Here is a 64,002-nt window from a genome sequence, read left to right as displayed (position 1 = left end):
GTTCCTCATATATGTTATTGTTTGTTTTATAGGCCAATCTAATCTTTGGCTAAAAGGTGAACTTCGGGAGTAGCTTCAGTTTTGAGTTAGGGCGTCTGGGGACCCTAGTCTCGGGGGTTCCACCATCCTCTGTCAGACCAGTAAGTCTGGTCTTTTTTTGTGAATTTGAATTTTGTTCTATATTTTTCCTTTCTGTCTGAGACCCTCTATTGTGATCTCTGTCAGAGCGGTTGGTGGTGGCAGCGAGGTACCACCTAGTTCTTTTGGGCTCAGGCTGGTGAAGGCTGTGGTACTTGTGATCCAATAGTCCTTTGGACTAATATTTTCCCTGTGTCTTTGGTTTTCTTCATTCTCCTTTGCTCTGAACAGGATGGGACCAATAGATGTATCTTAGATGGCCGCTTGCAAACTTTAAAGACCCCAGACGCTACTCACCAAAGTTGGATGTAGAACATTTTATTTATGAACTGTTATGTCAGTTGACCTAGGTGTCCCCCAAGATCATGGTCCTCAGCCTTCAGCCCCAGTAACTTGGTCCCTTAAGGTGTTTGGATGTGTCTAGGAAGCTTCTATGACTATGCCCCTTTTGTGCTCTATTATATATATGAATATACATGCTATACATACAAATATCTATGTAAAAATATCCACGGCCTGACCTATATGTGGGTGTACTCCTATATGCCCTCCTTCCCCTATTCAGCATATATCTTCCCAAGTGCAAATGAGCACATCTAAGCCACAGACGAATTAGCACATAGAGATAGGTGGGTGTGGCTCTGGTTAAAACTGGACAGAGGTAGAAGGAGGGAAACTTTCAGTCACTTTGCAGAGATGGTACATGCCATGAAGTATTGTGGACTGTCCCGAGCAGCGAACAGCATCTACCATAATTCTAACTGTCAAAGTGACACCCATTCCCCTCTAATATGTGTGTGTACACACCAACCCCTTAGAGGTTATGTGGTGGTCATTTAGCTCAGCTGTCTTTGCAAGTAGTGAGGGCCAGGCCCAATCTTTGCCCTCAAGGACGTTGTGCCAGCAATCAGCTACTGGCTTCCTTATTCATTCAACAAATACGCTGGTCTGGGAATAAAGTGGTGAAGGCCATGTGGCCCCTGATGCCTTCCTCACAGCCTGCTGAGGCACATGAATGAGTGAACAGGTGCAGTGGTCATGAAAGGCACAGTGTGTCCACCACCCCAAGGAGGGGGCCCTTAATCCTATTCTTAGCAGCCAGGGAATGTTTCCTGGAGGAAGTGACCTTTTTAAAGTTGGAACCTGGAGGATGAAGCATTAGTTAGTAATGCTTTCAGCTGCAAGGAATAACTGGCATAAACAAGTGGAATATTTTGTTCACATGACAAGAAGTCTAGAGGCAGGTAGCTTTATATATTGTCCATGGGCTCAGCAATACCACCAAGGAACCAGCCTTCCTATGCTTCTCATCCCTCTCAGGATGGCTTATCACCTCATAGTTGCAAGAGAGTTGTGGCAGTACCATACCTCATACCAACGCCCAAGCAGGAAAAAGTCATCTAGGAAACAGACTCTTTCCCAGAAGATACCATTGGCTAGAAAAATGGGTCCCATAGTCACCTCTAACTGTAAGGGGTACTGGAAAAGTAGCAAAGGAGAATGGGCAGGCCACAGACCAAACATTATTCATCCCTTGGGGATGAGCACCTGCTGTTTCCAACAAAATAAGGTTTTCTTGGCAAGGAAGAAAGGGAGAATGACTGCTGGTACAACTAACAGTGTCTGGCACAGATGAGTGGGTGGCTCTTGAGGGGAAGATGTTTCATTCAGAGGGAACAGCATGTGCAAAGGCCCAGAGGCGAGAGCATGGCCCATTCATGGAATTGAAAGGTGTTAAGGCTACAGCATAGAAGTGGAGTGAGGTGAGACCAGGGAGATCATAAAGTCACATAAAGGATGAATTTCAGCTGTCCCATTTTCCCAGCGAGGCCAAAGTATCCTCATTTCCCTTCTGCCACATTTTAGCCACAGACCCACCTAGAAGATCAGGAGCAATCTTTGCAGTAATGACCTGGCTAGGGAGGGGTGTGGTTTGGGTATTATGTTGAGGCAGCGTTAGTCAAGATTGGCCTCTAGGTGGGGCAGAGGCTGTGGCAGCTTCTGCAGCCCCTTCTGTCCATAAGTGAGTTATGAGGCGCTTTCCGGGGCAGGAAGGGCAGAGGGCCTGGAGAGGATCAAAGGCTGGGTGAGCCACTTCACTCCTCTTCCGTGGTTTGTTGAAAATAATGGAGCAGATATTGACCACTCCTACACCTCAGCTGCTGCCAGTGGGACTACTATGGGCAGAGTCCTGGCGTTTGGACAAGAGCCTTCAGCTCTGAGCCTTGGCTTCCTCACATGTAAAGTAAAAATTGTAACCAGAAGCGCCAGCCCTTACCTTCGGTATTACGGTCATGCTGGGTACCACCTCCCCCATGGCCTCTCAGTGCCTTCTTGGGCAGCCACAGCCAGGCCAGACCTTCTGGCTTCTCTTGTTTTCCAGGGGCCCTAGTTGAGGCAGGAGGAGGAAGTGTGTGGGAGGCTGCAGATCGGTCTGGGCCTGTGCTGAGGGCGGAACTTCGGAGCAGCAGGATTAGCGGCCACTCCACTTCCTTTCCCCTCCCCAAAACAGCTCTCCAGCCACCAACCTCACCCTAGCTCATCTGCCCCCTTGCTGGAGGTTGTCAGTGCTTCTGACAATTGGCACAGTGCCAGGGTAGAAGGGGCAGAGCTTTGCAAGGGTGTTGTATGTTTGTCTAACCCTGGGGATTGTAGAATGAGCACTGACTGGGCATGGAGTCACCTTTCTGAGTATGTGTTCTGCCACTCACTAGCTTTGTAAGCTGTTACGTCATTTCTCCTCTCTGGACCTTAGTTCCTCCTCTTTGGTAAAATGGAGTGAAAACCTGGTTTCGCTGTTGCATGAATTCTAGTGAGAGTCTCCTTATTGAGAAAAGAACAAACCTTGCAAATGGAGGCAACGAGACTGTGTTTGGCATTAGACAGACTAGAATTTGGATCCTGGCTGCACAGCGAATTGAGAGACCATGTGCAAGTCTTGAAAATTCTGAGCCTCAGCTTCCTTATTTCTTAAATGTGTTACCTTGAGGGCTAAGGAAATACGGGAAGCCAGGCACCCCCACACAGCTGAGTGGGTGCTCCCCCATCTCCTAGTGGGGCGTTTCCTGCTCTGGGTTGTTTTTTCTTGATGAAAGAGGAGAGGATTGAGGACACCTAGGAAATGTGTTAAAAAGTCATTCTGTGGTCACCCTGAAGATTCTGATCCAGGATTCAAGGTGGAGAGAGAGAGAGAGAGAGAGAGAGAGTGTGTGTGTGTGGGTGCGCGCACGCGCAGGGACAGCCAGTCCTCCAATGCGGGGGTGGGCAAGAACTTGGGGTTCCTGTCAGAGGTAACAATATCCTCATCCCATATCTGGGTCAGTGGGGCTGCCATTCAAAAAAACAGGGCCAATCATTCCTAGGTCAGGGCCCATCTTCCTCTCAGAGGGCTCAGTTCCTCCTTCCTCTGGTGGTGTTGGCTGAGCTGATGTGGAGACACCCCAGGCTGGATGTGGGTATTCCGATGACCTCAGAATGGGGGAGCCTGGGCTGGGGCCCCATCTAAGGAGCTGGCTTCCTGGACTCAGGTGCCCTGCCCACCCAGCAGAACCAGCAGGCAGACTTCCCCTAATGTTTCATCCTTTCTCTGCTGTGTAGAGCCTAGAGCCTAGAGTGAGTCACACACCTAGGTCTGGGCCTGCTTTCTGCCTCCTCCCCATTCCCTGCCCTGCTTCCTGAGTTCCCAAGGAGCCATCCAGGAAACATGGTCTCAGCGGATCCAGGAAACATGCTCTCAGTGGCCGCTGCCTCCCCCTCACCACCTCTGTCACCTCCTAGACCACTGTCCCACCGTTTCTCAGGTAAGAGGTTGGTGGCCTGGGTGAGAGGGTCAGATTTGGCTGCTTTGTCTAGCTGTCCTGCAGAATCCTTTAAGTTGGTCAGACTCTGGAGGGGTCTACAGAATGTCAGGCTGAGCTGGTTACATCTTGGTTCCCTCTCTTCGGCACCCACAACTGTGTATGGACACACAACCCACCTTAATCACCCATAGACAGCACACCTCTGTTCGTTCCTGATATTTAACACACACACCAACAGACACAGCATTCCCTCAAACACATCACACAAACACACCCACATCACCCACAAACACAGTTCACAGCCCCTCACATGCACAGAGCACACAACAGATATGACCCAGGGCCCCTCACTGCACGCAATGCACAAACTATCACCAACTGACCCAGTGTCCCTTCACGTGATGCCTGTCGTTACTCAAAGCATGAAACACATCCTTACAGACACAGCACATGAACCCTTGCAGGACACAAGGAACCCAGACATGGAACACCCCTCACTCCTGTAAACATGCTTACTCCACATAGACACACACCCACCCCCCCCACACACACAATCATATTCACACACACGTTCACAGATCAATGCAACCATGTACATGTGTCACAGAAGGCCCCTTCACTGCCAGACAGGTCCCCAAGATCCTCAGGTGCTACTGCTCAGCCAGGGCCAGGGATTGGGATCCAGCCTGTGACACCTCACTGTGACATCTTCACTTCTCACCTCCCCTCTCAGGAAGTGCTAGTGCATTGAGGGAGCAGCCAAGGTAGCAGAGTTGAGCAAGAGAGGCAGGAGAAGAGCCAGGGGTCCCAGATGCATTATGGAGCACCCCAGGAGAGGCTGGCTCCCTTAGCTGTCTGAGGGCTGCTTTCCATGGACCTGGGATTCAGCACAAGTTAAAAATAAAAGGCTAGCAAGCATTTAGTGAATGCTTGCTGTGAGCCAGTTGTCATTAGCTGCTATTGTTTTGGCCCCTGACTCATGGAGACCCCAAGCACTATAAAATGCTGCCCAGTTCTGCGCCATCCCCAAGATTGGTTATTGATTGGACTATTGTGGTCCACAGGGATTTCTTTCTTTTTTTATTTTAGTTTTACTGTTGTTGAGAATATACACAGCAGAGCATAGATTGATTCAACAATTTCTATATGTATAATTCAGTGATGTTGCTTACATTTTTCAAGTTGTGTTAACTATTTTCACCCTCCCTTTCTGAATTTTTCTTGCCTCATTGACATAAACTTTCTGCTTCCTAAGTTTCCTATCTAATCTTTTAAGTTGCTGTTGTCAATTTGATTCCATATAGATAATTCTTAAAAGAGCACAACGTTTAAGGCAGACATTCTTTACTAGGTGTCATGGATTAAATTGTGTCCCCCCAAAATATGTGTATCAATTTGGCTGGGCCATGATTCCCAGTATTGTGTGATTGTCCACCATTTTGTCATCTGATGTGATTTTCCTATGTGTTGTAAATCCTATCTCTATGATGTTAATGAGATAGGATTAGTGGCAGTTTGTGTTAATGAGGCAGTACTCAATCTACAAGATTAGATTGTGTTTTAAGTCAATCTCTTTTGAGATATAAAAAAAGCAAGTAGAGAGACAGGGGAACTCATACCACCAAGAAAGCAGTGCTGGGAGCAGAGCATGTCCTTTGACCCAGGGTTCCTGTGTGGAGAAGCTCCTAGACCAAGAGATGATTGATAACGAGGACCATCCTCCAGAGCCAACAGAGAGAGAAGGCCTTCCCCTGGAGCTGATGCCCTGAATTTGGACTTCTGGCCTACTAGACTGTGAGAGAATAAATTTTGTTTGTTGAAGCCATATACTTGTGGTATTTCTGTTATAGCCGCACTAGATAACTAAGACACTAAAAAAAAAAAAAAAAAAAATTAAGCTAAACTATTGTTTTGTTTTAAGACTTCAGGGGATATTTTTGGTTTAAGATTTAAAGATGACCTCAGGGCAGTAGTTTTGGGGGTTCATCCAGAACTTGGCTCCAGGAAGTCTGGATTCCATGAGAATTTGAAATCCTGTTTTACATTTTCCTCCTTTTGATCAGAATTCTTCTGTAAAATCTTTGCTCAAAATGAATAGGGTTCAGGATCTAGGTTCACATGGAGCTTAATTTCAAAAGTGGAAATGTGTGTCACAGTAGAACTGTGCGGCATAAGGTTCCTGATGGCTGATCTTACAGATGTAGATCACCAGGTTTTCCTTCCAGTGTGCCTCTGGGTGGACTCGAACCCCCAAACTTTCAGCTAGCAGCTGAGTACGGAGAGTGACTTGGAAAGTAGAGATGGGCGACTTTAGACAGGATAGTCAGGAGGGCCTTTCTGAGAAGATTGGCCTTTGCTCTGAAACTTGAATGGCCAGAGGTATCCAGAGCTGTAAGGATAGGAGAAAGAATGTTCCAGACAGAGGGAATGCAAGGGCAAAGGCTCAGAAGTAGGAAGGAACTCAGTGAGTGTGAAGATGAAGGGTAGGAGGAGTGGTATCAGCTGTATTGGTGCCCAGCACCTTCCCAAAGCTCGCAGTTGCTCTAGATCGGTGCTCCTCAATCCACACTGTAGGTACTCTTGGTAGATGAAATTAGGTATGAATGAAGGTAATCAAGAATTCAGCCGTCCTTAAGACCGTAGTCTTATGGGACAATTTGGTCAGTTGGCATAACATAGGTCATAAAGATAATTTTCTACCTCCTAGTTTGGTTAGTAGTGTCAGGGATCTTTTTAAGCTTGCAAGTGACCATATAAGATACAACTATTGGTCTGTAGTCTTATAAAGCAAAAGAAAAAAAAGGAAACCCAAGACTCAAAGAAGAAACTATTCTATAGGACTAATAGCCTACGTGAACCACGGCCTCATTTATCATGAGACTAGAAGAACTACATGGTGCCTGGCTTCTACTACCAACCGTTCTGACCAGGGACCCAACAGATGGTTCCGGATAGAATGGGAGAAAAATACAGAACAAAGCTCAAATTCCTACAAAAGGCCAAACTTACTGGACTGGTAGAGACTAGAAGAATGCCCAAGACAATTGCCCTGAGATACCCTTTAAACTTGGAACTGAAGCCACTCGCTGGGTTGCCTTTCAGCCACATAACAGATTGGCTCATAAAATAAACTATTACCCATGAATACTGTGCTCCTTTAAATAATCATCTGTATGAGACCAAAGAAGACCGTGGTGGCGGCGTGGTTAAGTGCTACAGCTGCTAACCAAAAGGATAGTAGTTCAAATCCACCAGACACTCCTTGGAAACTCTGTGTGTTAGTCTACTCTGTCATACAGGGTTGGTATGAGTTGGAATTGACTTGACGGCAATGGGTATGGGTATGAGACTAAATGGTCAATATTTACCCTAAAGCAAAGATGAGTAGTGTCTTAGTCATCTAGTGCTGCTATAGGAGAAATACCACAAGTGATGGCTTTAACAAAGAGAGATTTATTTTCTCATGGTCCAGTAGGCTCAAAGTCCAAATTCAGGGTGCTGGCTACAGAAGAAAGCTTTCTCTCTCTGTCGGCTTTGGAGGAAAGCCCTTGACATCAATCTTCCCCTGGACTAGGAGCTTCTCTGCACAGGAGCCCTGGGTCCAAAGGACATGCTCTGCTCCTGGCACAGCTTTCTTGGTGGTATGAGGTCCCCAACTCTCTGCTTGCTTCCCTTTCCTTTTATTTCTTGTAAGATAAAAGGTGGTGCAGGCCACACCCCAGAGAAACTCCCTTTACATTGGATTGGGGATGTGACCTGAGCAAGGGTGTTACATCCCACCCTAATCCTCTTTAACCACAAGCAGAGATTATGATTTATAACACATAGGAAATCACAAAATAGAGGACAACCACATGCTGGAAATCATAGCCTAACCAAGTTGACACATATTTTAGGGGAACACAGCTCAATCCATAATAAGAAGGTAAGGGGGCACAGGGAAGCTAGATTAGTTGAAATTGAACAACCGGAATGGTAATAATGAGAATGCTGACACATTGTGAAAAATGTAACCAATGTCACTGAACAATATGTATAAAAACTGTTAAATAGGAACCTAATTTGCTGTATAAACTTTCACCAAAAACACAACAAAATATTAAAAAACAAACAAAAAACTCAGGGTTTTCCCTGGCAGATTTTTAGAAGTAGATTGCCAGGCCTTTCTTTGTAGTCCATCTCAGTCTGAAATTTCTGCTGAAACCTGTTCAGCATCATAGCAATACACAGGCCTTCACCGAGACTGATGGTGGCTGGCCTCCTGCTTGGAAGATAAGAATCCTACCATTGAGCCACCACTGCCCTCACTGTGAGCCAGGCACCATGCTAAATGCTTTTATAAGAATTATTTATTTATGTAATGCCCTTATGAGGTAGGGGTATATGATCCACATTTTACAGCCTGGAAATAGGATCAGAGAGGTTAAGTAACTTGCTCAATGGGCCACAGCTAAGAGGAAGCGATGGGATTTAAACTTAGATGATTCTGCTATCAAACATAACTAACAATGCACAAACAGCAGAAGATAAATTAGACAACTGGGACCTCCTAAAAATTAAATATTCATGTGCATCAAAAGACTTCTTTAAAAGAGTAAAAAGAGAACCTTAGACTGGGAAAAATTTTTTGTCAACGACATATCTGAAAAGGGACTAATCTCTAAAATTTATAGAAAACTTCAACACCTCAACAACAAAAAAACAAACAATCCAAGTGAAAAGTGGACAAAGGACATGAACAGATACTTCACCAAAGAAGACATTCAAGCAGCCAACAAATACATGCAGAGATGCTCATGATCATTAGCCTAGAGAGATGCAAATCAAAACAGCAATGAGATATCTCACCCTGGCAATAACGGCAATGATCAAAAAAACAGAAAAGAACAAATGCTGGCAAGAGTGTGGGGAGATTGGAACCCTCATACACTGCCGGTGCGATTGTAAAATGGTACAACCACTGTGGAAAATTGTATGACACTTTGTTAAAAAGTTAGAAATACAGCTACTGTATGTTTCAGCCTTCCCAGTACTAGGTATATATCCTAGAGAAATAAGGGCCTTGACATAAATAGATACATGCACACCCACGTTCATCACAGCATTATTCACAATAGTAAAAAAATGGAAACAACCTAAATGCCCATCTGCAGATGAATGGATAAACAAACTATGGTACATGCACAGAGTGGAATACTATGCAATGTTAAAGAAAAACAGTGAATCCATGAAACATCTCACAACATGGACGAAACTGGAGAACATTATGCTGAGTGAAATAAGCCAATCACAATAGGACAAATATTGTATAAGACCACTCATAAAGTCAACAAAAGGTTTGCACACAAAAAGAAACGTTCTTTGACAGTTAACCAGGGATGAGAGAGGGAGGAAGGGAAAATCACCAACTAGGCAGTAGACATATGTTAACTTGGGTGAAGGGAAGGGCAATACACAATAAGGGGGCTGTCAGTACAACATGACTAAGGCAAAGGAAGACACTAGGAGGTATGCAAGAGTAGAAGGCAACAACGATAAATACTATTTCATATACAATCCTGCAATAACACTAATAACAATGACTTATGAATGGATACATAGGTAGATATGTAAACTGAAGAGGTGTGGGATGACGTATGGGAGTACACCCACGAACGTACATAGGTTTGGCAGAGGATATTTCTACATATGCATTTGTATGTTCTGCAAATATATCCATGTATATCATAGAGCACACAGGGGTCAAAGTTACGCAAACTTCTTAGTCATAACCAAACACCCTGGGGGACTAAGTCACTGGGCTTGAGGATTTAGGACTATAGTTTCAGGGGACATCTGGGTCAATTAGCATAACGTAGTCCATAAAGACCATGTTCTACGTCCTACTTTGGTGAGAAGCAACTGGAGGTCTTAAAAGCTTTCGAGTGACCATCTAAGATACAACTATTGGTCTCTTCCTATCCAGAGCAAAGAAAAATGAAGAAAATCAAAGACTCAAGGAAACAATTCGTCCAAAGGACTAATGGACCACACAAGCCAAAGCCTCCACTAGCCTGAGACCAGAAGAAACTAGATGGTGCCCAGCTACCAATACTGATTATATTATTGGTATCACACTACTGTTTGGGATCACAGTAGAAGCTCCTGGACAAAGTGGGAGAAAAATGTAGAACAAAATTCAAAGTCATAAAAAAGGCTAGACTTGTCTGATAGAGACTGGTGGAACACCTGAGACTATGGCCCTTAGACACCCTTCACACCTGGAACTGAACCCACTCCCAGGGATCACCTTTCACCCAAAGAATAGACAGGCCTATAAAATGAACAATAACACCCTTGAGGGACATGCTTCTCGGAACAATCAACCATACAAGACCAAAAGGGCAGCATTTGCTCAAAAATGGAGTTCAGAAGGCAAGAAGGGGCAGGAAAGAAGGGCAAACGGAAATAGGGAACCCAGGGAGGAAGTGGGTAGAGTGCTGTCACATTGAAGGAATTGCAAGTAATGTCGCAGAACAAAATGTGTATAAATTGTTGAATGGGAAACTAATTTTCTCTGTACACTTTCACCCAAACCACAAAAAACATTTCAAAACAAAGAAAACTTAGATGAGGCTGGCAGAGTTTACCTTTTATTTATTTATTTTTTAAATAGGTAACAATACAGTTCAAAATTCAGTAGATATAAAAGAGTACACAGTGGAAAGACTCCCTCCTATTTTTGTTTTCCTGCCACCCACCTCTCCTCTCTGGAGGAAATCCGAGTTATCTCTTAGAGACCTCTCTTTTAACTACTGAGTTAGACTCATGCCCTGTGAGTTCCTTGTTTACAGGGAATTCTAGTCCTAAGGGTTCCAAGAGCAGTGCCAGACTCTGGGGGCCTTACCATGCCCTCCCCCTGCTCTCGTCCTGCCCAAGCACAAAGCCATGAAGCTCTAGGGCTCCTAATTTAAATCCACTCTGGCCCTAATCCTTGGGGAGCCCCCTGAACCCAGGTCTCTTGGGTCTGAGTCTTCTGTATTTTTGCTCTTCCCTGGAAGCCTTGGTCACACCCCCGAGGCTTCCTTTTGGGATCCTGCGCATGGTGTATGAATCCTCTTACAAGTCAGGAGAGGGGAGCAATTTTCACTTTGCTGTTACACCATGTGCCCAGGCTGGAGAGGGAGAGCAGGTGGGATACAGCCCTGACCAGAGGACGGAAAGGATGAGGGGTAGAAAGGGGGAGAGGAGAGAGGAATGTGGACTAGCTGCCATATGTCATTCCGTGGGGAGGCTGGTGGTGGTATCGCCACTGTACAGATGAAGAATCTGAGGCCGGGAGAGGCTGAGTGGCTTGTCTAAAGTGACACTGCTGTTAAATGGCAGAGTTAGGAATAAAATCCAGGTCTGAACACACAATACAGGGGAGGTCAGCACAACTGGACTAAACCAAAAGCAAAGAAGTTTCCTGAATAAACTGAATGCTTCAAAGGCCAATGTAGCAGGGACAGGGGTTTGGGGACCATGGTTTCAGGGGACATCTAAGTCAATGGGCATAATAAGATCTATTAAGAAAACATTCTGCATCCCACTTTGAAGAGTGATATCTGGGGTCTTAAACACTAGCAAGTGGCCATCTAAGATGCACCAATGAGTCTCAACCCACCTGGATCAAAGGAGAATGAAGAACACCAAGGACACAAGGTAATTATGACCCCAAGAGACAGAAAGGGCCACATGAACCAGAGACTACATCATCCTGAGATCAGAAGAACTAGATAGTGCCCAGTTACAACCGATGACTGCCCTGACAGGGAACACAAAAGAGAACCCCTGGGGAAGCAGGAGAGCAGTGGGATGCAGGCCCCAAATTCTTATAAAAAGACCAGACTTAATGGTCTGACTGAGACTAGAAGGACCCCGGTGGTCACGGCCCCCAGAGCTTCTGTTGGCCCAGGACAGGAACCATTCCCAAAGCCAACTCTTCAGACATGGATTGGACTGGACGATGGGTTGGAGAGGGATGTTGGTGAGGAGTGAACTTCTTGGATCAGGTGGACGCTTGAGACTATGTTGGTATCTCCTGCCTGGAGGGGAGATGAGAGGGTGGAGGGGGTTAGAAGCTGGCGAAATGGATACAAAAAGAGAGAGTGGAGCGAGGGAGCAGGCTGTCTCATTAGGGGGAGAGTAATTGGGAGTACGTAGCAAGTTGTATATAAATTTTTGTGTGAGAGACTGACTTGATTTGTAAACTTTCACTTAAAGCGCAATACAAATTGTTTAAAAAAAACCCAGGTCTGTCTGATTCCAAAGTCTGAGCTCTTCCCACCAGGGTTTGTTGCCTTTTGTTCTATTCAAAGAGTGAGAAAGAGGGATGAGAGAGAGGGAGAATGAGGAGAATGAGAGAGAGAGCCTGCACTGCTCAGGAGAGAGAAGTTAGTTGTAGTGAGGAGGAAGAGAAGATTCAGGACTGCCAAGCATCTGGGCTGGCCACCCCAGAAGAAGGGTTTCAGAGGGGCCCAGGTTAATTTTGGGCTCTCAGGGGTCTGTAACTTTATAAGAGTTCCCCTCTTTCAGTGATCTATTTTTATGCCTATACAATTAACTAACACTGAGTGGAACTGTTCCCATAGGGTTTTCTAGGCGAGGTTTTTGTCTTTTTTAATCTTTACAGGAGCAGATTGCCAAGTCTATTCTCCTGTGGAGCTGCTGGTGGGTTTGAACCTCTGATCTTTCAGTTATCGACCAAGCACTTAACCATTGTGCCCTTTATAATATTGCGCCCGTATGTGAGAGGAGAAGTCCCCTCACTTTTCAGTCTCCAAATTATCTTGGCTAATCTCAGGCTTGTGTATCTCTCTCTTATAAAAACATATGTAGAATAACATAAATACCTATGTACCTACTGCCAAGGTTATGTTGCAGGTATAATAGAAGCTGCCCGGATACCCTCACTAATGTGCTATCTTCTTTCTCCCCAGAGGTAATCATACCCTGAAATTGTCTATATTTTGATGCATATATATTATCTGTCAACAATATTATCTTAGAGCTTTCCATAAGTATTTTTTCCTTCTGTAACTTGCCTTTTTAGTTTAGCATTATACTTCTTATCCGTGTCATTTATTTTAACAGCCTGTACAGGATTACATTGTAGAAACATACCACACTTGTGTGTTTCCTTGTATACATGTTTGAGATTTTGGGTGAATGCCTAGGAAGGATGTGCACACTTTCAACTTTGTTATGAAATTCATGTCCAAAATGATGGTGCAAATTTATACTGTCATTAGTGGTCTAATGGGAGTTTCCCTTGTTCCACATCCTCCGTAATACTTGGAATTGTCAGACTTTAATTTTTTTTTTTTTTTTCCTGATCTGGTGGGTGCTGGTGTTTTACTTTGAACTGCTGAGTTCTGGAAAAGTCAACCATAATTTATGTTCCTTGGCCATTCAGGCTTTTTCTTCTGAGAATTGCCTATTCTCAGCCTTGGGCCTTTTTTCTATCAGGTTTGTCTTTAAGTTATTGAATTGTAGAAGTTTGAACTGTATTATGCCTGAAAATTCTTTGTTTTCATAAGCCCTCCAGCTCTTATGAATACTTACTGAAAGGGCAGGGGCAGGAACTGAGAAGCTTCTAGGAAAAGAACTCAAATAGATCAGGCTAGAAAATATCTTGCAGATATCTTCTTCTGGTCTGTGGCTTATCTCTTCACTATTTTTATAGTATCTTCTGATGCACACAGTTTTTTTTTTTTAATAATTTTTATTGAGCTTTAAGTGAACATTTACAAATCAAGTCAGTCTGTCACATATAAGCTTACATACACCTTACTCCATACTCCCACTTACTCTCCCCCTAATGAGTCAGCACTTCCAGTCTCTCCTTTCGTGAAAATTTTGCCAGTTTCTAACCCTCTCTACCCTCCCATCTCCCCTCCAGACAGGAGACGCCAACACAGTCTCATGTGTCCACCTGATACAAGTAGCTCACTCTTCATCAGCATCTCTCTCCTACCCATTGTCCAGTCCCTTCCATGTCTGATGAGTTGTCTTCGGGAATGGTTCCTGTCCTGGGACAACAGAAGGTTTGGGGACCATGACTGCCGGGATTCCTCTAGTCTCAGACCATTAAGTCTGGTCTTTTTATGAGAATTTGGGGTCTGCATCCCACTGATCTCCTGCTCCCTCAGGGGTTCTCTGTTGTGTTCCCTGTCAGGGCAGTCATCGGTTGTGGCCAGGCACCATCTAGTTCTTCTGGTCTCAGGATGATGTAAGTCTCTGGTTCATGTGGCCCTTTCTGTCTCTTGGGCTCATAGTTATCGTGTGACCTTGGTGTTCTTCATTCTCCTTTGATCCAGGTGGGTTGAGACCAATCGATGCATCTTAGATGGCCGCTTGTTGGCATTTAAGACCCCAGATGCCACATTTCAAAGTGGGATGCAGAATGCTTTCGTAATAGTATTATTTTGCCAATTGACTTAGAAGTCCCCTTAAGCCATAGTCCCCAGACCCCCGCCCTTGCTCCGCTGACCTTTGAAGCATTCAGTTTATCCCGGAAACTTCTTTCCTTTTGGTCCAGTCCAGTTGAGCTGAGCTTCCGTGTATTGAGTATTGTCCTTCCCTTCACCTAAAGTAATTCTTATCTACTAACTAATCAGTAAATAACCCTCTCCCACCCTCCCTCCCTCCCCCCCTCGTAACCACAAAAGAATGTGTTCTTCTCAGTTTACACTATTTCTTAAGATCTTATAATAGTGGTCTTATACAATATTTGTCCTTTTGCCTCTGACTAATTTCACTCAGCATAATGCCTTCCAGGTTCCTCCATGTTATGAAATGTTTCACAGATTCATCACTGTTCTTTATTGATGTGTAATATTCCATTGTGTGAATATACCACAATTTATTTAACCATTTATCCGTTGATGGACACCTGGTTGCTTCCAGCTTTTTGCTATTGTAAACAGAGCTGCAATAAACATGGGTGTGCATATATCTGTTTGTGTGAAGGCTCTTATTTCTTTAGGGTATATTCCGAGGAGTGGGATTTCTGGGTTGTGTGGTAGTTCTATTTCTAACTGTTTAAGATAACGCCAGATAGATTTCCAAAGTGGTTGTACCATTTTACATTCCCACCAGCAGTGTATGAGAGTTCCAATCTCTCCGCAGCCTCTCCAACATTTATTATTTTGTGTTTTTTGGATTAATGCCAGCCTTGTTGGAGTGAGATGGAATTTCATCGTAGTTTTAATTTGCATTTCTCTAATGGCTAATGATTGAGAGCATTTTCTCATGTATCTGTTAGCTGCCTGAATATCTTCTTTAGTGAAGTGCGTGTTCATATCTTTTGCCCACTTCTTGATTGGGTTATTTGTCTTTTTGTGGTTAAGTTTTAACAGAATCATATAGATTTTAGAGAGCAGGTGCTGGTTGGAGATGTCATAGCTGAAAATTCTTTCCCAGTCTGTAGGTGGTCTTTTTACTCTTTTGGTGAAGTCTTTAGATGAGCATAGGTGTTTGATTTTTAGGAGCTCCCAGTTACCTGGTTTCTCTTCGTCATTTTTTGTAACGTTTTGTATTCTGTTTAAGCCGTGTATTAGGGCTCCTAACGTTGTCCCTATTTTTTCTTCCATGATCTTTATCGTTTTAGTCTTTATGTTTAGGTCTTTGATCCACTTGGAGTTAGTTTTTGTGCATGGCGTGAGGTACGGGTCCTGTTTCATTTTTTTGCAAATGGATATCCAGTTATGCCAGCACCATTTGTTAAAAAGACTATCTTTTCCCCAATTAATTGACACTGGGCCTTTGTCAAATATCGGCTGCTCATATGTGGATGGATTTATGTCTGGGTTCTCAATTCTGTTCCACTAGTCTATGTGCCTGTTGTTGTACCAGTACCAGGCTGTTTTAACTACTGTGGCTGTATAATATGTTCTAAAATCAGGTAGAGTGAGGCCTCCCACTTTCTTCTTCTTTTTCAGTAATGCTTTACTTATCTGAGGCTTCTTTCCCTTCCATATGAAGTTGGTGACTTGTTTCTCCATCACATTAAAAAATGTCATTGGAATTTGGATCAGAAGTGCATTGTATGTATAGATGGCTTTTGGTAGAATAGACATTTTTACTACTTTAAGTCTTCCTATCCATGAGCAAGGTATGTTTTTCCACTTAAGTAGGTCCTTTTTAGTTTCTTGCAGTAGTACTTTGTAGTTTTCTTTATATAGGTCTTTTACATCTTTGGTAAGATTTATTCCTAAGTATTTTATCTTCTTGGGGGCTACTGTGAATGGTATTGATTTGGTGATTTCCTCTTCGATGTTCTTTTTGTTGATGTAGAGGAATCCAAGTGATTTTTGTATGTTTATCTTATAACCTGAGACTCTGCCAAACTCTTAGTTTCAGTAGTTTTCTGGAGGATTCCTTAGGGTTTTCTGTGTATAAGATCATGTCATCTGCAAATAGAGATAATTTTACTTCCTCCTTGCCAATCCGGATGCCCTTTATTTCTTTGTCTAGCCTAATTGCTCTGGCTAGGACATCTAGCACAATGTTGAATAAGAGCGGTGATAAAGGGCATCCTTGTCTGGTTCCTGTTCTCAAGGGAAATGCTTTCAGGCTCTCTCCATTTAGGGTGATGTTGGCTGTTGGCTTTGCATAGATGCCCTTTATTATGTTGAGGAATTTTCCTTCAATTCCTATTTTGGTGAGAGTTTTTATCATAAATGGGTGTTGGACTTTGTCAAATGCCTTTTCTGCATCAATTGATAAGATCATGTGGTTTTTGTCTTTTGTTTTATTTATATGGTGGGTTACATTAATGGTTTTTCTAATATTAAACCAGCCTTGCATACCTGGTATAAATCCCACTTGGTCATGGTGGATTATTTTTTTGATATGTTGTTGAATTCTATTGGCTAGAATTTTGTTGAGGATTTTTCTGATGCACACGGTTTTATGTGATCAAATTTATCCATCTTTTCTTTAGTGCTTGTAATTTCTATGTCTTAAGAAATCTTTCCCTACTCTGAATTCATAAAGATATTCTCCTGCATTTTCTTCCACAATTTTTTATATTTTGCTTTTCACAGTCAGGACTTTATTCTATCTGTAATTTAATTCTGGGTACGGTATAATTTAAGGATCTAATTTTATTATTTTTTTTTCCTAACGATAGCCAATAATAATAAAGCCAATATTTATTTCTCTCTTATTGATCTGTAATGCTGTCTCTCTCATTTGTATCTTCATATGCTCTTCCTTTCTGTGGTCTTTTATTTTGTTATTCTGGACTACTTGTGTATCCCTTTGTTAATGCCACCCTGTTTTAATGCTGAAGTCCTTAGGTGGTGCAAACAGTTAAATGCTTGACTAGTAATTGAAAGGTTGGCTGTTTGAACCCACCTAGAAGTACCTTGGAAGAAAGGCCTGGCAATCTCCTTCTGAAAGGTCATAGCCTTACAAACCCTATGGAGTGCAGTTCTACTCTACAACTTGTAGGGTTGTGATGAGTCAGAATTGACGTCAACTGGCTTGGTTTTTTTTGTTTGTTTGTCTTAATATGGTAACTTTATAATAAGACTTGGTATAGGGAACGTTCTACCATGTATCCTTCTTGTCCATATGTCCTTGTTCTTCAAAAATTTCTTTACTAATCTTGGCTGTATGTTTTTTCATTTGGTGAAAATTTAGAGCCAGCTTATAAGTTCCTTGAAAACCTCTATTGGGATTTTGACTGGACTGGCACTGAATTTATAGATTAAATTGGGAAGAATTTATATTTTTACAATATTGATAGTCCTGTACAAGAAAACTTTCCCTAGATATTTTTCTTGCTACTGTAATTGTGTCTTCTTAAAAATGATATTTTCTGTTGATTGCTTTTTTTTAAATAGGAGCATGACTGATTTTTATATATAGATTTTGTGTCTAAAAATCTTGATGAAATCTTTTATTGGTTCTAATAATTTGTCCATGGACTTGTTTTGGTTTTTCTATGTAAATAACTGCATTATCTGTGAAAATGACCTTTTGTGTTTCCTTTCCAATCTTTATAACCTTTTTTTGGTCTCATATTCTTCACAAGAAATGTGTGAGGTACATATGATTATTCCCATTTTGCAGATTAAGAATCTGAGGCTCAAAGAGTTAAACTGACTTTTCCAAGTTCATACAGAGAGTTGGTGACAGCTGAGATTTGAACTCAAATCTCTTGGATTCCAAAGCCCATGTTCTTTTCCCTAGGTTACTGTTCCTCCCAGATTACCTTCCATTTATAGATGAGAAAAGGGCCAATCACAGAGACGAAGTGTCTACATCACTCTGGGTGAAAGAGCAATTGGGAAGGCAGAAAGAAGCTAACGAAGCCTTTATAACAGGAGTGTAAGACTAAACTAGGATTCAGGGCATCTGGTCCTAATTTCAGCTCTGCCACCTACCAGCTATGTCACCTTGGGAGAATCACTTCCTCTCTCTAACCCTTATTCATTCGTTCAATAAACTTGATTGAGCACCTGCAATGTGCCAGGCAGTGTTCCAGAGGTTGGGGTACAGCAATAAACAAAAAAAATCCCTGCTCCCAAGGAGCTTACATTTAGTTAGGGAGACAGACAATGAGCAATATAAATAAGTGAAATAGATGGTACGTCATCTGTGATTAGTGCTATGGAGAAAAATAAAATAGGGTAGGGGCCTAGGGAATGTTGAGGAATGGTTGCAATTTATCAGAGTGATCAGGAAAGGTTTCATCAAGAAAGTGGCTATCTTAGTTTATCTAGTGCTGCTATAACAGAAATACCACAAATGGTTGGCTTTAAAGAATAGAAGTATATTTTCTCACAGTTTAAGGAGGCTAGAAGTCCGAATTCAGGGCTCTGGCTCTAGGGAAAGTTTCGCTTTGTCTGCTCCGGAGGAAAATCCTTGTGTCTTTCAGCTTCTCTTCCTCAGTTCCTAGGTGATATCCGTGTGGCATCAATCTTTCCCCATTCGTGCTTCCTTGCTTCTGTGCCTAATCTGCTTCTTTTATATCTCAGGAGTCGTGGGTTTAAGATACACCATGCACTGATATGGCCTCGTTAACATAGCCAAGAAAACAGTATTCCCAAATAGGATTACATCCAGTTACAGAGGTTAGGATTTACAACACCTATTTTGAGGGGACACAATTAAATCCATAACAGTGGCATTTGAGCAAAGACTTGCATATGGTGAGGGGAGGAACTCTGTGGATATCTGGGGGAAGAGTGTTCCAGGCAGAGAAAACAGCAGGTGCAAAAGGTTGAAGAGGAGCATGCTAGGTGTGTGAAGAAAGAGCAAAAGGGCCAGTGTGACTAGGTTGGGGTGAGCGAGGGGGAGAGAAGGAAGAAATGTGATCCAAAAAGTCATCCCAGTCAGGTCTTTCAGGACTTGCAGGCATTTTACAGGACTTTGGCTTTTGCTGTAAGCAAGAAAGAAGTCACTAGAGGCTTTTGAAGAGGAGAGATGTGATCTCACTGATGTTTAATTAGCTCAACTGCACTGCTGTATTGAGAACAGACAAAAAGGAGATGAGGACAGAGGCTGGTTGTTATTGTTGTTGTTAGGTGCCATCAAGTTGGTTCTGACTCATAGCGACCCCATGTACCACAGAATGAAACACTGCCCGGTCCTGCGCCATACTTATAGTAGTTGTCATGCTTGAGCGTATTGTTGCAGCCACTGTGTCAATCCACCTCGTTGAGGGTCTTCCTCTTTTTCACTGACCCTGTACTTTACCAAGCATGATGTCCTTCTCCAGGGACTGATCCCTCCTGACAGCATGTCCAAAGTATGTAAGATGCAGTCTCGCCATCCTTGCTTCTAAGGAGCATTCTGGTTGTACTTCCTCCACAGCAGATTTATTCGTTCTTTTGGCAGTCCATGGTATATTCAATATTCTTCACCAACACCACAATTCAAAGGTGTCAATTCTTCTTTGGTCTTCCTTATTCTTTGTTCAGCTTTCACATGCCTACGATGCGACTGAAAATACCATGGGTTTTTTTTTTTTTTTTGGGTCAGGTGAACCTTAGTTTTCAAGGTGACATCTTTGCTTTTCAACACTTTTAAGAGGTCCTTTGCAGCAGATTTGCCCAATGCAAATTCACTGGCTAATTCTTTTCCAGAGTAGACTGCCAGGTTCTTCTGCTCAGTCTGTCTTAGTCTGGAAGCTCAGCTGAAAGCTGTCCACCATGGGTAACCCCGCTGGTATTTGAATACTGGTGGCATAGCTCCCAGCATCACAGCCACACACAAGCCCCCACAGTATGACAAACTGACAGACGCGTGTGGGTAGCACTTATTAGGAATTTAAATTTTGTTCTACATTTTTCTCCCATTCTATCTCGGACCTTCTATTGTGTCCCTGGTCAGAACAGTTGGTAGTGGTAGCAGGAACCATCTAGTTCTTCTGGTGTCAGGCTAGAAGACGCCATGGTTCATGTGCAATGTTAGTTTGGTGGACTAGTTTCTTCTCTGAATATTTGGTTTCCTTCATTCTCTTTTGAACCAGACAAGTATAGACCAATAGTTGTATCTTAGATGGCTGCTCACAGCTTTTAAGACCTCAGATGCTACTCACCAAACTAGAATGAAGAACACTAATCTTTTAAAGACTCCATTATTTTTTTCCTTTGACTTTTTTGTAGATACTATGTGTTTGCACTAATGAAGGCATCCTCATTAAAGGACCAAATCAGAATTTTTGTTATGAGTTATGGATTTTGATGCCCATTATCTGGGATAACGTGTCCTAGCGGACCATGGATGACGTAGATCCTGCTGATATGCATCAAATGATAAAATCATTTCTTTTTAGTTTTATTTTTTGGAAATTTGCAAAACACAAGGTAAAACATGAAAGCATCTGGTAATGACAGCAATACATTTTTATTCTAGTTTCTTTCTTCTTAGCCTTTTAATTATTTTTCATGAAACTTCAAAACATGGTACAACGCATTCTTCCTTACTGCAAAAGCAATACTTACAGCTCAAATAAATAAAACCAAGGGATTTTTTTTTACCTCGGGAAAATTACCACCACAATGCATTGTTCATTACTGTGAAAGAAATAAAACTAAAGGAATTTGAATTTCAGGAAAATACCACCACTATGTATTCTTCAGAGCCCTGGTGGCGCAGTGGTTAAGAGCTCAGCAGCTAATCAAAAGGTTGGCAGTTCAAATCCACAAGCTGCTCCTTGGAAACCCTGTGGGGCAGTTCTACTCTATCCTATAGGGTCTCTATGAGTCGGAATCGACTCTATCGGCAACGTTTTTTTTTTTTTTTTTAATATATTCTTCATTATAACAAAAGCAGTTCTAACAGCTAAGAAGCAGAAACAGCTGCCCTGGAATACTGCAGAACTGCACAGTGGTGCATTCCACCTGCTACACGTGGAAGCAATGATTGGGCCCTAAGATTGAATGCAGGGTAAGAATAACTTATAGGCACTCCAATCTCTTGGGAAGTACCCTGCAATGTGTTATTCCTTTTTGGAAAGATGCTATTGGCTGTTCAGAAGCTAAAAAAGAAGGGAGCCAGTAACACCTGGAAAAAATGAATGGCATAAAGGAGAAAATGGCCACTATGAATGAAGACTGGCAATAGCTTATTCTCACAGTAAGTACATTCTCATGAGAACATAGCAACTGGGAAACATAGTGAGGAGGCTTATCTCACAGAAATAAGGGTAAGCCTGTCAAAAGTTTAGAAAATCCACATAGCCAGGAGGCATCACCTAAAACAATACTTAATCTACACGAAAATGAGCCCCCACCCCACCTCAGGATTTTTAAGATTCACAAATTTCAAAACACTCCCTCCTTGAGGCTAAATGCATTAAAATTGAGCTACCCACTTTCCAAAGAACTTCAGTGGCACAAAAACTTCATGGGATACTGTCTGTCCCATGGGTCTTGAAAGGGTTATCTCTATGAATTTAAGGGTTATACCAACTGACAGTTGCCCCACAAGACTATGGTCCTCAAGCCTTTTAACCCAGTAAACCAATCCTGCCACGTGTTTGGATACATCCAGGAAATCTCCATAATTGTGCCCCCATGTGCTTTATTACATAAATGAATATGTATGCAGCACACACAAACATGTATATACCTATGTCTACAAATACACATATACATGCACATATATATCTACTTGTATATGCCTTCCTATACACATATACGCATACACATCTACCTATGTAACCATACACATATTTTTTGGTTGTTATTACTGTTGTAGCAAAACTGTATATGTTACAACATTTACCAGAATTGTCTTTTTTCTTGCTTACTTCTTAGTGTCTTCATTTGCCTTGGTCAAGTTGTGCAGACTTCATCCATATTTGGTATTGCCTTTCCCATCATCAAAAATAACAAATGTCTACCATCTAGAAAGTGATTCCCTCTCCCTCTCCCTTCCATGCCTGGTAACCATCAAAGAACTTTGCTTTCTGTGTGTATACCTATTCTTGACTTTTTAGAATAGTGAGATCATACAATATTTGTCCTTTTGTGATCGACTTATTTCACTCAGAATAATGTCCTCTAGATTCATCCATGTTATGTTTTGCAGATTCCTCATTATTCTTTATAGTTAGGTATTCCATTCTAGGTATGTACCACAATTTGTTTATCCAGTCTTCCATTGATGAGCACTTGAGCTGTTTCTTTTTGCTATTGTGAATAATGCTGCAATGAACATAAAAAATAGGTGTGCATATATCTATTTGTGTCACTGCACTTATATCTCTTGGATATATACGTAGGAGTGGGACTGACTGCTGGATCATAAGGTATTTCTACTTCTAGCTTTTTGAGAAAGTGCCATACCATTTTCTATAGTGGTTGTACATTTTACAATCCCGCCAACATTGTATAAGAATTCCAATCTCCCCAAAACCTTGCTGGCATTTGTTATTTTCTGGTTTTTTGATCAGTGTCATTTTTGCAGGGGTGAGATGGTATCACATTGTAATTTTGATTTGCATCTCTTTAATGGCTAATGATCATAAGCATCTTTTCGTGTGTTTCTTGGCCACCTGAATGTCCTCTTTGGTGAAGTGTCTGTTCATATCCTTTACCCATTTTTTTATTGGATTGTCTGTTTGTTGTTGAGTTGTTGAAGATTTATATATATTTTAGAGATTAAACCCTTGTCAGATATGTTGTTGCCAAGGATCATTTCCCAGTCTGTAGGTTCTCTTTCTACTCTTTTGGCAAAATCTTTTGATGAGCAGAAGTATTTAATTTTCAGGATGTCCCAGTTATCTAATTTATCTTCTGTTGTTCATGCATTTTTAGTTGTGTTGGATAGACTATTTATGCCAAAATTAGGTCTCCTAGGAACTTTGTGGTTTTAGTTTTAAACTTTGGTCTTTGATTCATTATGAGTTAGTTTTTGTCTATGCTGTGAGGTACAGATCCTGTTGAATTTTTTTGCAAATGGATATCCAGTTTTGCCAGCACCATTTGTTAAAGTGATTGTTCCATATTATTTTGAAATAAATCCCAAATATAATTTCATCTGTAAATATTTTGTATGTATCTCTAAAAGATAAGGATTCTTTTAACATAAGAGTAAAACCTTTAACACATTTAACAATTTCTTGTTGTTGTTAGGTGCCCTCGAGTTGGCTCTGTCTCATAGTGACACTGCATACAACAGAACGAAACACTACCCTGTCCTGTGCCATCCTTAGAATCGTTGCTATGTTTGAGCCCATTGTTGCAACCACTGTGTCAATCTGTCTTGTCAAGGGTCTTCCTCTTTTTTACTGACCCTCTACTTTACCAAGCATGATGTCCTTCTCCAGTGACTAGACCCTCCTGATAAAATGTCCAAAATACATAAGATGAAGTCTCGTCATCCTCCCTTCTAAGGAGCATTCTGACTGTACTTCTTTCAAGGCAGACTTGTTTGTTCTTCTGGCAGTCCATGGTATATTCAGTATTCTTTGCAAACACCATAATTCAAAGGCATCAACTCTTCTTTGGGTTTCCATATTCATTGTCCAGCTTTCACATGCATATGAAGCGATTGAAAATACCATGGCTTGTGTCAGGTGTGCCTTAGTCCTCAAAGTGACATTTTTGCTTTTTAACACTTTAAGGAGGTCTTTTGCAGCAGATTTGTCCAATGCAATATGTCATTTGATTTCTTGACTGTTGTTTCCATGTGCATTGATTACAATTCCTTAATATAATTGAATATCCATTAAGTGTTCAAATTTCTAATTGTCTTAAACATTTCTGTTTTTTTCAATTTGTTCAAATCAGGATCCAAAAGGTTTGTTTGTTCGCTTTTTTTTTATTTCTCCCTTTCTTACTCCTTCTTTCCTTCCTTCATATTTTGCTTTAATGTTTTAAAGCAGATCCCTGACATTATGTGATGTCATCTCTAAATATTACCATATATATGATCTTAGTTATCTAGTGCTGCTATAACAGAAATACCACAAGTGGATGGCTTCAAGAAAGTGAGATTTACTCTCTCACAGCCTAGGGGACTAGAAGTCCGAATTGAGGGTGCCAGCTCCCAAGAAGCCTTTCTCTCTCTGTCAGCTCTAGGGTAATGTCATTGTGACCAATCTTCCCCCCTCATCTAGGAGCTTCTCAGCACAGGGATCTTGGGTCCAAAAGATGTGCTCTGTTCCCAGCACTTCTTTCTTTGTGGCATGAGGTCCCCATCTCTCTGCTTGCTTCCCTCTCCTTTTATCTCTTGTAAGATAAAAGGTGGTGCAGGCCAGACCCCAGGGAAACTCCCCTTACATTGGGTCAGGGATGTGACCTGAGTAAGGGTGTTGCACATCCCCCTAGTCCGCTTTAACATAACCTAATCTGGCCTCGTTAACATAACTGCCTCTAATTCTGCCTCATTAACATCATAGAAGTTAAGATTTACAACACATAGGATAATCACATCAGATGGCAAAATGGTGGACAACCACACTATACTGGGAATCATGGGCTAGCCAAGTTGACACAAATTTTTGGGGGACACAATTCAATCCATAACATATGGGTATTTTCTTATATAACCACAAGACCGTTACCACCTAATAAAATTAATAATGATTCCTGAGAATCATCTAAAATTCAGTCTGTATTCAAACTTCTCTGATTTTCTCAAATATGTCTATTCTGGATGTCTTCTCTACTTTTCACCCTTCTCCACCCGCCTCTGTGCCCCTAGAGGCTGACCTGTACGGACTGCATTAGGGTCTCCTTTTTTTATGGTGGAGCCCTGGTTAAGAGCTAATCAAAGGGTTGGCGGTTCAAATCTACCAGCTGTTCCTTAGAAATCCTGTGGGGCAGTTCTACTCTGTCCTGTAGGGTCGCTATGAGTTGGAATCGACTCCACAACAATGTTTTTTTTTTTTGTTTTTTTTTTGCTTATGGTTGGGTTCAGCCAATAGGAGACACAATAAGACATCAGAGACCAGAAGGAGATAGAGGTCAGGATATTTAATCCCTGGCTTCCTCCCTGCCAGGTCACCGAGGATCAGCTGTAATTTTCTACCCAAGGTCATGGCTCCTTTCAGGCAGCCCTCTTCATATAGGTCCCTTCTTAGATTCCAGTAACTGCTCCCTCTCCTGTACCCTTCAGACAGTGAGGATTCCCTACTCTTGGCAGCCTCAGAGTACCCTAACCCTGCCTCCATCCTCAGGTTACCCAACTTGAGTGTGCCATCTTTTTCCAGGACCCTAACTGACACATGGAGTCCATGGGTGGTGCAAACAGTAATGTGCTCAGCAGCTAACTGAAAGTTGGGAGGTTCAAGTCTGTCCAGAGGTGCCTCAGAAGAAAGGCTTGGTGATCTACTTCCAAAAAACCAGCTGTTGAAAACCCTAAGGAGTACAGTTCTGCTCTGACACACGTGGGGTTGCCGTGAGTCAGAGGTGACTTGATAGCAATTGGTGGTGCTGGTGGAACTGATATGTATGTCTTTTTACAGTTGATTTGATTGATCCAGGTTCCAAACAAGATCTACATGTTGCATTTGATTTTTATGTCTCTTAACTCTCTTTTCATATGGGACACCCTCCTCCCCCTTTTGTTCATACCATTGACTTATTGAAGGAACTGGGTCAGTTCTTCTGTAGAATGTTCCACAATTTGAATTTGGCTGATTGCTTCCTTGTGGGGTCCTTTAGTTTTTTTCTCTGTCCCCTGTATTTCCTACAAACTGAAAGTTAGGTCTAAAGGCTTGATTAGGTTCAGGTTTGGATATATATATTTAAAAAAAAATTTTTATTGTGCTTTAGGTGAAAGTTTACAGCTGAAGTTAATTTCTCATACAAAAATTTATACACATATAGTTTTGTGATATTAGTTGCAGTCCCCACAATGTGACAGCACACTGTCCCTTTCCATCCCAGGTTCCCTGTGTCCATTTGACCATCTGGTTCTTCTGGCCTCAGGGTAGATGAGGCCATGGCTCATGTAGGCTATCAGCCCTATGGACTAGTTTCTTCTCTGAGACTTTGGTTTCCTTCTTTCTCTTTTGCTCCCAACAAGTAGAGACCAACAGTTGTATCTTAGATGGCTGCTTGTAAGCTTTTAAGACTTCTGATAATACTTACTCACTAGGATGTTGAACACAAACTTTGTGATGCCAGTTGAATGAGCTGTCCCAAGAGAACTTTTTTTTTTTAACAGTAACTTCTTAATGTCTAAAATTGTCATGAAACCTTTTTGAAAAACTGGGTAAGTAATACATGGACACATTCTCACTAAAAATGACTCAATACCTAAAAATATGGAACAAAATATTAAAGTCTCATTTCCTCTCCTTATCCTTTCCAGACAGGACAAGTATCTTGGTATACAGCCTTCCGGTCTTTTTCATATGATTTTCATAAAAGAAACATATATGTATAGTTACAAGCAATAATTTCCTGCCCCATAACTTCTCATTCCCAGTTCAGTTCCCCAGAGATCATCTCTTCTAACTCTTTTAGCTGTTCCGTTGTTTATGGTTATTTCTTTACTTAATGAACCAACTGCTGTCACATTGACTTTGACTCAAGGAAACTCCGTGTGTATCAGAGTAGAACTGTGCTCCATAGGGTTTTCAATAGCTGATTTTAAAGAAGTAGATGGCCAGGACTTTCTTCCAAGGCACCCCTGGGTAAACTTGAACCTCCAACCTTTTGGTTAGCAGCTGAGCACATAAATCATTTGTACCACCTCCTTTCTTTACCTAACAAATTTTCAATGATATCCTGCCCTCCATCTCTGCTTACTCCTATCTTCTCGATGCACTTACAACACTTTTAATAGTTCCTCTATATACCTTTGAAACCAGGAACAATAAACTAATCATTATTTTATTTCTTGTTCCATCAACTATGAACTTTTGACTCCCTTCAACCTTCCATCATATATACCTTCACATTTCAAGACTGAAACATTTGCTGTTTGTTCTATAGGTATAATTAAGTCATCCATGATGGTTTAGGCCTAAAAACTGAAAATCAAAAGTATTTCCAATATTGTGACCAGGTGAAACTTGTTCAGGGTGATCTCCGGAATTACATTCCCCTTCTTATAATTTTGTTTCGTTTTCTTTTTTTCTTTTTAATAATTTTTATTATGCTTTAAGTGAAAGTTTACAAATCAGGTCAGTCTCTCACACAAAAACTTATATATACCCTGCTACATACTCCCAATTACTCTCCCCCTTTTTTTAATGAGGCAGCCCGCTCTCTTCCTCCACTCTCTCTTTTCGTGTCCATCTCCCCAGCTTCTAACCCCCTCTACCCTCTCATCTACCCTCCAGGCAGGAGATGCCGACATAGTCTCAAGCGTCCACCTGATCCAAGAAGCTCACACCTCACCAGCATCCCTCTCCAACCCATTGTCCAGTCCAATCCATGTCTGAAGAGTTGGCTTTGGGAATGGTTCCTGTCCTGGGCCAACAGAAGCTCTGGGGGCCGTGACCACCGGGGTCCTTCTAGTCTCAGTCAGACCATTAAGTCTGGTCTTTTTACAAGAATTTGGGGTCTGCATCCCACTGCTCTCCTGCTTCCCCAGGGGTTCTCTGTTGTGTTCCCTGTCAGGGCAGTCATCGGTTGTAGCCGGGCACCATCTAGTTCTTCTGATCTCAGGATGATGTAGTCTCTGGTTCCTGTGGACCTTTCTGTCTCTTGGGGTCGTAATTACCTTGTGTCCTTGGTGTTCTTCATTCTCCTTTGGTCCAGGTGGGTTGAGACCAATTGATGCATCTTAGATGGCTGCTTGCTAGCTTTTAAAACCCCAGACACCACTCTTCAAAGTGGGATGCAGAATGTTTTCTTAATAGATTTTATTATGCCAATTGACTTAGATGTCCCCTGAAACCATGGCCCCCAAGCCCCTGCCCCTGCTATACTGGCCTTCGAAGCATTCAGTTTATTCAGGAAACTTCTTTGCTTTTGGTTTAGTCCAGTTGTGCTGACCTCGCCTGTATTGTGTTGACCTCGCCTGTATTGTGTGTTGTCTTTCCGTCACCTAAAGTAGTTCTTATCTACTATCTAATTAGTGAATATCCCTCTCCCACCCTTCCTCCCTCCCACCTCTCGTAACCACAAAAGAATGTTTTCGTCTCAGTTTAAACTATTTCTCAAGTTCTAATACTGGTCTTATACAATATTTGTCCTTTTGCAACTAATTTCACTCAGCATAATGCCTTCCAGATTCCTCCATCTTATGAAATGTTTCACAGATTCATCATTGTTTTTTATTGATGCATAGTATTCCATTGTGTGAATATGCCATAATTTATTTATCCATTCATCTGTTGATGGGCACCTTGGTTGCTTTCATCTTTTTGCTATTGTAAACAGTGCTGCAATAAACATGGGTGTGCATATATCTGTTCATGTAAAGGCTGTTATTTCTCTAGGATATATTCTGAGGAGTGGGATTGCTGGGTCGTATGGTAGTTCTATTTCTAGCTTTTTAAGGAAGCACGAAATTGATTTCCAAAGTGGTTGTACCATTTGACATTCCCACCAGCAGTGTAGAAGTGTTCCAATCTCTCCACAGCCTCTCCGACATTTATTATTTTGTGTTTTTTGGATTAATGCCAGCCTTGTTGGAGTGAGATGAAATCTCATTGTAGTTTTGATCTGCATTTCTCTAGTTGCTAATGATCGTGAACATTTCTTTATGTATCTGTTAGCTACCTGAACGTATTCTTCAGGTTTGGATATATTTTAAAGTAGAACTGACAGAATTTGCTAACAGAATGGATGTGAAGTATGAGAGAAAGAAGGAGTTGGGGAAACCTCAATTTCCCCATTTGTAAAATGTTGGTAGTAGTATCTGGCATCCTACCCTGCTTATTGATAATCTTAAAAGAGGTATTGCTGTGCAGTTGCTACAAGTACGCATGTAAGGGACTATGGAAAAACAGCCCTGTACCCAGGAATCCTGGACCTTTAGGTGGGTGTCCTGGGAGTGGCCATAGGAAGGCTGGTGGACCCCAGGAGCCCCTCCCAGGCTTGATGTCCTCCTGGAGTCTTGTAGCTAGAGGAGAGCTGAGGAGGTAAAGCAGGTTTGGGGAAAACGGGCCTGGGTTGGGGAGCAGAGCTGGGGATTTGGCTTTCAGGGGGACAGTTTACTTGAGGGTTAAAAGCAATGAACAGATGTTTTCTCTTGCGCTTCAGGGCACTCAAGGCTCCAAGGGCCTCTAAGGGAGATAAGGAAGGATGATCACACTGGGTCTGTTTCAAAGTTCCTAACAGGAGGCTTGGGCCACGTCATGAGATTTGAGGAGAGTGCTTGTGTTGGTTAAATGAGCATGAGGGAGTAAGTGAGTCTGGGCAGTATGCGTAAGAAGGGGAGTATGTGTGGGCACCTGAGTGGCTGAGCTGACGTGCGAGTGAAGAACATAATTGTGAGTGGATGTCTTAATGTGATAGTTTCTATGGAGTACCTGTGAGTGTGCAAGGGTTATGTGTACGTGGTTTGAGTGTGTCTGCCTCTATGTGGTGGGTGGGTTCAGGGGGGAGGGGAAGATTTTGGCTGTAGGTCTTAAGGGCCGAGGCCTATGTTAAAGGTGGTTTATCCTTTGAAAGCTATTTTTGGCTTTGATAAGGAGCAGCCATGGGGTCCCTTCAGCAGGAGGAGGCTAGCCCAAACCCTCAGGTGGAGCTGAGGATGGACCCATCACTCATGGCTGTGTAGCATCTGACTTTCTCTGGCACTCTGTTTGAACCTTAGTTTCCTTCTCTGTGTTGGAGAGGGTTAAATTGGCTAATATATGAGGGAGGGTCTTGCTTCCTCAGACAGTTCCTGGTACCTGGAGGCGCTGGGGGTGCTCAGTAAATGCAGGCTGAAAGAATGAGTGAACAAATGGACTGGAGGCTGAGGCAGGGAGCTCTGTGCCATCCCTCACTTACATACACATGAAGCCCCCACCAAGCTCATACATACATGCTTACCTGTGTTCACCCTCAATTGCCCACACCTGTTCATCCTCATGCCCACTAATCCACATGCTGCCAAACTCTGGCTCAGTGTCTTATGAAGTTTCCCTCCTCCACTTCTGCAGAAACTCTGTCCCCATGGGTTCTTTGGCCTCTGTGCTTCCTGGTCACCAGGGATGCCCACACCATTCATGCCTCTCGCTGGTCACAGTAGCGACCCTGCACCCCTCCCTTCTAATCCTTTTTATATTCTAGCTCGCTCTCTCTTTTCACCTTTTCCCTGTCTTTTATTTTCTCTCTGACCGCCCCCCCCCCACACACAGAGGCACAGACACACACACAGAGGCACAGACACACACACAGAGGCACAGACACACACACAGAGGCACAGACTCACTGTCTGGGTCCCATCTTTTTCCGTTTCATCTTTTTCTCTTTTAACTCTCTTGACCTTTGTCCTTGTAGCATCTTCATTCCTGTCATGCTCTCGCTCCATGTTTACATTTGTCTGTCTTTCTCTGTGTTCGTTTCTCCCTCCATCTCTTCCTCCGCCCTCTCTCATTTTCCCCTAACTCCTCTCCCTCCTCCCTCCTCATTCTATTTTCTGGATCACTCATTTCTCCTCCCTCCTCTTCTTCACTCTCATGCTCAATTTCTCTCTCTCTCTGGAGTGCACTCTCACGCTTTCTCTCTCTGACCCAGCTCCCTAGCACTGTGGTTGTTGCCCACAGCGCACTGCCCCTGCTCTGTTAGAAGCTTCTAAGCAGTACCCAGGGCCCGGGTGGCCCAGCTTGGATGTTTCTGTGACATCCGTTGGGGGCCCTAGGGTCACGGCATTTCCTCCCGGGGGTGACTTGGCAGGGGTGTGCTCTGTTTTCTCACTTCTGCAATTTCCAGTCAGCACAGAGGGTGAGGCTGGGGCCGGGGCCCAGACGGAGACACTCAGACCCTGCAGTCAACTGTGGCCGCTGCCCTGGGTACAGGTAAGGGGGCCCCAGCCCTGGCTGGGTAAAGGGGGGAGGCTGCACTTAATCAAATGGGAGCTTCTGTTTTTAAGGGACTATTCTGGTACCTTCTTCAGGCCCAGAGCCTCATGTTTAAAAAGAATTTCTTCTGGCCAAACTTTCCAGGGGACTTAGCTCCCCTTTCTGGTTGTCTGAGGTCAGCCAAGACAGTGCTGAGGTGACCTCACTGGAGGTGCTGTGGTGATGAGAGGTGGCTTCCTAGCTCTCAGGGAGCTGAATGCCATCTACTTTATTGGATGTGTGACCCTGGCCAAGTTTCACCCCTCTCTGAGCCTCGGTTTCCTCAGTTGTCTAATGAGAATGATGTCTCCCTGGCAGGATTGTCAGGAGGATAGAGGGTCTAGCAGAGGTCTGGGTACTTGGGAGCTCACTAAATGCTAGGTTTTCCTGGGAGATGATGAAGATAATGAGGATATTGGTACAAAAGGCCAGGCCCACAACCATTGCCCCATCAGGTCCTAGGCGATAGGGACAGGGCCCAGGCTGTTACCTCCCTGTCCCTCGCTAGCTTTGGTGAGCAGGGTTCCTGCCCAGGCACTTGCTCGCCTGTGTGGAATGACGGCATCAGTAGGGGAGGGAGGGCATTCTGTAAGCATTTGGGCTGCTCTGATGTAGCTCTGACTGAATACACAGCTGTGCGCCAGGTGCTTGGCATGAATGTGTGTGTTTGGAGGTGGGGGAGGTGCTAGAGAAGCAAAAGGAAAAGCCTAGTCCTTCCCTTTAGGTACTAACAGCCCAGCCTGGGAAAGAAGTCAGCTCCGGGGCTGCAGAAATGGTCCTGGGCCCGAGGTGGGCACCCAGGGTTTTGATTTCAGTGTTTGCTGGCAAGCTGAGACTTTGGGCAATCCGAGACCCCCAGTTTCCTCCTTTGAAGATTGGTGTTTATAATACTGACCTTGTGGGTTTGTGGGGAGGATGAAGTTTGAGGCCAAGTGTGAAAGTGCTTTGTCAGTTGTAACATGCTGCATGATATGAGCCAATGCATTACTAGAATTCCTGACACTGTAATTGTTACTGTAAACACCTTTAGGATGAGGAATTTGCTTTGTTCGGTGTTCTATCCTTACCTTTAGCACAGAGTTTGACACATAGTAGATGCTTAGTAAATACGCATTGACTTAATGAATGATAAAGTCATTTGTTGTAGTCAGAAAGGAATGGATAGTGAGCCAGAGGTCCCTCTTCTGGTCTCAGCTCTGCCCGTGATACTGTTGTCACCTCAGGCCTCAGTTTCCGCATCCGTCCAACTCAGGGTTTAGATATGATGTTCATAGTCTATGGCATTAATGACAAAATGCACACCCAGGACTGAGCTTTCTCTCCTGATCTGTATTGGAGTGAAAATGGGAAGGGGAGAGGCGGTTGTTGTGAAAGACTGGGACACAGCCTGTTTGTCCTTTTTCTGGGGAGACTTGAAGGGCCTGTGAACAAGGCCCTGATGGGGACATGGGGGTTCACCTTTTTTCCAATGGCAGCCTCTGTTTCCCTATTTTGGTCCTCTGTCTTACCTAGAGCCCCCCACTGGGTGGAGGCCCAGGCCCAGGAGGGAATGACAGCCGAACTATAGCCTGAGAGTGCTCTGTGACTGGGCCTGTGAGAGGGTGTTGGACTGGGGGAGCCAGTTCCCAGGAGGGAAAATGCTGAGCCCCGAGCCCTGCCACCTCTCTGACCAGCCACCATGGGGTTCCTTGGCAGCATGGTGGGAGGGGAGAGGAACCTTTTTTTGTGTGTGCATATATCTTGCATGTGTGTGTCTGTGTGTGTGGATTGGGGAATTGCCTTTTGCTATACCCACAAGTGTCTGGAGGGCAGGCCAGGAGTATGTGCCACTTGCAGGTGGGCCCTGGTACAGCCCAACAGTTCCCAGCAGCAGTGTCACTAACAAAACCAGCTGAGAGGCTGATATGCTGGTGGCTCCTCTGTTCCTTTCTTCCCTGGTGCCTTCAGCCAAGAGGAATCAAAAAGAAGCCTGTGCATAAATGTGTGTGCTCAGGCTCCAGTGTGTGTGTGTGTGTGTGTGTGTGTGTGTGTGAATGTCTGTGGTGGGGAAGAGGACTACCACTCAGCAGCCCTTTCCCACCCTCTTCAGCAGGAGGGTGCTGCTCAGGGTCTGGGTTTGGAGTTGAGCTCACCTAGCTGGGGGTGCAGATGGTGTATGATCCCAGTTATATGAAATACCTGAAACCGGCAAATGCATAGAGACAAAAGTGTATGAAGTGGTCACCAGGGGCTGGGGGGAGAAGGAGGGAATGGGAGTTATTGCTGAAGGGTACTGAGTTCTGTTTGAGGTGATGTAAAACCTTTGGAAATGATAGTAGTGCTGGTAGCACAACACAGTGAATATTAATTAACATCATTGCATTGTACACTTAAAAATGGTTAAAATGGCAAATTTTGTTTTTTTTTTTTTTTACCACAATTAAAAAAAAAAAAGCAAAAAACTTTGTGCAGGACCCTTTACAGTTGATACAGGGCTTTTCAGTTTACCAAGTGCTTTACTGTTTACCAAAGCCTTTGTCAGCCCCAGGAATCTCATTTCCTTCTCACAACACTCAATGCTTTCAGGCGGGTGGGGCATCCTATTTTGCTGGTACAAATCCCAAGGCTCCCATTTGGGAAAAGACTCACTCAGGACTGCGGATGGGTGGGTGGGTGACACGGCTGAGGCCAGGGTCTAGGTCTCCTGAACCTAATTCCTCGGCTTTCTCTCCAGCCACCTCTGGATGCTTTTTCCAGAAGGGGAGATGTGACTGGGTTCCTGTATGACTGATTTGTTTACTTATTTGTTCATTCAATAAAACATTTTCTGGGCACAGGAGAGGGGAGGAGGAAGGGGGACGGGAACTCACAATTATTAAGCAATAACCATGTGCATAAATTGCTTCAATCTGCTCTCATAACTACCCTGGGAGAAAGGTTTTATGATCACCATCTTGCAGATGAAGAAAAAGAGGTTGGAAGAGTCAAAGATCACACAGGTAAGAAAGAGGACAGGTGCAGACCCAGGTCTGTGACTCCAGGGCCGTTACCTACGTTGTTCCCCTAGGCCAGGAGCTTTCAGGCTGGGAAAAAGACTTAAAAGTCAGTGTGATTCCTGGTATAACACAGGCATGTGGCCAGTGTTTAGGAGGCCCACAGGAGGGAGCACCTCCCTGCTCCCTCTTCCTTGCCATGGCTGACTTCCAGGAAGGGGTGGGGGCGGGCAGGCAGGGAGGGAGACTCAGACAGATACCTTCAGGGAGGAAAGAGGAGAGATCCAAACCAGGTTCTGTATCCCCCAATCCCACAGGGACTTCCTAGGCCAGTTGAGCAGGGGCTGAGTCTTCTTAATGCAGTATATATAGCTGGGGTCAGGTTGGGGCCCCCAGTGAGAAGAAAAATTGGGTAATCCTGACTGTGCCAGGCCACCTCCATTTCTGGAGTCCTAGACTCTATCTCTTACCTCTACCCAAGCAAAGACTGCTATTTATTCAATCAATAAATGTGACAGGCACGGGTATTAGATGTCTTGTACTAGAAACCGTGGGAAGCCCAGTTCATTCCCCGGATGTCAGCATATTTGCTCTCAATTCACCTCTCGAATCACTCTGCTTCTTGGAGAAATGGTAATGGTACCACTCCATGAAGGGAGTCTGTAGAGGGTATGGCAGCAAGGCTACGGCAGGGCACAAATGTCAAGCCACAGGTGAGATCAGAACAAGAGGTAACTCATTTATTAAGCACCTACCATATACAAGGAGGAAGCCCTGGGTGATAGTGGTTAAGCGCTAAGGTTGCTAACCAAAAAGGTCAGCAGTTTGAATTCACCAGGTGCTCCTTGGAGACCATATGGGGCAATTCTACTTTGTCCTAAAGGGTCGCTATGAGTCAGAATTGACTCGACGGCAATGGGTTTGGGTTTATATGTAAGGAAATCCTGGTGGCATAGTGGTTAAGAGCTATAGCTGCTAAACAAAAGGTAGGCAGTTCGAATCCACCAGGCACTCCTTGGAAACTCTATGGGGGCAGGTCTACTCTGTCCTATAGGGTCACTGTGAGTTGGAATCAACTTGATGGCAACCGGTTTGGTTTGGTATATGCAAAGCAGAGCCCTGGTGGTGCAGTGATTAAGAGCTATAACTGCTAACCAAAAGGTCGGCAGTTCAAATCCACCAGCCGCTTCTTGGAAAGTATGGGCAGTTCTACTCTGTCCTATAGGGTCGCTATGAGTCAGAATCCACTTATGGCAATGAGTTTTGGTATATGGCAAGCACTTTAGAGGTTTATTTGCCTTCAGCCTCAGGGCAATCCTGTGAGGTCCATGTTGATATTGTTCGCATTTTATAGATGAGAAAACTGAGACTCACAGATGGGAAATGATTAAACTATGGGGTTTTAGTGGCCCCAGCAAGCCTAAGGGCGGGAAGTGGCTGAGGCTGGCATACAAGGGTGTGGAAGTAAAGGGTAAGGAACAGTTTAGCTGTGTTTGTGGTGGTGGTGGTGGTGGGGTGGGGGGTGGGGAGGGTTGGTTTATCTATTTAGTAAATATTTCTTGAATGTTTACTGTGTAGGAGGCCCTGTGATGGGCACTGGTGACATGTCAGAAGCCTTGTTTCCAGGGAATTCCCAGTCCAGAAGCAAAGAGAAATCAACAGCTATTATAATGCAATGCTATGAAACTCCATCTCGGGTAGAGAAATAAGACTAACAATAACCAGCTTACACTAAGCTCTTACTATAGGCCAGGCTGTGCAGGGCAAAGGGAATAGATCTAGATGGCAAAATTCTTCTTGTCTCCGTGAATATTTCTGGGTCCTGTCAGCTTAGTGCAGGGTTTGGGCCCAGTGCCCAGCCTTAATCCACCAGGGAACTGTGCTTCCATGTTAAACTGAGTGGTATGAGCCTCCTCCCTCTCCCTCCAAGTGCTTCTTTCCTTCCTGAGCTGTTGAAAGCTTTGATGGCATTAGTCTGAGGCCTTGTCTGGGGCAGGCAGAACAACCAGTCTATGGGTGTGAGCCCCTTGTTACCGGTGGGAACCCCAGGTTCTTGCTCGGCATGACCAGTATTGGCCAATAAATGAGAGATCAAGGTGGGAGAACAAGAAAGGCACCTTTATTTCCTTGTGCAAGGAAATGGATCCGCTGCTGCCAAGACTGTTCTCCAAGGGCAGTCAGGCAGGTTACTTTTAAAGGGGTTTACAAGTAGGGAGTTCATACCAGTTACATCAGCGACATTCTTAATCATACTATGCAGGCAGGTGCAATGGGGTTTACCTAAGATCCCCAAAGAAAAGCAGGATTCAAAAGCAAAGCTGAGGGGGTGGAGCCCAGCAAAGAAAGTGATTTTGCAATACAACACTGTAGGGGAGGAAGCAGGTAAAGAACACAACACTGTGTGGTTTCTCTCTCACTCCTCCCATTTCTTTTTGGACATTGGTCATTTAAGACCAGTGTCCATTTTGAACTATATATAGCCAGCTCAGAATTGTTTGGCATATTTTTGGGGAGGGGAGGGGCAAATATTGGACCTAGGCCTTTCATTGTGGCTACTGACCTCTCGTTGGTCTATTTACTAAATATTAAAAGAAAAAGAGTGGCTTTTATGCCCTGTTTAAGTGAATGTCTCCCTAAAAGATTCTTTTTTCCAGATTGTTTTAGCTATTATCTTTATTCCTTAGGGCCCAGTCAATATACCTTTATGAGTCTTTTCGAGCCAGCTCCAGTTGGTTCATATTCTCTGCTCAAGGACGGGGAATAATGGTTCCAATATTATTTTCTAAATCATTTCCTCCAGTTGATCAGAGATTGGAGATAAGACATCGATGATCAATACCTGGACTTAGTCAAGCTCCTAAATGGCAGCCATTGCAGACTCTTTAAACTCACAGTGCTGGTTTTCCACCAGATACCATTTGGTTCTTCACCGGGATATTAAGTAAGAGTGATTATCTCGATCGCATTGCCGGAGTGAGCAGACTCAAAGTATATCAACATTTTAGCCTGAGGCCTTCTTTTGCCCTTTTAGGTGTGTAAGACAATAGAAGATAAATTTTATTATGCCTGATACTATCAGGATGAAGACTAAGAATATTACCATCCCTTGCAGTAGTGATGTGGCCCATGTACTTCTTCCTGATGGTTACCAACCAAATAAATCTGGTGTTTTTAAGTCTGTTAGAGTGTGTAACCAAGTAGCTTGTTGTCTAATTATGTGTATAGCCTGTTTTACTTCTCCTGTGTTGTTTATCCAAACTCAACAAGACATGTTTGCTACAGCACAGACTATACTTTTTTGGGGTGATAAAAAAACCTTAAGGTTGTTTTGTTATCTCAAGTCACCTTGGCTGATGAGGTCAGAGATTATTGTTGTGTCTTCATCTCGTTAGCAATTTTGTCTGTTATTTGTCCCATGATTGATAAATTTCTTAAAGATTTTTCCGGTTCAACTATACCATACCTAGGAATTAAAGCTACCAACTATACCCTGAGTATTGGATCAATGGGTTTCTTTTTGACTCTTGTTTCATAGTATGTAACAATTTAACATTACCTTTTCAATATTTACTAGTATCATTACTGTGAATATCTAAAGATAATCTTAAAATTCTCAAGGTACGTTGCCCATGCATTCACTATCCACCGAACCCACTGCATTCACCATGGAGCCTAACTAAACAAGAGATTGCCCACATCAACACACTGTCCTTTGGAAAGGGATCATTTAAAACCAGTATAGTTGGATCCGCCACACACAAAGTTTGCCTAGAGGAAACAGAAGGTATAGAAAAATTCACATGGGACAACCAGATTTTCATTAGAGGATACATGATTAACAAAATGATATAGGATGGACCTCTCCTGTCGGAGGTCTTCAGTTAATCTGTTTCAAACATACTAAGTGTTCTTCTCGAAGGTAAGCTGTCCCTCCTTGGTCTACCAATTAACGGTCATGGATCACTTTCTCAGAAGCAGTAGTGTCACAAAAACCTTTTTTATGAGAGAAGAACTTCTAATTCAAGAGTTATAATATCTAAACCCATTAGTTAAATAATTTAGGAGAAAGGAAAATGGTTTGTTGTATCTAGAAAGTAGGGCCTTAAAACATCAGCAATGTTCCCACATAAAACCCATAATTTTCTTTGGTTTACTCAGTCTTATGTAGTTAATTTTGTTCCACATGATTCTGGATCGGCCACAGTCAGCTTTTGTACTGAAGTTCTGGAAATTTTACTTAGTCCAGTCACAGTTCTTTTCGAAAGTCCAATATAGTCCATCTTTTTGTTGAGATATTTTGGTCAAATGTTCTCAGCAAATCAGCAAAGTAAAAACTTATTTACGGATGACAAAACTTAATATGGCCATGATTAACTTATAAAAATAATACTCTTATACTGAAAAACCTGATAGAAATTAATTACAAACATAAAGTAAAGGCCAAATAAAATCAGTTTAAAAAAAAAAAAACGAGATAAAAATATCTCTAAATATATCCATTAACTGTATTTTTAAACAGGTTGAGATATAATACATAATAATCTTGAGATATATTGCCAGGATATACCAACAATATACCAAGATTATCAAATCTTTAACTACCTAAATAGTAATAAAAGAAAACTTCATAATAAATGATATGAATTCTCAATCAAACCACTGGCTTTGATAAAGTTGCAACCAAGTTAGCAATGAAGAAATAAAAATAGGATTATGACATAATATTATGCATTTGCTGTCTGATATTAGGCAAAACCACAAGAGGAAATACATATAAATCTTAAAGAGAATCAGGCATTTTTCTTGATTTTGACAATACCTTCCATGTGATTTATTAAATAAAACTTTTTATTCCTTTATAAAATTTTTTTTTGTGGTTTTTCATGAAGTTTCAGAGTTGTCAGGACTTTATTAGGGGTCACCATGAAACAATACTGAGGTTATTTAACCAAAGATTTTAAAGTGAAAACCTTGGCTCTTTTTTTTTTTTTTTTTAAGCCATGCAGCTTGGAGAGGCCAAACCTCTGCCTTCGAGGCGGATTTTACAAAGAATAGATTAACTCTTTAACTCAGAAATTAGAGAAAATTTTGTTATTTTAACAGCAAGAAACCCAATTCTTTGTTTTATATTTTACTTAACGTTAAAGCACCTAAAAATCTCGTAAATTAAACCATTAACCTTTAGTCAGACAGGTAAAACTTTTGACTATACCAAATAAAATTTTTTTTAATAAACGTCTTAAACATGGTCTTTGTTGTATACCTCTTATAGTGCATCCCTTTAAATGGCAAAAATGAACACACGCATTAGCAGACCCAAATGTTCACACATATATATCCTTTCCCTTGTGGCATAAAAAGCAAAAATATATAAGCTTAAATGATGACAAATATCTATTAACTCAATTTAACATCAGTAAGTTACCTACAAGGTTTTAGAAATTATTTTAAGCCTGTAAACCATAAAACATAAAACTGTTGTTGAAAGAAAGTCTGTTTAAATGTTCGAAGTTTTCATTCAACTTTTACTATTTCTCATATTTTCCCAATCTAATTTTAGCCTTTAAAGATTTTATCACCTGGCTTTGGAAATGGCAAAATCTCTGCTCAGCTGGCCAATTCATTGATATGGATATAACCTAAGTGTCATTTCAGACACATCTTACTGTGATTTCTATTTGACCTTGGAGACTGTGGTCTGGGGAACCCTGATGTCGTTCTACCCTCTCTATTTTTTTGACTCATGGTAGAAGAAAAAATGAAGCAATTCTGATTCATTCACATATATTTAAATTGATTGAGGCATTTCGAAAGGCTATCTACCCAGGAAATACCAAAGCTCTTTAGCAATTTTGTAAATGAACCCATCAATTCTTGGCTAGGGAGACTGGAGGCTGGTGGGGGAGGTCATCCTAATTCATTTACATATGTCTAAATTGATCTAGGCATTTTGAAAAGCAAAAGAGAACTAATTTCTTTCCCTTCTATTATCCTCTTGGAAAGCAGTTTTGCTTTCTCTTTGTCATAACCTTTTAGATAAAAGTAAATATCAAAACCCTTCAGCAGTTTTTTTTTTTTCCTTTTTAATACTCTGGAACTGTTAGTTTTAAGACAAAATTATCTTTTTTCTTTAAAGAGAACACATTTTGTATAATGTCTAGCTTAAGTTACTTAGAAAGGCTTTGTTTTTATAGCTACTAAAAATCTAAATCATAAGACAGACACAAGACACAGTTTTTCTTGGATAAGGAAAGAATTGAGGTTCTAAGACAGCCTTACGAAAAAAACAGCAATTCCCAGTCATAGCCTCCAATATGATACAAGTCAGAAACTTAGACACAATGCTCTAGGCCAGAAGCAAGCTCTCAGGACAAAAGGAGACAGAAAGACCACATAAACTCACCGAACAATACCACACAAAACAAGGGTATGTATATAGTAATTTTTGGTAAGATTGACTGAATTCAATGGAAAAAACAGGCTATAGATAAAACTTCCCCCACGAGTCTGTCAGTTTGTCGTACTGTGGGGGCTTGTGTGTTGCTGTGATGCCAGAAGGTGTGCCACCGGTATTCAGATACCAGCAGGGTCACCCATGGAGGACAGGTTTCAGCTGAGCTTCTAGACTAAGACAGACTAGGAAGAAGGACCTGGCAGTCTACTTCTGAAAAGCATTAGCCAGTGAAAACCTTATGAATAGCAGTGGAACATTGTCTGATATAGTGCTGGAAAATGAGCCCCCCAGGTTGGAAGGCACTCAAAAGATGACTGGGGAAGAGCTGCCTCCTCAAAGTAGAGTCGGCCTTAATGACGTGGTTGGAGTAAAGCTTTCGGGACCTTCATTTGCTGATGTAGCACGACTCAAAATGAGAAGAAACAGCTGCAAACATCCATTAATAATCGGAACCTGGAATGTACAAAGTATGAATCTAGGAAAATTGGAAATCATCAAAAATGAAATGGAACACATAAACATCGATATCCTAGGCATTAGTGAGCTGAAATGGACTGGTATTGGCCATTTTGAATCAGACAATCATATAGTCTACTATGCTGGGAATGACAACTCAAAGAGGAATGGTGTTGCATTCATCATCAAAAAGAACGTTTCAAGATCTATCATGAAGTACAATGCTGTCAGTGATAGGATAATATCCATACACCTACAAGGAAGACCAGTTAATATGACTATTATTCAAATTTGCGCACCAACCACTAGGGCCAAAGATGAAGAAATAGAAGATTTTTATCAGCTGCTGCAGTCTGAAATTGATTGGACATGCAATCAAGATGCATTGATAATTACTGGCGATTGAAATGTGAAAGTTGGAAACAAAGAAGGATCAGTAGTTGGAAAATATGGCCTTGGTGATAGAAACAATGCCAGAGATCGAATGATAGAATTTTGCAAGACCAACGACTTCTTCATTGCAAATACCTTCTTTCATCAACATAAATAGCGACTATACACATGGACCTCGCCAGATGGAACACACAGAAATCAAATTGACTACATCTGTGGAAAGAGACGATGGAAAAGCTCAATATCATCAGTCAGAACAAGGCCAGAGGCCAGCTGTGGAACAGACCATCAATTGCTTATATGCAAGTTCAAGCTGAAACGGAAGAAAATCAGAGCAAGTCCACGAGAGCCAAAATATGACCTTGAGTATATCCCACCTGAATTTAGAGACCATCTCAAGAATAGATTTGACGCACTGAACACTAGTGACCGAAGACCAGACGAGTTGTGGAATGACATCAAAGACATCATCCATGAAGAAAGCAAAAGGTCACTGAAAAGACAGGAAAGAAAGAAAAGACCAAGATGGATGTCAGAGGAGACTCTGCAACTTGCTCTTGAGTGTCGAGCAGCTAAAGCAAAAGGAAGAATTGATAAAGTAAAAGAACTGAACAGAAGATTTCAAAGGGCCTCTCGAGAAGACAAAGTATTATAATGACATGTGCAAAGAGCTGGAGATGGAAAACCAAAAGGGAAGAACACGCTCAGCGTTTCTCAAGCTGAAAGAACTGAGGAAAAAATTCAAGCCTCAAGTTGCAATAGTGAAGGATTCCATGGGGAAAATATTAAACCAAGCAGGAAGCATCAAAAGAGGATGGAAGGAATACACAGAGTCATTATACCAAAAAGAATTAGTCGATATTAAACCATTTCAAGAGGTGGCATATGATCAGGAACCGATGGTACTGAAGGAAGAAGTCCAAGCTGCTCTGAAGGCATTGGCGAAAAACAAGGCTCCAGGAATTGATGGAATATTAGTTGAGATGTTTCAACAAACAGATGCAGCGCTGGAGGTGCTCACTCATCTATGCCAAGAAATTTGGAAGACAGCTTCCTGGCCAACTGACTGGAAGAGATCCATATTCATGCCTATTCCCAAGAAAGGTGGTCCAACTGAATGTGGAAATGATAGAAAAATGTCATTAATATCACACGCAAGCAAAATTTTGCTGAAGATCATTCAAAAACGGCTGCAGCAGTATATCAACAAGGAACTGCCAGAAATTCAGGCTGGATTCAGAAGAGGATGTGGAACCAGGGATATCATTGCTGATGTGAGATGGATCCTGGCTGAAAGCAGAGAATACCAGAAGGATGTTTACCTGTGTTTTATTGACTATGAAAAAGGCATTCGACTGTGTGGATCATAACAAACTATGGATAACACCGCGAAGAATGGGAATTCCCGAACACTTAATTGTGCTCATGAGGAACCTTTACATAGATCAAGAGGCCATTGTTCGGACAGAACAAGGGGATACCGATTGGTTTAAAGTCAGGAAAGGTGTGCGTCAGGGTTGTATTCTTTCACCATGCCTATTCAATCTGTATGCTGAACAAATACAATGAGAAGCTGGACTATATGAAGAAGAATGGGGCATCGGGATTGGAGGAAGACTCATTAACAACCTGCGTTATGCAGATGACACAACCTTGCTTGCTGAAAGTGAAGAGGACCTGAAGCACTTACTAATGAAGATCAAAGACCACAGCCTTCAGTATGGATTACACCTCAACATAAAGAAAACAAAAATCCTCACAACTGGACCAATAAGCAACATCATGATAAGTGGAGAAAAGATTGAAGTTGTCAAGGATTTCATTTTACCTGGATCCACAATCAACAGCCATGGAAGCAGCATTCAAGAAATCAAAAGACACATTGCATTGGGTAAATCTGCTGCAAAAGACCTCTTCAAAGTGTTGAAGAGCAAAGATGTCTCCCTGAAGACTAAGGCGCGCCTGACCCAAGCCATGGCATTTTCAATCACATCATATGCATGTGAAAGCTGGACAATGAATAAGGAAGACCGAAGAAGAGTTGACGCCTTTGAATTGTGGTGTTGGCGAAGAATATTAAATATACCATGGACTGCCAAAAGAACAACCAAATCTGTCTTGGTAGAAGTGTGGCCAGAATGCTCCTTAGAGGCAAGGATGGCGAGACTGCGTCTTACATACTTAGGGTATGTTGTCAGGAGGAATGGGTCCCTGGAGAAGGACATCATGCTTGGCAGAGTACAGGGTCAGCAGAAAAGAGGAAGACCCTCAACGAGGTGGATTGACACAGTGGCTGCAACAATGAGCTCAAGCATAACAACGATTTTGAGGATGGCGCAGGATCAGGCAGTGTTTCATTCTGTTGTGCATGGGGTCTCTATGAGTTGGAACCAACTCGACGGCACCTTACAACAACAGATAAAACTTATTAACTTGCCAGAGCCTCAGAAGGAGGAATATTAGACCTTTTGACAAAACCTGAGCATCCAGCAAAATTCCCCAAAGAGGAAAAGACAGCATAAATGAAAACTCATTTTCTCAAAGCAGTAACTGAAATTCCAAATTACTTCTAGTATACTCAGTTTATAGTGTTTTTAAATATGAACCCCAAACCAGTGTCTTGGTAGCAGAGGGGAAAATCCAGGCTCATTTATCAAAAATGTTAAGCTCTAAGTTTCAAGCTTTTGGTTTCCTTCTTTTAAAACTTAATTCATTCTGATGGCTAGAGACCTAGTCTCTTATTTCAGACCTTAAATATACTAGTTCCTCCAGTTGAAAAGAAAAGTATTGTAGGGAAAAAAATCACAGAGTTTAGTAAAGCAAAAAAAAAAAAAAAAAAATTTATTTGGCACATATTCAAAAAGGCAAAAGTGGGAAGCAGACAAGGATACTGCTAGAGCCATGCCTGCCTGAGTCTAAGGAAATTACAGAATAGACAGAAGGGGGAAAACAGATGAGCACGCTGCCACAGCCTTGTCTGCCCGAATCCAAGGAAATATTACAGAATAGACAAGAATGGGAAAACGGACAAGCACACTGCCACAGCCATGTCTACTCAAGTCCAAGGAAGGTTACAGAGTCATCAGTATATATTAATATTACAAAATGGCCACGCCATTGAAAGCTTCACCTTTTCGCAGATTTGCTAGAAACTGTGATCCTACATTTCGAATTGTCTTTCTTAATGATCATTGGTACAGGTTTCAATAGTGACAGTCAGGAGAGTCTTCATTGGTCCAACAACTCTTCTACTCACTAAGTGCTAATAGAAAAGAGTGGAAAGTCTTTTGTGTTCTGTTTTATGATTGGCTTATGTGAGAGGTTCCCTAAAAGATATTTTCCAAGATTATGCTATCTATTGTCTTTATATCTCAGGGCCCAGTTGACGTGTCCTTGTGAGTCCTTGTGAGCCCTTAGAGCCCAGCTCCAGCCGGGTCACATTATCTGTGCTCAAGGACAGGGAATAAAGACTCCAATATTATTTTCTAAATCACTCTCTACTGGTGACTTTAATTTTAGCATTGTGATTCTTTATTGAGAAACTATATCATAGAATAGGTAGGGGACTACTACTTCTCCGTGCAAATGCAGCAAAACAGAGTGCTATTTTCCAGATTTTGTCTGAGCCACAAAAAGAAACCTAATGAGGAACACCGTGGGGTTTGGGCAGCGTTTCACTTAGACCAATGTGTACCTTCATTGTGTGAGTGTTTTCTGGTGGGTGAGAGGCAGCCTAGTGCTCTAGCCTGTCTCTCAACCACCTTATCCTGTCACAGGCGTCTTCAATGCTCATGATGAGTGCTAATGGCTTTTACTGGTCGACTCGTGCCTGAATTTTTGTGGCTTATAGTGGCTCAGAGCTCTTTGAAAATATAATTACCTCTTTATTGTTTCAAATGCCCGAATCCAGTTCACTAAGGGTTGCTAAATATCACTCTTAAAACAAACGATCAAACAAAAATCTAAGAAAGATTTCTTAAACAACTGGTTTTCCAAACAAATATGCCGAACAAAACTTAAGAAAACAGGAGAAAAAGAATAAGCAAAGGCATGTTTTCTGAGAGCACTCACCCCGTGGATGTCGAAGGGACATGGAGCATGAATGCTTGGGTCCAGGAGATAGGACTTGTCTTTTTGCCACTTCTGCTCCACAGTCTAGGTCTCCTCGAGGTCTACGGGATTCGTGGTTTTGGAATTCCTGCAGCAACTAACTCTTATAGGGTGAAAACACCACAAAGTTTAATACAGCAAAAAGAAAGGCTTTTGCGGCATATATTCAAAAGGGCAAACGTGGGAAGCAGGCAAGCATGCTGCCAGAGCCATGTCTTTCTGAGTCCCTGTTCCCAGTTCTTAAGGATGCATTTTAGCCAGCCGCACTTCGAGATTCCTTGAACATTCTCCATTCTCTAGATACACACACTCACACAACCTAATCCAGTGCACCAACTAAACAGGTACCTGAGACTTTTATGCCCTCAGCAGTCAATTCCTCCCACTTCTTGGCACTCTTCTAAGGCCTTACCTAGGAATTACCCCGTTACTTATCAAATAACCTTGGATTTCTAATGCCTTCAACGGTCAATTCCTCCCACTTCTTGGGACTCTTCTGAGGCCTTACCTAGGCACTTACCAAACAACCCAGGCGCGTTTCATGTCTCTCACAGAACCATCATTTGGGTCGGGGGTGGGAGGGTAGATCGGCTTTCAGAGCTGCTCCAAGGTCTCTAGGAGAGAATCTCCAGGTGACGCCAGACATCAGGGCTGTTCTGTTTTCTGATCCGCCTCAGGAACCAAGCAGATGGCTCCTGGGTGGCTTGTCAGAAATGTTACTGGGTGGTAATCCCAGGTCCTTTTTTTTTTTTACTTGGCATGACTCGTATTGGCCAATAAACGAGAGACCGAGGTGGGAGAACAACAAAGGCACCTTTATTTCATTGTACAAGGAAGCAGAGCAGTCGGAGGTATTGCTGCCAAGACTGCTCACCAAGGGCGGGCAGGCAGGTTACTTTTAAAGAGGTTTACAAGTAGGGATTTCGTACAAGTTACTTCACCAACATTCTTAATCGTACTACGCAAGCGCAATATATAACCGCCAAGCAAAAGCAGGATTCAAATGCAAAGCTGAGTAGGGGGCAACCTAGCAAAGGAAACGGTTTTGCAATACAACACTGTAGGGGAGGAAGCAGGTAAAGAATACAGCGTTGTGGGGGCTCTGCCTCATCGTTAAATACAGATTCTGATATAATAGGTCTGGGGTAAGGCCTGAGAGTCTGCATTTCTAACAAGCCCTCAGGTGATGGTGATGCTGCTGGTCCAAGGACCACAATTTGAGGAGTGAGATGGTGGAGGACTCACCCTGCCTCGTGTAGCAGCTGCTCTGGGGAGCCACTGTACTCTTACGTCCTTGGATAGATTAGGCCCCTACCACCTTCTTGCAGCTCTGACACAGGGTTCAGTTATGTCGGATGCCAGATATTTGGTCACTTGACAAAAGTCTCCCAAGCTCCTGCTCCTGGCCAAGCTGGGGATGGAGAGAGGAATTGGGAATGCTACTCTCTGGTCCATGCCACCACCCTCTCTTGCCCTCTAAATGATCTCTCTTCTTCCACTCCTGCCTCCTACCATCTACCATCTATTCCCTGCCCAGCAGTCAGCATACTCAGATCTTGTTACTCGTTTGCTTGACACTCTCCAGCGGCTCCCCATTGTTCCTGGAGTCAAATCCAAACTCTTTACTGTGACCTAAGGGGGACCTGGGGCCTGCTGCCCTCTGACCTCATCTTACCCTTCCCATTTCTTGTTCCCCTCCAGTCACACTGACCTTTCACTTCCTTGAACATGGTAAACTTATTCCTACCTCAGGCCATTTGGGGCCCTCTGCATGGAATACTATTCTTCCAGATCTTCTTACGACTTGTTCCTTTTCATCCTTTAGATTTTAGCTAGGGGAAGGTCCAGGTTTTGCAGATCCCTCAAGCTTTTACAATATGGGGAGGGGGTGGAGGTCCCTCTTTGAGGAAAAGATACCAAGTTATAAACACACAATTATATACAGGAAGGAGACTTGAAGCTTAAACTTCATTGACTTCATGGTTATTCTGTCTCTGGTTTTGTTTATATGTCGCCTCCTCCAAGAAGCCTTCCCTGGTTACTCTGTTTAAAGCAGCCACCTACTCAATCTTTATCATGATACCATTTTTTATTTAATTTATGGAATTCATCACAGTTTGAAATGATCTTGTTGATTTATCTCTTTACTTGTTTTTGTCTGTTTCTTCCAACTAGAGTGTCAGCATCTCGAGAACAGAAACCTTGTCTGTTTCATTTCTGCGGTGCCCAACACAGTGCTGAGCACCCAGTAGTATGTCAGTAACCAGTGGGGGAATGAATGGACATGGTCTCTGCCCTCCAAGAGCTACAGTCTTATGCAGCAGGAAGACACATAGCAAGCAATTTCAGTGGGATAAAAAGCCATGGTCTACAAAAATCTTAGAGAGCACAGCTCTACTCTGACACACGTGGGGTTGCCATAAGTTAGAGCAGACTCAGCAACTGATTTATGGGAGCTCAGAGGATGAGCACATAACAAGGCCTGTGGGGAAAGGGCAGGGAGATTTAGGACAAAATACCTGAAACAGGTGAGGCCTAAGCAGTCTTAAAGGATAAACAGTAGTTAGCCAGGCAAAGGGAAGGATGGAAGAATGTTCTAGGCAGAGGAAACACTGTGAGTAAAGGCATGGAAGTGTGAGCCCCTAGACCCAGAGGAGACTTGACTGGTTATATTTTGGGTGATTTCAAGAATTCACTTGATGCAAAGATGCAGCTGGGCACTAAGGTTGGGACTAAGGTGAAGGTAGTAGGGGTCACATAGAGTCCAAGAACCTGGGGCTGGATGGAGGGAGCAGGTATAGGAAGAGTCAAGGAAGTGGCACTGGAGGCACCAGAGGCAGGGTTCCACCCAGGACTCGCCACAATGATTCTGGTCCTGAATCTGGAAGGAAGAAGCCTACCTCTCCTGGGCCACCTGTGTGGACTGGAAAGGCTCTCGGGTTAGATAGACCTGAGTATGCATTGTCACAGGTTGGGTCCCTGGGAAGCAGACTCTGAGATGGAGATAGCTATCAGCACAGATATTAGGGTAAATTCTTGGGTTAAACTCCTGTGGAAGGAAGGGAAGGGGTAGGATTGAGTGTGGGAACGTAAGCTTCCGTGCCTCCTTCATATTTCCCCCCCTCTCCCTCTGGCTTCTCCTTTAATATCGGGCTTTTCAGGGTCTAACTATGTGTCCTCCAGGGTGTCTCACAGACATCCCAGTGTAATATGTCCCCAAATGAGGTCACCATCCACCCCCTCACTGTTCCTCCTCAGTGTCATCTCCATGAAGATACACATTGCCACAGTCTTAGTCATCTGGCCCAGAAGTCTAGGAGTCATCCTTGACTCCTCCCTTCCAACACACATCCAATCCATCACCAAGTCCTGTCCATTTGACCTCCCAAATAACCCTCACCTCCATTCATTTCCCTCCATCTGCTTTGCCATGGTCCAAGCCTCCTTTGGTCCTCCAGATGATTGGAATTGTCTCCTTGTCATTCTGCACATAGTGGTCAGAGCACCCTTCCCCAACCCCAGACCCAGCCTTGTCCCTTCCATACTCAGCATCCTTCAATGACCCCCCATTTTCTGCAGAACGAAGTACAAACTCCTTAGCTTGACATTCAAGGCCCTTCATGAGTTGACTGATGCTTATTTTTTTCTAGCTCTGTCTCTTCTTAACCTCCTCATACTTTAAGTTTTCGCCAAACTGAAGTTCTCCAGTTCCCTGAGAACAAGACACATCCTTTCCTATTCTTCCAGGCCTTTGCACTTGCTGTCCCCTCTGCCTGGAATTTCTTCCTCCTTGCTTCACAGGCTAACTCCTACTCTTTCTTCAACTGAGGTGGGAAGTCTTTTTCACACCCTCAAGTCTGGGCTAGAGGTACCTGTGAATTCCCATGACCCATTGTAGCACATTTCACTTGTCTATTTCTGGATCACACTCTTGAAAATGGTTTGTGGGCCACTCAAGGGCAGGGTCAGGGTCTATTTTCTGAGTCCTCGGTAATCTGCCCAGGGCCTGGAGCAGTGAGTGCATGTCCAATGAATGCGTGAATAGTTGACCACAAGCGTGGTTTCAGCCAAACTGTGTGCATACCCCGTTCACATAGTGACAAGGTTTTCATTTTTTTTAATCAAAATTAATGCAAAAAAAAAAAAATCCATAATGAACAAAATATCAAAATTTTACATGAAGATGGGATCGTAACAGTGCTGTGCCAAGCCATATTGGAGCCTGAGGCAAAATGAAGAATTAGGAATAGTGTAATTACCATGAAGCCCTGGTGGCACAGTGGTTAAGAGCTACAGCTGCTAACCCAAAGGTCAGCAGTTCGAATCCACCAGCCACTCCTTGGAAACACTATGGGGCAGGTTCTACTCTGTCCCTTAAGGTTATTATGAGTCAGAATTGACTTGATGGTAACAGGTAATTACCATAGTACTGTATCTTAATATTGATTGTGATTTAAAAAAAAAAAAATCTTGCATTAAAATATTATTTATCTTGATTACTGGGTTTTTTGGTGCTTCCTTAAATTTTGTACCAAGGTGAGTGCTGCACTTGCCTCACCCTAGTCCTGCCTCTAAGGAAGACCTTCTCAACAGGTCTGGGCATGGCATGAGGGGGTAGGGCAGGACCCAGGATGTCTAGGTTGGGTCTCCTGGCTAGAGAAAGAGTTTCTGGAGGATAGTTGCCACCACCCCACTGAACTGGGGCCTAAACCCAAAAAGAGGAAGGAACTTCCTGAGTGGGGGGTGGATAATGGTGTGTCTTCCCCAAAGACCCAGAGTGGGCACCACGCCCTACTCAGCTGTGGGCTGCCTCCCCATCTCTCTCCAGTAGGGCTAGGTCAAGTGTGCTCCCTTGCCCCGGAAGCAGGGTCGCCCGAAGCATGAGGGTCCAGCAGAATTGAGAAATAAGGCCAGTCCCAGACGTATGGGCACCTTGAGCTCAAAAGAAAGGGGGTCTTTGAGCAGCAGTTTTCAAATTTTCTGGTCTTATGACCTCTTTATATCCTTAAAAATTATTGAAGGCCCCAAAAAGCCTTTGTTTATAAGGGTCCTATCTTTCAATATTTACCATATTAAAAATTTAAATTGAGACATTCTAAAAAAATTTAGTTTTTAAATAAAAGAAAATCATAAACTCATTCCATGCTAACACAAGTGAAATATTTTTAATGAAAAGTAACTCAATTTTACAAGCTAATACCTCATGGATTTTGGTTCCTTGGTTTGGAGGGTTAGAGTCACGGTTTCACGGGACATCCCAGTTAATTGGCCTAGTAACATGTTTAGTGTTTCTGTTCTACCTCCTAGTTCATTGCATAGCACCTGGGGTCTTAACAGCTTGCAACCTGCCATTCAAGGCACAACAATTTGTCTCAATTCACCTGGAGCAACAGAGGAAGAAGAGGAGTCAGGAATAGGAGGAGGATATGGAATGTGTGGTTAATTGCCTCCATGACCAACTTCTCCTTTGCCATGAGGCCAGAAGAACTGGATGCTACCTGGCTATCATCACTGAACATTTTGAGCAAAGATTCCATCGATGAATCCAGATCAAAAGAGGGAAAGTTCAGAACAAAATTTCAAATTCAAATGGACTGGAGACTTTCTAGAGCTATGGAGCCCCTGAAACTATTGCACTGAGATAATCTTTAAACCTTAAACCAAAAATATTCCCCAAAGTCACCAGGGAACAATAGTTTAGGAAAATGGAACAATAGTTTAGGAAAAAAGGATCTGCCTTGAGCATTATGCTCTTTTAGGAGCTCTCTTTGTAAGATCAGATTGACAACAGCAGCTTGAAAGATTAGATAGGATTTTAAGAGGCAGTGAGTTCATGTTAATGAGGGAGAAACAACTCAGAAAAGGAAGGTGAGAATGGTTGCACAATTCGAAGAATGTAATTAATATCACTGAATTATACAAGTAGAAGCTGATGAATTAGTGTATTTAGAAAAAATAAATAAAATAGATTCTCTAAAACATAAACAATTGAGGGAAAAGAGTGGCTTCCATTTACATTTTTGCAAATCTCTTTAATGGCTTAATGGAACACAGCTGGATTCTTGTATTTGCTTCTGTATTTAATCTGTCATGATTTGTTGTTTTAGTTGAAGTGTATGAAGAAAATCTGGCCTTATACAAATATGTACTTGGAAAAAGGAGGGGTATTTTAATGGCCTTTTTAGATCATTGGTACTACTCTTCTTTGATACTACATCAAAGCTCCACATACAATGGTGTCACTAGGTGGGTGTGGGGGGTAGACCCATACTGGGTGACATTGTCAGAGGGGTGACATCAAAATGACTATCTATAAAAATATCCCTGTAGTTATTTATAACAACAAAAATATTTTTCATAAGACCAACTTATATGTATCAAGATACCTACAAGGCTAAAACTCTATGCTAATTTACTTTTTGAACCTTCTAATGTGGTCTTTTTTTTTTTTAATGTGGTCTGGTCAGAGCTGTCATTATTACTCAATTACAGTGATGTTTTGTGTCATGTGGTTTCCCCTGCACATGCTACAAGCATGCACTGTTGTTTTTGTCGTTGCTGGTGTTTTATAGCTGCTGATTGCGGTGTTTTAGCTACAATATTGCGATAATTAGTTTTTGTGAACCTATATCAACAACTTCTTTGAGAATGAAGTATTAATTAAAGGAAAAGAAGGAATGATATACAGGAATTACAATTTACAAGTAACATTAGTACAAAAAAATTACAAAGGATTCTGTATGGTCTAGTAATGGAGGAGGTCCATGGTGGGGGGGTGACACCATGAGCTACTTACTGGGTAACACCAACCCTAGTGATGCCACTGTCCATAAATGGTAGTTCCTTAAAGATTAGTTGCAACGTGGAACCCAAAATCATATCAATGAACTTTTCATAACCTGTTAAATTAAAATCCATTTATCTATCTTGTCCTTATCATGGCTGATAAAGTAGAGGGTCTGAGAAAAAGAGGGAAACCCTTAGTGGAGCATTTTGACACTTGTCATGGATTGAATTGTGTCCCCCCAAAATATGTGTCAACTTGGTTAGGCCATGTATGGTTGTCCACCATTTTGTGATTTTCCTATGGGTTATAAGTCATAATCTCCGCCTGTGGTTAAAGAGGATTAGGGTGGGGTGTAACACCCTTGCTCAGGTCACACCCCTGATCTGATGTAAATGGAGTTTCCCTGGGGTGTAGCCTGTACCATCTTTTATCACACAAGAGATAAAAGGAAAGAGAAGCGAGCAGAAAGGGGGACTTCATAACAGTAATAAAGTAGTGCTGGAAGCAGAGCGTGTATGTTGGACCTGGGGTTCCTGCGTGGAGAAGCTCCTAGTCCAGGGGAAGATTGATGAGAAGGACCTTCCTCCAGAGCTGTCAGAGAAAGAAAGCCTTCCCCTAGAGTTGACGCCCTGAATTTGGACTTCTAGCCTACTAGACTGCGAGAAAATAAATTTCTCTTTGTTAAAGCCATCTACTTGTGGTATTTGTGTTGTAGCAGCACGAGATGGCTAAGATGACACAATAGCCCAAACAGTGGACTCAAACATAGCAATGATTATGAGGAACATTTCGTTCTGTTATATATAGGTCTTTATGAGTCATAGCTGACTGCACAGAACTAACGACAACAGCATCTTGCCCTTTGAATGGATCTTTTACCCATGCATAATTTTGAAACGTCATGCATTGCTCATTTGGAAAATATTGGTTTAGTGATTACACAGGTCTTCCAAACTCAACCTTTCATTATGTAATATAAAAAAAATCCCATTCATTAAGATGTTAATATCATGTTAATAACTCATTTTTAACTACCAATGTATCAGAAAATTCTTTAAGTACTGGAAAAAGCTGTCAAGCTCACACTGGCAGATACGCATTTTCCAGAAGTTCTCATTTATCACTGGCAACAAATACCATCAGTTGTTTTCCTTAAAGTGACAAGCTCACTTCATTCATATTTAAGAAAATGTCAGCCAGATACTCAAGTCTCAGAAACCAGAATGTGTCAGTCATTCAAGTAAAAAAGGTGATCCAAGGGAGAAGTGGTTTGTTCAGCTCACAACTCAACCAATCACATAAGTGCTTGGCCTGAAGACATCCATTGTACTTCAGTTTGTACTGGGAGTATTTTCTGTGTCCTTCCCACTTTGACACAGAGAATATTAAAAAAAAAAAAAAAAAGGTAGGTGCTAAAAGGTCATGATTTAATTAATAAAATTAATAATTTTTAATCCTTTATTTTAATTTGAAAAGCATTTAAAAATTGAAATTGCGTTTATCTTTTACACGGTGTGTGCGTGGCCATGGAGACTACAATAACTCCTAGTGCAGTTTGGTGTCACTGCCTTGATTTGTGCTAAGGCACCAGCAGTTTTGCCCATCATTGATTTTGAACCATCAGTGCAAATGTCAACACAGTGAAAAAGGCAAATAATGTCTTGGTATTATTACAAAAATAGTTTTGACCTCATGGACCCCCCTCTCCAGGGTTCCGTGGACCACAGCTACCGTCCAAGCACTTGAGATCAGAGGGCAGGGCTACCGCTAGGAGTGGAAAAGTTCTCAAAAGAGAAGAAGCTAGTTGTGATGCTGGAGAAGCAGCATAAAATGCACCTTCAAATCAACTTTACAACTCACAATATGACTCAAGGATGAGTTTTTTGTTTTGAAAGGAATCACAGTGATTTATTGGGAATAATGAAACCTAAATTTATTTAGTTTAACATAGATAACCACCACCACACTAAATAGAGCAAAACACAAATTTTCTCAATCAAAAATATTCCAATTTGAATCAGTTGTTTCTTTAAACCCACCTGTAAGCTCTGGGGCTCCCTAAGGGATGGGCGTAATTAACAAGGCTCATCATCCATTACTTCATTGATTGGTTCATGGTGCTGGGAATGCAGTGTGGAACAGGCAGACAGGGGCCTTACTCTCTGGGTACTCACAGTTGAGTGGGAGAGTTAAACAATCACACAAATAGGAATATGATTACAACTGCACCACAGGGAGCTTTGAAATGGGGACCTGACTGTGATATGAGGACCTGACTTGCCCAGAGGTCAGCGAAGACCTCCTTGAAGAAGTGAAATTCAGCTGAAGTCTGAAGCATGAGTTGGAGTTGGGCAGGTGAAGGCGGAATGTGGGTAGGGAAGAGCATCAAGGCAGTGGGGTGGGTATGTGTGGAGGCCCTGAGGTAGGAAAGGTCTGGGCAAGTTTTAAGACTTACCCAGGAAATTCTTTGCTGCTGGAGCCCAGTGGGAGAAGCCACAAAAAAAGGGTGGAGTGGCAGTTGGGTATAGGGCAACACTATCAAGGCCTTTCAGTTCCTGGAGCCTATCAAACTCTGTCTAGCCTTGGCCCAGGACCCATGCAAGTTCCTCTGCCTGGAATGTTCTTTCTCCTGCTCTTCCTTGAAACCTCATGTGAAAAGTCACCTGGTTTCTATGCAGATTCCCTTCTTATTCTCCATAAATTGCTTTTGTCTGTCTCTACTGTGAGGCTGTAAATTCCCTGAGGGCAGGGCCTCATCTGCAGTTTTCACCTTGTGTCTCCCGAGCTTAGAGTGTGCCTGACATACAATTGGTGCTCAGTAAATATGTGCTGGATGAATGTGTGAATAATCGAATGACCATACAGCTACATTTGAAATCCTGGCTCCGACCCTTAACAGCTGTGAGACCTTGGACGAGTCACACCACCACCCTCTACTTCAGCTTCCTATTCCGTAAAACCGGCATTACACTCCTATCCCAAAGGGTTTTTGGGAGACTCAAATAAGGTAGTGCATGTGGAGGCACCTGGCAGGGTGCCTGGGTCCAAAAGAGATGCTCCTAAGCTTTAATTTTCTTCCTTGATTCCCACTTCCAATTCTGCGATCTTTTCATTGCTTGATGATATATGATGATCCTCAGGCCCCTCCTATCCCCAGCTGAGTCTCTTGCTCTTCTCCCAGTAGCTGCTTCCCTGAGTCATGCTCCCAGTAACGTAAATATCACCAGGGTTTCCAGGCTCCTGCGATGGTAACCTTAGCAGGAGGAACAGGAGTGGAGGGGAAGGAGCAACTCTTCAGATGGACACTGGAGACTGGGGAGGAACTGTTGAAAATGGACTAGACTCTGGATAGTGAAATTATGGCTAGCTTTAATTTTTAATATACTTTAAGAATTATTTTATTTTGACATAGTTTTGTTGTTGCTGTTGTTAGATGCCATCGAGCCTGTTCCGACTGATAGCAACCCCATGCACAACAGAATGAGACACTTCCCGGTCCTGTGCCACCCTTAAAATCGTCATGCTTGAGCTCATTGTTGCAGCCACTGTGTCAATCCACCTCGTTGAGGGTCTTCCTCTTTTCTGCTGACCCTGTACTCTGCCAAGCATGATGTCCTTCTCCAGGGACTGATTCCTCCTGACAACATGTCCAAAGTATGTAAGTCGCAGTCTCGCCATCCTTGCCTCTAAGGAGCATTCTGGCCACACTTCTAAGACAGATTTGTTCATTCTTTTGGCAGTCCATGGTATATTCAATATTCTTCGCCAACACCACAATTCAAAAGCGTCAACTCTTCTTCGGTCTTCCTTATTCATTGTCCAGCTTTCACATGCATATGATGTGATTGAAAATACCATGGCTTGGGTCAGGCGCACCTTAGTCTTCAGGGTGACGTCTTTGCTCTTCAACACTTTGAAGAGGTCCTTTGCAGCAGATTTACCCAATGCAATGCGTCTTTTGATTTCTTGACTGCTGCTTCCATGGCTGTTGATTGTGGATTCAAGTAAAATGAAATCCCTGACAACTTCAATCTTTTCTCTTTTTATCATGATGTTGCTTATTGGTCCAGTTGTGAGGATTTTTGTTTTCTTTATGTTGAGGTGTAATCCATACTGAAAGCTGTGGTCTTTGATCTTCATTAGTAAGTGCTTCAGGTCCTCTTCACTTTCAGCAAGCAAGGTTGTGTCATCTGCATAACGGAGGTTGTTAATGAGTCTTCCTCCAATCCCGATGCCCCATTCTTCTTCATATAGTCCAGCTTCTCATTGTATTTGTTCAGCATACAGATTGAATAGGCATGGTGAAAGAATACAACCCTGACGCACACCTTTCCTGACTTTAAACCAATCGGTATCCCCTTGTTCTGTCCGAACAATGGCCTCTTGATCTATGTAAAGGTTCCTCATGAGCACAATTAAGTGTTCGGGAATTCCCATTCTTCGCGGTGTTATCCATAGTTTGTTATGATCCACACAGTCGAATGCCTTTTTCATAGTCAATAAAACACAGGTAAACATCCTTCTGGTATTCTCTGCTTTCAGCCAGGATCCATCTCACATCAGCAATGATATCCCTGGTTCCACATCCTCTTCTGAAACCGGCCTGCATTTCTGGCAGTTCCCTGTCAATATACTGCTGTAGCCGTTTTTGAATGATCTTTAGCAGAATTTTGCTTGCATGTGATATTAATGACATTTTTCTATAATTTCCACATTCAGTTGGATCACCTTTCTTGGGAATAGGCATAAATATGGATCTCTTCCAGTCAGTTGGCCAGGAAGCTGTCTTCCATATTTTTTGGCATAGATGAGTGAGCACCTCCAGCACTGCATCTGTTTGTTCAAACATCTCGATTGATATTCCATCAATTCCTGGAGCCTTGTTTTTCGCCAATGCCTTCAGAGCGGCTTGGACTTATTCCTTCAGTACCATCGGTTCCTGATCAGGTGCCACCTCTTGAAATGGTTGAATATCGACTAATTCTTTTTGGAATGACTCTGTGTATTCCTTCCAACTTCTTTTGATGCTTCCTGCATCGTTTAATATTTTCCCCATGGAATCCTTTACTATTGCAATTCAAGGATTGAATTTTTTCTTCAGTTCTTTCAGCTTGAGAAACGCTGAGCGTGTTCTTCCCTTTTGGTTTTCCATCTCCAGCTCTTTGCACATGTCATTATAATACTTCACTTTGTCTTCTCGAGAGGCCCTTTGAAATCTTCTGTTCAGTTCTTTTACTTTATCAATTCTTCCTTTTGCTTTAGCTGCTTGACGCTCAAGAGCAAGTTTCAGAGTCTCCTCTGACATCCATCTTGGTCTTTTCTTTTTTTCCTGTCTTTTCAGTGACCTTTTGCTTTCTTCATGGATGATGTCTTTGATGTCATTCCACAACTCGTCTGGTCTTCGGTCACTAGCGTTAAATGCGTCAAATCTATTCTTGAGATGGTCTCTAAATTCAGGTGGGATATACTCAAGGTCATATTTTGGCTCTCGTGGACTTGCTCTGATCTTCTTCCATTTCAGCTTGAACTTGCATATAAGCAATTGATGGTCTGTTCCACAGTCGGCCCCTGGCCTTGTTCTGACTGATGATATTGAGCTTTTCCATTGTCTCTTTCCACAGATGTAGTCAATTTGATTTCTGTGTGTTGCACCTAGCGAGGTCCATGTGTATAGTTGCTGTTATTTACAATGAAGAAGTCGTTTGTCTTGCAAAATTCTATCATTTGGTCTCTGGCATTGTTTCTATCACCAAGGCCATATTTTCCAACTACTGATCCTTCTTTGTTTCCAACTTTCACATTTCAATCGCCAGTAATTATCAATGCATCTTGATTGCATGTTCGATCAATTTCAGACTGCAGCAGCTGATAAAAATCTTGTATTCATCTTTGGCCTTAGTGGTTGGTGCGCAAATTTGAATAATAGTCATATTAACTGGTCTTCCTTGTAGGTGTATGGATATTATCCTATCACTGACAGCGTTGTACTTCAGGATAGATCTTGAAACCTTCTTTTTTTTTTTTTCTGTTATTTTTATTTTTTTAATAGAAACCTTCTTTTTGACCATGAACGCAACACCGTTCCTCTTCCAATTGTCATTCCCAGCATAGTAGACTATATGATTGTCTGATTCAAAATGGCCAATACCAGTCCATTTCAGCTCACTAATGCCTAGGATATCGATGTTTATGTGTTCCATTTCATTTTTGATGATTTCCAATTTTCCTAGATTCATACTTCATACATTCCAGGTTCCGATTATTAATGGATGTTTGCAGCTGTTTCTTCTCATTTTGAGTCATGCCACATCAGCAAATGAAGGTCCCGAAAGCTTTACTCCAACTGCGTCATTAAGGCCGACTCTACTTTGAGGAGGCAGCTCTTCCCCAGTCATCTTTTGAGTGCCTTCCAACCTGGGGGGCTCATCTTCCAGCACTATATCAGACAATGTTCTGCTGCTATTCATAAGGTTTTCACTGGCTAATGCTTTTCAGAAGTAGACTGCCGAGTCCTTCTTTCTAGTCCGTCTTAGTCTGGAAGCTCAGCTGAAACCTGTCCTCCATGGGTGACTCTGCTGGTATCTGAATACCGGTGGCACACCTTCTGGCATAACAGCAACACACAAGCCCCCACAGTATGACAAACTGACAGACATGTGAGGGGACATAGATTTAGGCCTTCAGAAATGTTGCAAAAACAGTACGAAGATTTCATGTATGCCCTTCACCCAACTTTCCCCGATGTTAACACTTATAGAACCATACTACAATGATCAAAACCAGGAAATTAACATTGATACAATATTATTAATTGAATTATAACCCTTATTTGAATTTCATCTGTTTTCCCCCTAATGTTCTTTTTCTCTTCTAGGATCCAATCCAGAGTCCCACATTGCACTTAGTTGTCATGTATCTCTTTAGTTTCCTCTTATCTATGATACTTCCTCAGTCTTTCCTTGTCTTTGACGACCTTGATGCTTTTTATTAGCACTGGTCAGTTATTGTATACAATGTCTCACAATTTGGTTTTGTCTGATGTTTTCTCATGATTAAGTGGAGGTTATGTATTTTTTGCAAGAATATCACAGAAGTGATGTTGTGTCCTTCTCATTACATCATTTCAGGGATACATAAGGTTGATGGGGCTTTGTAAAGGTGATGTTAATCTTGATCACTTAGTTAAAGTATTGTCTACTGGGTTTTCTCATTGGATACTTTTATTTTTTAATTGTATTTAATTTTTTTTTAATTATTAAAGTAACAAATGCACCTAAAAAGCTCAAACAAAAGTATAAAGTAAATCAACTTTTCACCAAGGCTACCTCACCTTCCCAGAGGGTACTTAACTAAGGTCCACTCTTCCAGATGTATCCTTCTAGATTTTTTGATATTCATATACGCATACATAACGGAGTAATACCAAATATTTTCTCCAATTTTATTTTGTTTTGTTTTTACTCAACAATATTATCCAGGGATAGCTTTCCATGGCAGAACAATCAGATCTAATGCACTCTTTCTAATGACTGACTAGTATTCCTTTCTATGGGTGGCCCTCCTATTGTACTTCTTTGTGTTTTCTGTGTTTCTTATGAACATATAAGTTATTTTTAATATAGAACATTTTATCATCAAAAATTTCCTCCAAGTTCAATCAATAGAGAAAAACTCAAACTTTATCAAAAAAACTAAATATTTTATAATATAAAATTTTATGTATTTGACCACTACAAATAAATTATCTAAAACTTTAAGCCAAAATAAGCCAAAGGATAAAATGTTGTATTTTAAAATGGAGTAAGAGAAAAGAACTGAACTACCATTGATTCATTGAATTTCAGATGCTGAGATATAACCTCAGATTGTAAAAATACACCATTATTTTGTGTAGAAAGGAAAAAATGCTACCAATTAACTGGAAGATGCTATCAATTTTAAGGCATATCTTGATTTTAGAGTTTTAAAAATGTGTAAAATGGAAGTCTTAGAAGGGACAAATGACTGTAGTCCCTTCTTAGCCCTTTGTTAACTGGAATTCCTCTTTGATCTTCCAGGCACGGACAGGAAACTTTGATCAGCTACCACTTCTAGCTCAGAGTAATGGAGTCAAATGAATCCTCCCACCTGGACTCTGAGTTCCGATACATCCTCTTCCCAATTTTTTACAGCATCATCTTTGTGCTGGGTGTCATCGCCAATGGCTACGTGCTGTGGGTCTTTGCCAGCTTGTACCCTTCCAAGAAACTCAATGAGATAAAGATCTTCATGGTGAACCTCACCATGGCTGACCTGCTCTTCTTGGTCACCCTGCCCTTGTGGATCGTCTACTACTACAACCAGGGCAACTGGATTCTTCCCAAATTCCTGTGCAACTTGGCTGGCTGCCTCTTCTTCATCAATACCTACTGCTCCGTGGCCTTCCTGGGTGTCATCACTTACAACCGCTTCCAGGCAGTGACGCGACCCATCAAAACTGCTCAGGCCACCACCCGCAAGCGTGGCATCACTTTATCCCTGGTTATCTGGGTGACCATTGTGGCCGCTGCATCCTACTTCCTTTTCATGGACTCCACCAACACAGTGTCTGACAAAACTGGCTTAAGCAACATCACCCGCTGCTTTGAGCATTATGAGAAGGGCAGTGTGCCAGTCCTCAGCATCCACATCTTCATTGTGTGTAGCTTCTTCCTTGTCTTCTTCATCATCCTCGTTTGCAACCTGGTCATCATCCGCACGCTGCTGACGCAGCCGGTGCAGGTCCAGCGCAATGCTGAAGTCAAGCGCCGGGCACTGTGGATGGTCTGCACGGTCTTGGCTGTGTTCATCATCTGCTTTGTGCCTCACCACATGGTGCAGCTACCCTGGACCTTGGCTGAACTTCAATTCCAGAACAACACTTCCCACCAGGCGATTAACGATGCACATCAGGTCACCCTCTGCCTGCTTAGTACCAATTGTGTTTTAGACCCGGTCATCTACTGCTTCCTCACCAAAAAGTTCCGAAAACACCTCACTGAGAAGTTGTACAGCATGCGCAGCAGCCAGAAATGCTCCCGGGCCACCATAGACACTGGCATTGAAGTAGTCGCGCCACTCAACCAGAGGCCCGTCAGTTCCCTCAAAAATTAAATTAGTCCCTGATTACTGGGGACAGCCCCAAAGCCCTTTTCTCCATGGCTATCAAGGACTGGCCTGGGGGAAGAAGAGCAATCTGCTGTGCTCTGGGCTGTTGTTTGTGCATTTCCTATTTGGGCAGTGGTAGCCTGTTAGGTATGGAAGCAATCTCACCAAGGCAGAGATAATGGCAGAGCAAAATTGAGGACATCCAGGCCAGAGCGCCACAAGGCCCAGAGTCTTCCACTGAAGCATAGACTTAGGCTGGGAAGTGCTTGCATATAGTGAAGCCTGCAGAGTAGAAGGAACTGGTCAGGTCTCCTTTCCTCTCTGTCTGGGAGGCCCCTCCTAACCTAGTGTCTTAGTTACCTAGTGCTGGTATAACAGAAATACCACAAGTGGATGGCTCTAACAAACAAATTTATTTTCTCAGTTTAGGAGGCTGGAAGTCAGAATTCAGGGTGCTGGCTCTAGGGAAGAGCTTTCTCTATTGGCTCTGGAGGAAGGTCCTTTTCTCTTCTGAGCCTCTGCTCCTGGGCAATCATCATGTGGCTGGGCATCTCTTCCCCCATCTCTGTTTCTCTCACTTGCTTATTTAATCTCTTTTATATCTCAAAAGAGATGGATTTAAGATACACCCTACACTAAGTCTGCCTCATTAACATAACAAAGATAACCCATTCCCAAATGGGATTGTAACAGGCATAGAATTTACAACACATATTTTTGGGGGATATGATTCAATCCATAACACCTAGTTTCCAGGAGGTGAGAGGAGCAGTTACAGTCCCCAGGAAGTAGTCAGGCGCTTTGATTTTGGGATGCAGAAGGGAGGTGTCAGCTTCTCTTGAGGATTTCTAGATGCCTGTTTATGATTTTCAGTAAACACATGCAAATGAGCCTCTTGTGCCCTGAGCCATGTACCTGCAGTGTGAGCCTGGCAACCTCAGACCCCAGGGCTTGGAGGAGCCTTCCCTGGCTTCTGGAGCCTCGTGGCCCTTCTGAGAAATCTTCTTTGCTTCCAGCCAGTGTCCCCATGTATTTGGGACCCTTGTCTCCTGTCTAATGGGCAAACACTGGATTGCTGTTTTTGATTAATGCCTCCGGGTGGCCAATATTCTGCTGGGGTCTGGAATGGTAGTTGTGGGGTGGGTTTAGCTGATGGAGACCAAGTAGACAGTGCCTTATAGTCAAGCTTTGGTGTCACACAGCCCCAGGTTCAAGCCTTGGCTTTATCATTTTCTGCTGAGGGACTGTGAGCTGAATTTCCTACCTCTTAGGGTGTATTGCCTATGAAGTAAAAGCTACCTCATAGGGTTGTTACGACAGCAAATGCTGAGGCATTGGTCAGGGTGACTGCTCATCCCAGATGCTCCCTCTTTGGAGAATTTCACTCCCTCTTGCAGCCAACCCCTCGATTCTCCATTAGGGACTCAGTGGGTAAGAGGTGGGCATCTGGCCTGAGCTGGGCCAATCAGGTTCTCTCTCAGGAATAGGCAGCAAGATTCAGGGCTGCTGTTTTAGGCTGTGCAGGTCGCTTACCTGAACACATAAACTCTGGAGCTGTGAGTGTCTATGTGTATGTTTGTCTGTGTCTGTGACAGGGTGGGAGTGGCTGCCTGCATGAATGTAGTGGGAAAAAAATGGCTCCGCTCAGAGAGAAGATGAAGATGCATGGTACAGAGGGAAGAGAGACCACAGGGGCCTAGGCTAGAGAAGGGATTGTGCTACCAGGGCCTGTTGGCCCTCCTCCTCAGGCCCAACCCTTCCTGAGGCTCATCTGCTTGCCCTCCTTTGGATGCTCTGAAATTCCCTGGTCAGGATACATTCTCTTAGTTTGCCTAAGCTGATTTGGGTGGATATCTACTACTTGCAACCAAAAGACCTCTGAATAAGGCAAATGTTTATATGCTAAAACACATTGTTTCCTGAATTTCAACCAGTTGTGTACCCCCTTGTAAACTCTGCCATATCCACGTACCACCTGTTTGTTTACTTAATAAATATTTTAATTTAAATTGAGTCGTGTTTTTAAACTTAAATTTATTTAGAAAGGAAACTTTATAACATAATTGTGAATGAAAACCAATGCCATCTGCCACGAATAGAAGGTAAATGGAAACAGAAGCGCATAACTGTTAAAATAAAAATGTTTCTCCATCTCTCATCGAAAATCACCTCAGGTGCCCCCAGGGACTTGTGTAGCACACTTTAGGAAACACTGCTGGGTTGTGTATAAACTGCGTAGCGTCTACATTCAGTAAGTGCTCAATAAGGAGTAACTCTGACAGTTCCAAGATGGTGACTTTTGATTGTCCCCTTGTCTGTCCCAGAAT

At 42.6% G+C, this 64,002-nt stretch overlaps 1 protein-coding gene across 3 annotated transcripts; it reads left to right on the top strand.

The window, feature by feature from the left end:
- The first annotated feature begins 31,061 nt into the window (after positions 1 to 31,061).
- Positions 31,062 to 63,684, top strand: PTAFR (platelet activating factor receptor). 3 transcript variants are annotated; one of them, XM_003415431.4, is made up of 2 exons: positions 31,062 to 31,335; positions 60,607 to 63,684. In XM_003415431.4, exon 2 carries the CDS (start codon positions 60,653 to 60,655, stop codon positions 61,679 to 61,681), a length of 1,029 nt encoding a protein of 342 aa, XP_003415479.1. In that variant the 5' UTR covers positions 31,062 to 31,335; positions 60,607 to 60,652; the 3' UTR covers positions 61,682 to 63,684. The 3 variants fall into 3 exon arrangements, with proteins under 3 accessions (XP_003415479.1, XP_064137641.1, XP_064137642.1); XM_064281571.1 differs by lacking the exon at positions 31,062 to 31,335 and adding an exon at positions 34,288 to 34,355; XM_064281572.1 differs by lacking the exon at positions 31,062 to 31,335 and adding an exon at positions 55,990 to 56,203.
- The last annotated feature ends 318 nt before the right edge of the window (positions 63,685 to 64,002 follow it).

The sequence above is a fragment of the Loxodonta africana genome, chromosome 3 (genome assembly GCF_030014295.1).
Source record: "Loxodonta africana isolate mLoxAfr1 chromosome 3, mLoxAfr1.hap2, whole genome shotgun sequence".
Taxonomy (NCBI): Eukaryota; Metazoa; Chordata; class Mammalia; order Proboscidea; family Elephantidae; genus Loxodonta; species Loxodonta africana.
This window is presented reverse-complemented; position numbering and strand designations above follow the sequence as displayed.

Coding starts and splice junctions, on each gene's coding strand:
- PTAFR (XM_003415431.4), top strand. CDS start 60,653: ATGGAGTCAAATGAATCCTCCCACCTGGACTCTGAGTTCCGATACATC.